Consider the following 55,795-nt stretch of genomic DNA (forward strand, 5'->3'; position numbering starts at 1 on the left):
GGGGTTCACAAACTTTCGCACTTGACTGTATATGGTCCAAAAAATAGGCGTATACACACTTGTTTGTGTGTCCAGGTCTTGCAAGGGAGATGATACAATTGCACTGATAAGTGCAATAAGTCCTTGAACAGAATGTGCTGTGTGTTTCACATCTTGCTGTGTGACAAGGCAGTTTTACTTCTTAAGAAAAACATGTTTACCACAGTTATTGTACAACAGAGTTCAATGTGAGGTGAATAGAAAGATAGCATTAAAACATTATACAATCATAAGGCAAACTAAATTCTGTTAACATAACCCAATAACAGCAGACGCCAGACAGGAGCAGCATAGATTAGCATCTTTATTTGGATACATACAGTATGTTTTATAGTTAAGACTTAAATAACTTGCAGTTTTGTACATTATCACAGACGTAAAGTGCGACGTCAGTCACTACACATCACTCAGCTGAGAGAGAACACCACGAAGCACAACACTGAAAAAAGACAAGTAACATCTAGATCATCTCGGGTGCGGGCGGAAGGAGGAAACCACACCATCATGATTTTCAAGTCATTGAACAGCTAATTATTGAAACGGAAAAAACATCAACGTACGCACAGTACACACTCATCCACAAAATGATACACAAACACACATGAGCAGGAACCGTTCAGCTTCGAGCTGCGACGGCTGGAGCCTGCTGCTGGTCAGAGGACTGCAGTTGTCTTCCCAGGTACTCCCTGTGAGAGAAACAACACCACATTACATTTCAATAACCCCAACACAAACCCAGCTGACCCATACTTCCAATACCACTTACTTCTAATGCTCAGTATCTGCCATGTCATATTCTGTTTGTTTAATCAGTATAATAAAACAGACATGTAAAAAAACATCGAGTTGTTGGATTATTTTACCCTCGCATTTGAGAAGCTGGAACCAGAGATTGTTTGGTGTTTTTTCCAACAACTTTTCTCACTAAATTGGAATATATTATCCTCGAGTTGCCCATAAATTTTCTGCCAAATGACTTAACGACTGCTCCGTTCTCCTCTTCGGTATTTCTCGGTGGAGAGCAGTGATTTTTCTGGCAACATCTCAGTTTGTGACAGACTTTGTACGGATGAAATGATGTATAACTTCAGTGACTGAGTGATCTGTGAGCTTTAAAGGGGCTGGTAATCGGATTTAGTTATTGACAGAGGGCGGCTAACAGCTTCCCCTTTGTTCATTCTTTATGCTAAGATAAGGTTTTCAAAGAGCAAATTCTTACTGTACGGATAGACATCAGAGTAAGCAGAAAAAATATAACAGACTCCTTTTGGGAATAGGAGGTTCTGCCGGTTATTCTGACCCAGTCATAAAGTCTAAGTGCTGAAATAAAATGCCATTATTTTATAAAGGTCACACTTTTATTCTTGACCGTAACATTTCAGATATATTATCATGTCACTCAACCTGCCGCTACTAGAAATATCAAATGCCTTTCACAAACCTATTAAAGGAAATGGCTGGCAAAGAAATTCTCACAGTAAACATTCTGTTCTCCTTAGAAACTAAATCTCGGACTAATTGATAAAGCTGATGGACATAATTTTTTCTCTATTTTTCTGCAGAACAACCTGTTTTCCCCCAATGAAACCATTGTCCTACTTCTATTTTTACACTAGTTCAAGTATGAATAAATAGCAGTGAGCTAATACTGCACAATATGCAGGAGTATAATACAAAAGCGAATACTCTTTCCGATTCATGAAATGTTCTCTCTGTGTTTCCTTTTTTTCTCTCGAGCCTCTGCCCCTTCAAAACCAAACCCTGCATCTCCAGTCAGGGCCTGTGTGCTTGCACTTCAATGTTCAACCTCATTGTCGACAATCTGACCCTAACTAATTAACAGCAAAGTATTTTTCTGACAAATGCAGCTGATACACTGAAGTCTGTATCGACACCCAATTCTGATAGAAATGAAAACCTGCAGTTTCTCCAAATAACATGATTCCTCACACCTGCCCCAGATCGATTCAAATATATCACACACACAACAGGTTTGTAAGCCTCTGATATTCCAATCCAGGGCACAGTGTAGTGAATAATTTTGGCTCTAAAGAAGCAAAAACATTAAAAATCTCCATACTTTCCTGAAGTCGTCAGTGATAACCTTTAGCTGGTCTGAATAAAGCAGCTATGTGCTGACTGAGAGCGCTGCCAGCGGCTTAATAAAGGCAGATGGCAATTATTGGAAATGAGGCAGAGTGCTTTCCAATGTTCCCATCTGAGCTGCTGGGTGAATTATTTCCTACACAGCAGGAGATACTTCCACAAAGGCTATATAAAGGAAAAACCTAAACGATCTGGTATAGGGTTAGAGAGAGTATAGAGAGAGTTCAACAAGTGTGCGTCGATCATAAGAGAAATGCAAACAAAGGGTCTAAGTATAAGAATCAAATCCACAGTCCTGAACCACCTAATTTACTATAAATCCTATATGTTCCTCGTCACTGAAGAGGAAAACACATTACAAAAAAGGTCTGTTGTAGATTCAAGATTCAAGATTTTTATTAGTGTCCCAAGAGGGCAATTTGGTTTACAGCGAGGAGAGGCGACAAAACATAACAGTACAAAACAGAAAAACCAACACAACAAAGTCAGTTCCTTTCCCTCCATAGCTTAAGACGGGCCACGCTGGGGATAGAGTCTTGCTGTACGGCAAAACTCGCCCGAGATATGACCAGAGAATTCGGGCTCTTAGTAAAGAGTGTTCCCGCTTTGAGAAGGCAGTCCAGGGCAACTTTCTCCTACTGCTATCCTAGCTCCGACAGTTAGACACAGGTCATACCGTCATAAAATAAAATAAATAAAATATATATTGTATGAAGCACATGTTGCAATTTCAATCTGCTGAGTGCATCATTGAAAGGGCAATTGTCTTTCCTATTGTGCGTTTGCCTTTTGTGATAACATTACATTATGTTACATTCATGTGAAAAAAACAAAACATTGTTCCTGCTACATGACAGAGAAGCAACAATGGCGTAGGATTTTCGACCAATGAAGACCATTCAACAACACCCATACAAACAGGTGTGTGCATGCATGGTGTGTTTCAGCTTTTTACAATAACTGTTTACGCTGTTAAAAACAGTAGTAATGACTCCAATAAATGCAAAATAGCCCTAACCCTTTTTCACAAAGAAACCAAAGAAAATTGATCAACCTTTTCTTTTACATATAAAAAGGAATTTCCCTGAAAAACAGATAGCATTCGTTCACTGGAAAATAAAAGTACTTTTTTCTTTTTAGGCAATTTCAGTGAAAGGAGGAGAATTGTGTGAATTGAAGGAGTATTCAGTCCTTTGAAATTCTCACCAGGGCTACTTGTAATCAAATGTTCTATCATGAAACTATAGACTTCTATAGGAAGGACAGAGCCGCTGCCAACACCCGATGGGGCTAACATAACAAAAAGACTTCAAGTGAGAACAAATTGACAATGAGGACTTAAAGGCACAAGAAAAAAATAACAGTAGCTTCTCAGTTCACAAATTCATCCATGTGTTGTCATGACAGCACTAAGTAGGGATGGGAAGATCTTCTCATGAAAACAACATCACCCGAGCAAACCCACTCAAGGTGACGTAGTGTGGAGAGTGCTTAAGGATATCTCTGAGTGAGATTGAACTTTTTCAGTAATAAAAATAATAATAAATAGAATAACATCAGCCTCAGTATTTTTACTCATTCTGCAACACCGTTCACACCTTTGTTTCATGAGTGCAGTTAGTGCATATTTCAACATTGAGACATGGACCACCCTTTTCACATAACCGGTTTGGTTGAAATGAATAAAAACGGATGGAAAAGTAGCCCCGAGATAAAAGACAAAACTGACACCGATGACAATGCTCATGTATTTTCATCACTGCCCGTTTCTAACCCATTTTATTATATTTAAAACAAAAACAAATCAGACACATTGCGCTGCTGTCACCACCTGTAGCCAACTTAATAAAACATGGAAGTTGTGGGCGCATAAGGACTTGGAAAATCAAATCATCTTTGTTATAAGAATGACGGCGTGTGATGAATAGTTTTCAACTTTGACTGTTATTCACTATGCAAGTTAAATTGCTGCATTTGCTTTTTTTATAGTGTAATCAGGTTTTTCTTATCTTGCCTGCTTAGTTGATGTTAGGATTCAATACTAACAAGAAACAATAAAGTGTCCCATCATTTTCATTTAACACCATGTTCTGTACCTTTACTCTTGTTTTCCAATGTCCATTAATCACAGAAAGTCGGAGAAAATAAGATCTCATTTCTGGCTAACTTATTTAGCTAGATAACTGGCTTTGATAACTGTTGCACGAAGAGAGGGGTTAGATACAGACTATTCAGCCTTTAAGATGCTACTTTAGGTAAAGGTTTTTCAATTATCTAAAATAACATCAGTTACAATATTAGGGGAAAATTAATATTGTTTTGTTGTTGTTCTGATAATGGGAATCTGGTTTTCTTTCTACTAATGCTGGGCTTACACTAGAGGACTTTTAAAAGACTTTGAAAAGACTGAAACCCTCTTACATCATCTGAAGACAATCAACTCACACCTGAAGACAACCAGTCATTAGTTTTCAGTCACCGAGTGAGATTTTGAAAAGACAAGGGTCAAATATTGCAAGACTACAACTAGATTCCTTTTGAGATTAATATTATTTCCGCAAACGCGATAGTGATTATTTAATTAAAAAAAGGGTTAATTCAATATTCCGAGCGGTGGACTTCCTTTAGTTATTTGATCATCTTTATTTGGTGATCTCGTCCCCCAATAACTTTAACTCCTAACCCTGTATTTGACGGTAAAGTGTTAAGGTTGCGCGGCTGTCAGCCTGGTTCTCCCGCCGAGGCTTCAAGGAAAAAGTGTCCGAAATAAGTGCCTGCACAGGCGGACACAGGTCGCGACTAATGCCGCTCCTCCTGCGTCGTGCTTGGTGCATGCTAGAGTGTGACAGTGTTTACGTCATTTCGCTTGAGCCAACCCCTTAAGACTAACGATAATATCAAACATGTTTGAAAATGTCAGAACGTCAAGACGGGAAGAAAACTGTCTGAAATCGGGTCGGAAGACCACCTTACACCAAACGACTGAGATTACGTGCGCGCGCCACAACTCCACGACTCGCACAACTTCTGTGATTTCAGTCCGACATTGGAAGATTGTCTGCGACTGTCAAATCGCGTGAAAAGTCGTGTCGTGTAAGCCCAGCATTAGTTGGTTAAAACCTTTTGTGCTTCAGTGAATAAATCAACTTCTGACAGTACTCAGTCCAGTGAACATTATGTTCACAGACGGGTAAACAGCACTGCACTATGATATCAAACACAATACGTCCATCCACAGTTGCTCCGGGAGCAGAGTGTGTTGTAGATAATGGCAGCAAAACAAACACATTTTCTCTTGTTGCTTGTTGACCTTTTTTTGTGCGTTTCCAAGCAAACCAGTGGACCGAAGAGAAATGCACGGTTTGTGTAATCTCTTCACTGACATTTCTTGTTGCTATACTTATCGACTGACACCCACTATAATTCTAATATGTCGGCAATGAACTAATGTTATGTTATCTTACTGTAAGCTATATTTTTACACACACACACACACACACACACACACACACACACACACACACACACACACACACACACACACACACACACACACACACACACACACACACACACACACACACACACACACACACACACACACACACACACACACACACACACACACACACACACACACACACACACACACACACACACACACACTTTCATTTTTAGGACCGAGTGGACTGGGCGTGCACAGACTGAGCTTCAATTACATCTCTTTGAAAACATTTGTTTGCAAATGTAGGAGATTGATATTTTAATGTCAGAAAGTCTGGCTCAACACTAACTTTCCCTCACAATAACATCTGGGTGATAGGTGGTTCATATCGAACAAAATCCCAAAACATGTGTGTTCTCATACCAGTTGTGGACCATGAGCTTCTGCACAGCCAACAGGGCGTTGTATCGAACGAGCTGGTCCTCGTGGTGCATGTGATTCATCACCAGCTGTTTGCCACCCAGCTGCTCAATCACTCTGAAATGAGAAGGAAAATGCATTTGGGATAAAAGCCTTTAACCACACTGAAAACAGGAACTATTTTCATGTTTTTTAGGTCATTCATTGGTTCAGCAACAGGTAATCTATCCAACATGAATGAGGTGTTTGGTGTAAATTTTGAAGGGTTGTTGGCCTGGTAAAAGGATGCAATGCTTTGAAAAAGAACACACACCTGCGTAATGTGTGTGATATTATAGTAGGAAAGAAAAGTAGACGAGAGTACAGGCTCTCCTGGTACGGTCTAATGTTCCAAATTTCAGGCTAAAAATGTGTCATTTCAACCCTGAGATCAGACATGTTTATTGTTTATTAAAATGACCATTAGGTATTAGGTATGGGCCTAATGCCTCTGCAGTCAGCTACTTTTCCTGGGGTCCACAGACTCCACACAAAGTAAAAGTTAAGTTTGAACCATTATTGATCTCTCGGTCAGCGACAAGAACTTGCATTGGGATTTAAGGAGAAGTCAGGGACAGCCACCCTTAACTTCAGCACAGAAACAGACAACAATTGCTTTTATTTCCCAGTGGTTGTGAGCTGGCAAGGCACCGGCCAATCAGTGAGTTTAGATATAATGTGGTCAACAACCCTCACATTGGGGCGCTGGCTAGTAGCTACTTAAAAGTATTTTCCCATTCAAATGTGAGCAGGAGTCTAGAGGAGACATGGTGTGTCAATAAAGCTGGTTCAAATTCAAAAGGCCAGTGTATTCTCATTTGATATATCTCCTATGGTTTCACTTTTCTCTTATCACACAATGTGAACGTCGGGTGCTGCTCAGGCTTGCTCTGCAACAAGTGTCAACTCATGATCCATTTAGGAGACTTATTCATTTTCAAGTACTGGATGATGAAAGAAAGAAAGTGCACCTATAATGTTCAGGCGGATTTAATCATTTGAAACACATGCAATAGGTGTTATTCACTCTTCCAAGTCAAGTCATTGTATTTTAATAGCCCATTAACACTAATCACACATTTTTCTCAAGGGGCTTCACAATGAGAATGCTGCCTCAAAGAATGCTGCCTCAAAGAAATCCAAGGAAGAGACATAAAGGAACGACAGACATGTAAATAAATCGGAAGGTTAGAATATCATGTTGATATAATTGAAAATACATGTACATTTTCAAACATGTGTGAAGAATATGGATCCAGGAGGACTTTAAGTAAATGCAGTGGCCACCAAATGGGAAGGTCTTTCCACTTCTTGTAGAACTGCCAAAATGAAATTATTGTAAGTTGGTCCCGAACTGCATAACCCTTAAACCAATTAAAACGAGCAGATGTAAATAACGTGGTGAAAAAAGTAAACAATATCTTAAAGCCAGTGTGGGTTTATTTGTATGTGACTTGATCACTAGTTTTTCTTTGTCGAAAAATTACCTAATCCTGGCAAGGCCTTAATGTGTCGAGTTTATCTGAGGGGCAAACCATTATAGACTACAGTTACTCACTCATGTCACAGAAGTAATACACTTCCCTCTTATCAAAGCTATCAATCCTTAGAAATGTAAGTCACTATGGGACCACCTATGTATCTATATAATTTCTTTCTTCTTCTCTGGCACATTGAACAAAGCATGATCTCTCCATACTGCCACTAAAATAACACAATCACAAATCTCTTGCTGTTTATCTCATGTAAACTTCTTAACACCACTCAGGTGCCACAAGACTGAAATCTTCATGGCCTGGATTCCACCAAAGCTGGGGACATTCTTTAGAAATTCTGGTCCATTGATGTGAAAGCATCATCAATGGTGACAGTGGAGGCCAATGGAGCACACATTAAACTGGTTGTCAACCAGCTTGAGATGTTATGTGCTCTGCGACATGGTGTGGTATAGCTGGTAGTAAGCCATTATCAGCAGCAATTCAATACAGTATTACCAACTGAAACAATGCTCATTAAGTATTAAATGGCCTAATGCAGTGGTTCTCAATTATTTTCTGTTATGCCCCCCCTAGGGGACAGAAATTTTTTCGCACCCCCCCTGAATGGAAATACTATTGAGAACCTGCTAATATTTATTTATTTATCTGTACAAAACCACTGTATGAGTTTCTGGCATGAGCATTCTGCATACAATCACCTTATTATCAAATTAGATAACAAAAATTAGCTGAGATAACTTCTGCAGCAAAAAAATTCAAAGTTCAGTTTATTAGCTCAATTTGTAACATTTAAACAAGTCTCAGCCTGTGTGAATCTCAGGACAGAGAAACAAGAGCAAATGATTCACTGAGGTTTGCATTTCATTCAAAAAAAATTAAACTGTAAACATAGTGGTGTTTTTTTATTAGTATAGGTCAGTGGTTCTCAACCTTTTTTGAGCAAACGCCCCCCTAACCTTACCGAGATACTCTAGCGCACACAAAAACACAAACACACACACACAATTAAGAATATGTTTTGGCTACATCCTCTATCAACAATAAAACATATTTTCTGTGCCGTTTTGGTTTCTTATAAGAATTATTAAAAAAAAATCCCAATATGAGCCTGTTCTATGGCAGATTTAACCCACTGTCAGGTGGCTGGTTGCATAAAAAGAAAAAACACTATCAGCATTGGTTGTAATCTATTTTTTCTTTTTAATCAATAGAAACATTGAACGTAGGTAACAACATGTGTCATTTTATAATGGAAAAAAACAGGTGCACATCCCTCTGAGACTTAAAGTAGAATGGATCTTTAGCTGATTTTTCGGGATGTTTTTTTCACTAAATGTTCCTGTAGTCGCGAGGGTTTCATGGCCTCATTAGAGAACACCTGATCGCAGAGCAGGCACATTGGTAAAGTGGTGTTCATCGGTGACGGGATAAATCCATAACTAATGTAATTGGCATTGTACTGCCGGCACTTTTTCTTGCTATCCGCCATGTTTGTTTATGTTATGTTATTAAAGTTGAATATGTTACAATGAATTGTGTACGTTTTCATTGGTTGTTGAACTGTTATCCCGCGAACTAGCGCTCATGACGTAGCTGTGCTTTGCTGCTGTCATAGGGCTGCTGTACAGGGCTTCAGTGAGCCTCTCGCGGTGCACAGCGTTTAGTATATCGTCCCTCTCCAACATATGAGGGTTGTGTCTTTAACATGGTTATGCTTGTGTGTTAGTTAACTCCATGGTTTGGCTGATTACTCTGTGTTTTCTCCACCTCAGAGACAATAGTTAGTTTAAGTTTGAATCTCGCTGCGCTAGCATTAGCATTAGCAATATCAGTAAACGTCATTATACTAGTCTGTGATTGGCCGATTCCTCTGCCGCTAAGGCTTTGATTGGCTGGTTGTTCTGACTCAAAGACCTCTGATTGGCTGTCTGCAGAGCCTTCTCTTTTCTAAGGTTGTGACAGTCAGCAGACCGCAGAACATTGGAGAGAATAGTTAAAAAGAGGTCGAGGGGTTAAAAACATGAAAAGTTAAAATAGGCTGTTTATTTCAGGTAACCTATTTTTGCAGTCAAAAGATTTACAAGATTTTTAAGAAAGTTTCAAATATATTTATTAAAGAGGACCTATTATACTACTTTTCTGGTCTTAATTTCTTGTTTTACACTGCTATAGAGCAACCTGACACGAATCACATCACAAAAAACTATGTAGATTTTCGGGAAGCTCTTTCTCTTATTTTGGCGATCCAGCACGTCCTGTCAACACTTGAGTGTGTGTGCTTCGGCAATCTCCGCTCCCTCCGCCTGTGCATCGGCCATCTCCGCTACCCTCCCCCCCTCCTGCAAACCCCACTCCGTTGTGATTGGTTACCTTCCTTCCGGAACACTTTCAGTGGCGGGAAGCGCGAGCATGGACCTATAAGGGCGCGAGGCAGACGCGAGGCAGACGCGAACAGGGAAGTGACAGCATTACCATACATGGAAACATCCGCGTGGTGACTTCACGAAGTTTTATGCGACGTCACGAATTATGAAAGGGTAGACCGCTTTGAAGACGTGACTTCTCGACTGGCTAGAATTGTGTTTAGTGCTCTGCACAGACACCCCAGACGGTCAGCAGGGAATACGTCGAAATGCATGTAAGTCATTATTTGATAATTTAGTATGGTTAAGCATGACTATGAATCATCATAACAACGTTTATAGGTCATAAAAGTCAAAAAGCATCATAGGTCCTCTTTAAAAAAAAAAAAAAAAAAAAAGCTCTCGTGTCCCAGCATGGTCCCAGCGCCCCCTAGGTTGTACGAACGCCCCCCAGGGGGCGGTACCGCCCCCGTTGAGAAACCCTGGTATAGGCCAATAGGCCTTCTGTGATGCGATAACCAATAATTCATTAATGTTATTATTAGTCTACTTGCTTGATTTCTTTTTAAATAGCCTACAGAGACACGTGGACATTTATTTACTCCAAATCGCGGCCTTTCGCGCGGATATGACCATACACAAGCACACATCGCGCTTGCTAGCACTTAAAAGAAAAAAAAAGAAAAATACATTTTTTTATTTTTTAGTCAGTTGGAAATCAAGGCAGCCCGTGCCCCCCCCTGACAACTCACGGCGCCCCCCCAGGGGGGCGCGCCCCACCATTTGAGAAGCACTGGCCTAATGTGTGCCAAAAAATATTCACAATACCATTACATAACCACCAACTGCCTGAACCACTGACACTAAGCAGGATGGATCTGTCTGTGTTTTTCCAATTTTCTACTGTCTAGTTTTGTTGAGGCTGTTTCCTGTCCTTAGCTGAAATCAGTGCTGCTGTAGCACATACACTTCATTATTCATTATTTTTGAGTGACCGTCGCCTCCTTGTCAGCTTGAACATTCTCCTCTGGTACCTCTCATTATACAAGGCCTTTTTGCCCACAGCAAGGCAACTCACTGGATGTGAATGTCGTCTGTACCACTCTCTGAAGTCTGTAGAGAGCGTAATGAGTGAAAATCCCCGGAAATCAGCAGTATCTGACAAACTTCAACGTTCTCGCTTGAAACCGACAATCATTCATTAAAAGTCTCGTAGATTGCATTTCTTCCCCATTCTGATTCCTGATTAACAACTAAACATCTTTATCATGCATGCCTTCTACGATTGAGTTGGTGCCATAACAACCCAACCCCATTAGATACTTTCTTTAAAAAGCGGGTGTACCTAATACAAGTGGCAGGTGAGTGTATTTTTATAATGATGACTGATCAAGGCCCCCGGTTTGGCAGTGAGTTTTCCAGTTTCCATTTAGGCATATTTCTCAGGCCGTTTAGTGGGCAGGAGAAATAAAACAAATCGCAGTATCAATAAATAAAAACAATTCAGTTGGTTTCCTGTATGCTGTAGGTAGAGCCAACTTGAAAAAGGTATTTTATGTCTTAAAAGTTTCTGCAGATATAAAGACAGTATGTCCTTCAGCAAATCAACTACTTCTGAGGACAGTGGTGGAGGTCGGAAGGTGTGGTGCTAACAGCGTGCACTGCCGTTATCATGGCGTCTTTTGATACTACTTCAATGACTTTCTAAAGCAATGCTATAAATAGGGGATCCAAGCTTACATATGAATTGGTTTTCACATATAAAAAAAATCTTACCGTTTGCCCCGTGGATAATGTCGCACGTATTCTCCAACATCGTGAGCTGCCACTGCTATGACCTGAGGATCATCAGACACCTCCAGCAGCCTCGTTAAGATCCTGATGAAGAAAGGCAGACAAAAGCAGAGGCCTTTGAATGGAGAAGGGACATTCTATCATACCTTATGTTCTCTGAAAATCACATTTTTCTCAGGTAAAGAATTTTCTGAGAAGTTAATCCATGTGTTGGCAGGAGAAATGTATTGATCCTTCTGAAAGCCTTGGTTAATGTTACTATAAATGGGACATTGGACATCGACTTAAAAAGTGACATCTTTGGATTGGGGTGAGAGTCAAGGACAGAGAGACTAATAAAAAGGGAGAGTTCTTTAAGCTTAAGCCGATTACATAAATGAGTAGATCAGGATTTTTAATTGAATGTCAATAGGCCCAACAGAGTGTGTGACTGGAATAACAAGGAACACAAACACGTATTGATGTCAGTGTTTCCCCTACCATTATACAGGCCTGGCGGGGCCGCTAGGCCAACGGGACCCCCCGCCAGGCCAACAGCAGCCTGACTTTTTTGTTTTTTTATCAATTTCTCATTGATTCCGTAATAATAATTTGCGAGCGTCTGCGCGGCACTGTCGGTCTACCCCTCGTGTGCGCCTGTCTTTACAACCTCTCGTTTGATCATCCCATCAGCTGATCTGTGTGTCTGCTTGTGTGTGTGTGTAGTCTGCGCACGGCAGGCGCGATGCACGTGTGCATTCGGTGCGCACCAATGAGCAGGAGCAGGACTAGCAAGCAAACACTGAACTAATGGCAAAAATAAAACCAGCGCCTGCTCTATGGAGATATTAAGGACTCAGTAACAGGGACGTTGAACAGGAAAAAGTGCTGAGCAAAAGTCAGGACATATGACAGTTGTTTACAGAGCACAGAATTAGTGCACCAGATTGATGCATTTAAAAAGGATAAGGTTCTCTTCTGCAGGGGGATGCCCCCAGGCCCCCCACTAGAAGGTCCATTCTCACCCAGCAGGATCTAAAAATCCTGTGATAAACACCACATGTACAGTACAAACGTACTGAATGTGAAAGCATAACCCTATGCCCTCATTTTTAACAGGCTGTCAAATGGGGTTAGTTTTGGCCAATTTCTTCTAGAAATTTGGTACGCACACGGTGCGCATACTCTTTATCAGCTCTTACCACCGGGCCTAAAAAACATTCTAGGGGAAACACTGTGATGTTTTATATCTTGTGATCCGAGTGCTTAGACTGAACACACAGCGCGCGCGCGCACACACACACACACACACACACACACACACACACACACACACACACACACACACACACACACACACACACACACACACACACACACACACACACACACACACACACACACACACACACACACACACACACACACACACACACACACACACACACACACACACACACACACACCTGGTGAGCAGTGTCTTTTGAGGAATGAAAAAATCCTTTAACAGCATTATATGTTACAGTATATAGTGAAGTGTTTTGAAAAATGCAACAAGTGACATTAAAAACTGAATTGAGTCTTAATTTCAGAAACAATATTAGTATATAATCTAGTACTTCTCACTTTTAAATTCTCACCATTATGTTCCAATCAATCAACACACTAATATACTGAGGTTTTTGCAGGACTACAGTCTACCATGTTCACCATCTTAGTTTTGTGTGTTTAAAATGCAAGCTTTTACTGAGTAGCACTAAACTCAGAGTACCTATGAAGTTAATACATTATTTTTGACTGGCCTATTCAGTTTTAATCAATTCAAAAAGGTGCAATTTTCAAAATGACATTACGCTGTTAAAAAGCTGTACTCAACCTTTGAAGGCCTCATTATAACATGCTTTGTAGAGCAGCTAAGCAAATCAATTAAACCCTTTTCGAATTAAATCACATTCAAATTTCTATCACATACTAATTTATGAATTCAATTCATTTTGTAAAGTAGCAATATCTTAGTCTTTAAAGCTGGGGTTTATGATTTCTGATTGGTCAAAGTTAACATGAGCTGTACACTTTGACCAATCAGAGCTAGGCTCTGATTCTCTGTTCTTATTGACTGTTGGGAAAGTCCATTCACTTTGGCACGACTTTGTTGGTGTAGAGCGTGTCAGGGAAGGACCATAGGGGAGGGACCAAAGAGAACTAGTGGAGCGGTTGAGGTATTTGAATTCGAATCTCTATCCCAACTGCCATTTTCTCCCCCAAATCCTCCCCCTCAGCTTTAACTGAACATAATTTGTGCCCTTGAGTTCCTGAACAAGCTGAGCATCCAAAAGCATTGCTCTTTAAATGTCAAATAAAGAAAAAGTAAATACATGTGCCATCGAAAAATTAATTCTTATACAATAGAGATAAACATGCTCCATCTTACTTGAGGAGTTCATAGTTCTTCTCATTCAGGCGGACGGCGTTTTCACGCCAGAACTTCTCAGATTTGTGCACAGGACTCCATTCCAGGCGGCCGGACTTGAGTTCAGAGCTGTACTCATCAAATGAGCTGTCGATGGAAAAAAAACAACATAGAACATTTAAACAATTTTCTAACAATACGTAGGAAAGGACACTCCAAGGATCACAAGTTATTTGTCACATGGTCAAGTTGAATACATTTCAATTACACAGAATATTTAAAAGGTCACGTAAGCATAGGATCAATACAGCACTCAAAATGAACGGATGTGTCTTTATAAAATAGACTAACCTTCAAGATTCACCAGGAAAATGCACAGCACTTAATTGCGCTTACATATTTGACAGACTTATTATTATTTATTTTTAAACAGAATATGACATTCAGTTCCTTTTTCCTTTTCTGTTCTTCTCTATTTTTCATAATCTGCTGCAGTGTTTCCCCCAGAAAATGGCCGCTCCCGGTCATGGGAAGCAAAAATGTTGGGGGTATTTTGCTCAAAGATGCCAATGCGCAGTAAAGAATTAAACAACTGTTAATTTGAATACAACAGACACTGACCTTACAGTTGTGCAATTTTGTTTGCTGTGTGCAGGTACAAATTTTGTGCAAACATGCAGACAGTACACAATAAAATTAAAGAAAACTTCTACTGTTTTGGTGCAATACTATGCAGACACACTAAATACAAATAATGGACCATACTCTTAACATGTGTATGCACATCAAAGTGCAAATACAACTTTTTAAAGTTCCTTTTTGGATGGGGGCTGTTGTGCGATTATTGTGGACAATAGGCCTACTGTGATACGATAGCCTATAATTCATTAATGGTTATTTTGAGCCTAATTGCTTGATTTCTTTTTAAATACAGAGGTTATTGTTTGTTCTGGAACATGTATTTCCCAATTTAAAACATAAAAATAAAGCAGCATTGAAAATTCAGAAAATAAATCTTGTTGGCCTACACTAGCATGTTGTTTGAAAAATAACTCAATAGTTGAAATAATAAATACAATGTGTTTTTTTTTAAATGAGTAAATGCATTTCAAAGACAGTAACAGTGTGGCACTTCTGTAAACTTACTGAAACTTGGCTGGGCCATCACTCTCATGCATTCATCAAACTTTTCTCTGTGCTGTCTGAGCTGATAGATAGGTTGTGTTGCCACAGTGATGTGGAGACTTAAACTGTTCTAGCTTTGCAGAGCACTTCTTTCTGTTCAGCTAAATATCCCCATAGAACAGCACTGCGTTTATTATCGCCACCAGTTAAATGTCGGTTTGCTTCTGCTCGTTTAACTCTCCCACGTGCATGCCGTAGTCGCGCGCGGTGCGGTACGGTGGCGCGCGCAAAGCCACAGAGCAGCTGATAGAGAAACGCTTGGAGACACATTACATTAATTGTGCAGACCTTTTTTTGGGGGATCGGTCGGTAGTCAAGGCGGGAGGCTGGCGTTGCTAAGGCGGCCGCCTTAGCCATAAAGCGCTGGGGGAAACACTGTGCTGTCTGTAGCGGAACTACTTATGACTGAAATGGAATGGTTTAGTAAATTATAAGCAATTGGGTACCTGAGATCCTGCACACTCTCCCCCAGCCTCTCCAGCAGGAACTTAATGTCCTCTGTGATGTCCTCATCATCGTACTTCTGCTGCTCAAGGTTCTCCAGTTGCTTGAGCACCTTGCACTGGATCATGGCCAGAGCGTACTCCTGACGAGTCTCCCTCTCTGCCGACTTCTCCAGAAGGTTCTGTCAGAGAAACAGTAGCAGTTAAGAACAGGTGTTGGATGTTTAATCTCTCAACTCGTATGGGAGAAATTCCTCAGAGAAATTAGAAATTCCATATATGAAAATTAACACCTATTGTACCAGAGACTAGTGCAGTGACAGAATCGTCCACGCTTCGTTTATGAAGCAAAAATGTCTAATAATAGCAGCTCCAGTTTTCTTCATTATTTTACATTGCTTTTAATTAAGTATATTCTTGTTTGTGAAAAACAATTTTAAAAGGTGTCACCTTGAGCTTTGTGAAATTATGATAGACATTGTTTAAATATCTATTTGGAGAACAAGTGTTGTCAAAATCAGTGAATATCTCCACACAATCCACTACCTGTCCCTACTATGCGTGTACTGAAAAGAACTCTGGTGTTAATACACAGTCTAGGCTTTGTAAATTGGCATGTAAACAAAGGTTATGTAAACAAAAGGGCTCGGACCGGCCCACCTTAGCAACGTGCCCGTTTACAGAGGCTAGGCTGTGTATTAACAGACGTATTCAGCATGCACACAGGATGGAAGGGTAGAAAAATGTGAGGAGATAATCAATGATTTTTACAAAAACAAATTTGACAACAAACATTCTCCAGAACCACTGACTCTACCTTTACAATGGAAATAATGACTAATTTCAAGCCTAACAAGTTTCATCCCTGCAGGCTCACTCACAACCATGTTCCCATGGTAACAATTAGTGACACTAGTTGCACCAAAGGACAACAAGAGAAACACATCACATTGTTGTATTGTGGGAAACTAGGAGGTGAAGAGTTTTTAGGGAGCAATAAACCGCAGTGAGGAGAGTGGCTGAATGTATACAGCAGCAAGCAATCAAGCAAGGTTGATGATCACTGGGAGGAATCTGGTGTTCAATGTCCTGCTCAAGGGCACTTAGGGATGTGTACAATATGAGCTAGAGATCTGACCCACTCGTCCTCCTGAGCCAAGGCCACTGATTCATATGATGAACTCAAAAGAAAATTGCTCATTGCATGGTTTGGCATCAGACTGGAGGATGACAACATGGTTCACCATCCAGTGAGGAAGATGAGAGAGGGGGCTGCGGGAGACATTGGTTTTATGGGTATTGGTCAAATATTTCATCATATTTAGTTTATAAATAAATAATGCATTTTATTCTGTGATAGAGGGTTTAATCCAGTTCATCCATTCAAAGTATCAAATACCTAATACTAAATCATAATAAAGTTATGAATTTCTTTCAATGATATACTTCATTTCAAACTATTTCTGCAGCAAAATCACTGGTCAAAGTTCCAAAGAGTCTCAATCATACTTGATTTAAGACACATTTTGAGGGCATAGCTACAGCTAACAACAAATATCCAACATTACTCGTCTTTGAAGGCACATGGCTGAAACAAATGTAAGGTTTTCCGGAGCTTAATTGAATACATCTATAAAAAAAATAAAAAGATTTAAGAAAACTACTACCAGGGCTTTATTAGAGTGAACACATCACAAACACAGCAGTAGGGCCTTTGAGGATATGTTCAAGGACTTCCAGATGGTCGGGATAATTTAAGTCGTATTGTTGCTAGTCCCATGTGATGAACAAAAATAATTTACATAATTAGGGCATTTGGGGAAAGAATACTAGAGGCAGAACAATATAGTATCATATTGTAAAAAAGAAAATTCCTGTGACTTATGATTATCCAAGCTCTCATTAAAAAAAAACTCTAATTCTATTTGTTGGTGAAGAATAATGTATTTGCAGCACTGCTAACTCTACGTCAAACACAATCACTGAAAGGTAAGTTGAACAGCTCTGGGGAAAACCCACTCAATGTCAAGACATCAGGCTCTCCCTTCATTGCCCCTCATTGCTTTTAATTAGCTGTAAAATAGCATATAAACTCAACTACACACTTCCCTGACTAATTAAAACTGAGGCCCATTGTTTTTTTGTTTTTTGCAGTCACATATGCTTGATGTGACAGATGTGCCGGAATGAGAGGTGTGATGAATGAGCTTTGGGGGAATATCAAAGTGGCAAGACAGTCTTTTGAGGCAAACGTAATACAGAATAAGATATGAGTTATATGATATAACAATTGCAAATTTAGTCATAATCTATATTTTTCAATAAACAAACATTTTGAGAAAGGTTGTCCATGAGGAACACCGATGCCCTTTTACTGAGGTTACAACGATAGTCATGGAAACTGGCTGACAGAGAAGCACAAGCAACCTTAAATACCTTTCTTAAATTTGGGTTTCTAAAAATCAGCCACAATTGTATGACCTCATGTTTCAATCATTTAATCAATACCATTTGCCGCACCATTGTGCTCTTAGCAAGGTCCCTGCCCTGCTCTCTGGTGTTGCCGGGTTTCCACGAAGCAAAAATATCACTGAAGCGTTTCATTTGAATATCCATTATTTCTTGTATGTCTCAATTCATTGACTTAACTCGAATATTTTGTTTGATATTCAATGTGATGTGTGCTGAGGGTCCCAGTTCCTTCAGGCTGTTGACTAGACAAATGGATCTTGTTATAGCAGATGTTTACTACTGTTTGCAAAATATATCCTGTATGTTAATGAAGATAGGAGTGTTTATCTGCATACATGCTTAATATAGGGAAACTATTATTTCTATACATACAATGTATATTATACACACACACACACACACACACACACACACACACACACACACACACACACACACACACACACACACACACACACACACACACACACACACACACACACACACACACACACACACACACACACACACACACACACACACACACACACACACACAGTAGGGGAGAACGGGGTAATCTGAGACACTTTTTACATTTGCTCCCCTCTAAGCGAGCTAAAATTATTTATCACTGAAATTTACACATCTCCCATTAATTCAAGATGTTTCCTAGAAATGGGCATTAGCAGAATTTATTCAAGACAAAGCGCAGTGAAAATATGATTGTTTTAAAAAAAAGTTGTCATGTGTCTCACTTTACCCCAGCTGTGGGGTAAACTGAGACGGACCAGAAAAATCAAGGGGGTAAACTGATCCACTTACTTTTTCCACTCTGAAACTACCATAACAACCCACACTGTAACAGATAGAATCCTGACAGCTAGCTTGAAAACCAAATATTACAAAACTAATGTCTTACTAGTAACAGAATCATGGGGTTTGATCAATTAAGCAAAACATTTTTCTAAACACTTGAAATTAACTCTTATCAAATACAACATATAATTCATATTCAATGATTAACATTCAAATGACAGATATAACCAGTTAGATTAAAACACAGTCAAGGGGTCAGAACACAGGACCCTTAGAGCCAGCTAGTGTCTGGGGGTCAGAGCAAAGGACAATCACAACCAGCTAGAACAGCCTGGGACTTAGAACACAGGACTAGACCCAGCTGTCTTTTTCTTTATCTTTTGAGTCTTTTATTCTGCATTTGTTTTAATGGGATCACTCATTGAATAAAGACATATACAGAGTCTATTGATGTTAAAGGTCACTCTCCTGTCCCCCACATACATAAGTGCCAAACCATGCCCTTGCTGACACCCCTTCAACCCCCACCTCCAACCCACATTGTCTTTTGTCTTTTCAAACTAGTCTCCTTGCTACCTAAAATATAATGGATTCATTAAAAGAGGCAACAGACAACATCTCACTTTACCCCACAGCATTTGTCTCACTTTACCCCACTGCCACAATTTGAGAAAATACTACCTCTCAACAATTCAGGCAAATCTTCAGTTATCATCATCACATGGTTTCATATGTTGGTAGTTCATCATCATGTGTGATGGAAGTTTTTCTACCTGAATCAATTTTATTAGGCACAACAATCAATTAAGTTGACAGCAAGAAAATGTACTTTTACATGCAAAAAATAATTTTTTATGAAAAAAACATGCTTACAACATCACCATGAGGTCCTCTCTTTCATGGCCAAGGGGAAAAGAAAGGGGCTTGAAAACATATATCTCACATGACCAAAAATGTGTTCCGTGTCCTAGATACAGGGGGTGTCTCACATTACCCAATGGCTCACATTCCCCCATCGTCCCCTAATCAAGTTGTATTCAAGAATGCACAACCTATAGATTCACCAAATAAATGCCATTATATAGCCTATATTTGCCCAAAGACATATTAAAGAGACAGACCAATTGAATTACGGGGTGGTAGGTATATATTTTAGTTTGATTTAAATTGATTTTCAGTATTAAAACCATCATTTGGATTTTCAATTAATAAACATACTAATTTTAAATGTACATATCGACCTTCTGGCATTTATCTTTCTGTTGATACAACAATATACAGAGAAAATTCGAATTTTTGCGGCATATTTCGAATGGTAAAATTAATCGTGATTAATCCACAGAATTCTGTGATTAATCTGATTAAAAATGTTAATCGTTTGACAGCCCTGATTACATTATATTATATAATTAGCCATTTGAGGAACTGGAAGTCATCACATTTATTTCCAATGTTTTCCCCAGATGTTTCAGACCTACAGTATGTTGGTGTATGTCAGCCTCACAAGGTTTCTCTTTTAAAAAAGAACTACAGCATTGGAAGATAAATGGGGCCTCTGCCATTAACTTCATATTGTCATGGCATTTATTACCTGGCATGAATACAACACAATACAGCAAGTCCAGAACGCAGCTCTGAGGATAACATTAATTATTCAATGTATATTTGGGTAATCACAGCAAAAGGCTGAAAGGCAAGGCAACACGATCATAAATCACATTTATGTATATTTTATGGGTCTGGTCATTTTCCTCTACTGTTGTTTAAGAGTTATTCTGGTTGTGATCAAGTTTACAGCCAAATTAAAAGCTAATGTTGAAAGTGCTGTGCAAGATTTAGAAGTGCTCAAAGTCTTGCAAAAAAAAAAAAAAAAAAAAAATGGGGCTTATGTTTTTCAACTGCATCAAACCACAGGCACCCTTCATAGTGGATCACTTATCATGGCACACCTTTCTGTCCCCTTAATTGAAGTGCCACTGATCTGTTCAGATCTCACAGAACAAGAGAAAAAATTCTTCACATACCCTGAAGGCAGCCAAAATGATTCGAGTGACCTTCTCCTTGACAGACTCCTGGAGGATGTCCGACAGTGCCGGCACCACGTTGTAGCGTCTCAACTGTTCACAGAGCTGAGGACTGAAGGCCAGGAGCCAAACACAGAAGACCATCTGGTACTGGAGCTGGAAGCCACACTTGTTGCTCAGCACTGCTGTGATGCTACACACAGAAAAAATATATATGAATTAATAAATCCATTTGAAAAAATTTAAACAATTCATTACACATATAGTGGTGGCAAAAGGACCCTCATAGCTGTGAGCCTAAATGCTGGTCATCCATTATCTCTGATGAAGGCTGTGAATGAAATATTCGGTCTTTAGATAATGTTCGAGTTGATCAAAAAAAGAGAGACCTTAATGAATACAGCCAGATAGTGCGTCATACAATGCCGTAATAGCTGGTAAGTGCTGAGATGTGGAGCTCATAGATTTGCTAGAATTATTCATTCAAATTAAGCAGCAATGCAGGGCTCCAGACTAACCTTTTTTACTAGGAGCACTGGCGCCCCAACTCAGAATTTTTAGGGGCACAAGCAGAACATGTAGGGGCAAACATTAAATAGACCTGCAACGCATCTCAAATGTTTCCCAATTTTAACTATATTAGGCCTACTGATATTGTATTGCCAATATCAGTAGGAAATCCTTCAGACATTCCTTTAGGAAAAAAAAAAAAATTTGCCCATTTTCACCATAACCACTTCTACATCCGAGCCCTCTGATTTTTCTTACTCTATCTCTGCTGATTCCTGTAAAAAAATAGTTATTGGCCCAAAAGTAACTAGTAGTAGCTAGATGACATTATCAACTAATTTGCATAATATACAATTCTGAAAGAAGCTAAATTAATAGAAAATGCTGGCCAGGTAGTTTACAAATTAAATAGGCCTATTTACATATTATACAAACTCACTTTGCATACTTTTTTTTGCCATATAACTACAAGGTTAGCTTTTTTATAGATATGCAGTGGCCTACTGAATGTGGACCTATAAAACAATTTTCGTGTTCGCAAACGTCACCTGGCACGTCAATGGATACATTAAGTCCTTTATCCCAGCAGTAATTGGCTGCTTCTTTTACTAGATATGGATATGATTGGTCTCATCTAGTTTCTGGTTTCTTCTGATTTTCTCTTAAAATCATTTGGGTGAGTGATGACAATAAAATCAACCAGAGGTACCTGACTTTTGTTCATTGTCGTTATGTATGTACTGTAATTATGTTTACTTATGTGAACTTTGTCCTGAATTGACTGCTGTCTGTTAGCATACTTGTGTCATTGCACTCATATTCAACTAATTGATAACAGAATGTACCATAAATAATGAGCATTGGTCTTTTGAGCAGAGCCCCAACTAGGCTATCAAAAACCATGACAACCTTTGACTCAATGACTGGCCTGTTTGAACAGCTTACATGTTTGACTGTGACTAACAAAATGTTTCAAGAACTGGAAATTATTAAAAGTATAATGTTTTTAAGACTGCAGGGACCCTTGTTAATAAGGAGTCCTTACTCACCAGTTGACTCCATCGGCCTCCACCCAGGCAAACCTATACTCATTGACCCTCAGCATCAGCTGAAGGCACCCGGCCACACATTGGACATACTGAGAGCTCTGCAAAGGACAGAGGCAAACATTTACTCAAACAGAAGCTTGAGCTTTAGCTGTGTGATCGGGAAAACAAACAAACCTTTAGAGGGTCAAGTACAATTAGTGCAGTTCTGAAACATGGAGTAGTTGACAAGCAAGATACAGCACATGGAAGAAGGCCAGTCCAAAACTTGCATTACCGTCACAGATCAAACCTGCGGCATTGCGCATGCAGTCTATGGTAATATACATCAACACATGCTAGATCACAGACCCAGTAGAACAATACAGAGCGATAGCGGGGAAACGTGTCCCTTCACACCTGAGCAGAATAATGTCAATTAGAGATTAGAGCGGATGAAGCTGAGAAGAGGGAATAGATCAGATTAATCTGTTAATTTAAAAGAGGTGGAAGAAAAGCAAAGAAGTCCAGCAAACAGAGGCAGGCAGCAGACGACAGAAGAGTGGAGGAGTGGAGTTACCTGGTTGAAATGTGGAGGGAAAGACGATGTTCGGTTAATAGATAGAGCGTGTCAAAAGAACTGTGAGTGCATTTCCCAGAATAATCACACTATGCTTGACAGAGTGTGGGACATAAAATGGTAGGATGCTGCTGCTGCTGCAGCTGTCAACATGTTCTGCTTATATTCCCTTGTTATATTTATGTACAGGGAGAGTACGTGCAATTTCAGCATTAAGGAGAAGTGGCTTACAGCATGCATGTTCCACTTGTACAGTTAAAACCAACCAGTGGCAGTGAACACCATGCTGTCTAAAAATGTAGAATTCCTCTAAACTTGTTTAAACAGACTCAGGTCTCCAACAATCAGAAAACAGGATGGGAGAGATAAATAGGGGGAAGAAAAGAAGTGAAAGTCCAGTGATGGCTGGCATATGCCAGCTTGCACAAGCCCCACAATTTTGTGGAAGCGCTGGTTTGGGCTGAGGATGCCCTTCACTCATACTCACTTCAGTGGGGGAAATAGTTCCATGTCCTGAGCCTGATTCTGGACCTGTACCATGTAGGTTCTAATAAGAGATAAACAAAAGAAACAGGTGCACAATTGTTCACAAATCCATCGCTTGGAGCTAAGTAACTCTGGCACTGGACAACTCGGTATGTGCTTGTGCAATAAGCTCAAGCTAAATTTGGTGACAATGGACACGCGCTGATTGGTGGGTGGGCTGTGAAGGAGAGAAATTAATATCAAATGCAATTTCAAAAGGCAGTTGAAGGACATATTTTGCAGAGATATACAATGTCTGGCTGAAAAAATCATGCTTTTGGAAGAGCTGACAATATCTGCATTGAACACCTTTTAGAAATACTAGTGCGCTGATGCACCAAAAACTAAACTAAACAGGGAATCAAGATTCAGCTGTTTTATCAGCCCCCTCCTGAGTGCAAAGCCAGCCCCTACAGCGCAGCTTAGAACAGACCATCTCAACGTCTGACGAGCCTGCTCAAAGTCAACATGAACAAATACATTACATTCATTCAGACATGGTTTTTACCGTGAACCCAAACAATAGACATTAATTAGAGGAAAATTAAGAAACAATAAGTAAAAATGACCTTAGGATTCTAGATGATTAGACTCTTTGAAAAAAAAGTGGAATAAATTAAGCTCCAAGTGACAAAAATGCTGCCTCATCCTAAGAAGTTGATGTTACAAGTAAGAACCCATGCAATGATACACTTCAAAAGAAGAAACAACAAGTTAATTGAATTCAAAACTCAACCATACAGTAAACTGTTTACACAAAGACACAAACTTATGATTTGTTGCCAAGGGTGCTTCCTTTCCAACAGCATAATAATGACTAAAAACTTAAAATTTTCAAATGAGCATAGACATCAGCCTCATATGAATAGTTCATTGATTTTGGTGACCCCATCAGCCATCACCGTTCGTCAACATGTTTTCCCCCACCTTAGCAGACTGTTACTAATTGGACTGTACCGTCACATTAAACAGACAGAACATACAATATGTGGAAATAAATGCACTGTAGAATGACAAAATAGTTACTGAAAGGGTCACATGACAACCTTAGAGTCTCCGTTTCAATAATCGAAACCACCTACAGAATTTAATCCAGATACTTAGATGAACAGGATTTAACATATCACAAGATTTGTGAGCAACACTATATTTACATACCTGTGAACTGAGTTGGCTTTTGATCCAGTTAAAGTAGTAGTTCAGATCACTTCCCTCCATGAGCTCACGGCCCCAGGCAGCCAGCTTAGCGATGATCCTCGCCGCCTAATAACGCAAAGGACATTTTCAACAGAAAAAATGTACAGCAAGACCATAATTAATGCATTGAAAGATCACAGTATAACATGTGTTACTTATTACAAATGGTTGTAGAAAATGCAATCATGTAGAAACACTTTGAAAAAAATCTACCTTTGATGTGAAGTGTGTCAATTACACAGTAAAGCAAAGTATTGTTTTGAGCAACAATAATGAAATTGATCAATGTTTCAGCTTTGTTTAATAAGGAGTACTAAAGTAAAGAGGAGCTAAAAAAATATAAAGCTACATATTTTATACATATTATATATTTTATATCAATTCTAGAAAGAAAGAAAAAAAAATGGATGAAGGCTGGGAACATGGGAGATAACAAGAAATAACAATTGTCATCAAACCCCATTTAAAGTGGATACAGGGAACTTTCAAAAAAGCATTATTTTCAATTATGGTCTCATTTGCTTTCAAATGTCATTTATGATCATCAGAGGAAAAATGTGATATTTAAGAATTCTTTATATTCTCTTTAAATACTGACTTAACACAAAATTTGAACTACAGTCTCATGAAATTACAGAAATGACTCAACTGTCTCATACACAGTTTTTGTTTCTCACCTCCAATTTCCTCCTCACCAGCAGAGAATTTAAGAAATATTTAAGCTCTAATGTAAAAGCAGGAGTCAGCATGAGACTTAGACAGAGATAAAAGTGCTGTGTGGGGGGTGGGGGGGGGCTCACAATATTCCCACCTGCTGGGTGCCATTTTACTAATATTTCTAATTACCGGTAAGCTGTGGGTTCTCAATTTGTCCTGGGGTCATGGTATCTGCACATTTTTAAAGTTCAAATTTAAAGACATTTAAGACCTTTTTAAGACCTCTAAAATGAAAAAATAATACCAATACCGCGGTAACCGAAATCGACAAACTACACTATACTCCGTAAAGGGTTACATTAAATCTGACTACCAAATATTCAATGCACTTTAGCTAACAACTGCTGTCTAATTACAGAAAATAAAAAACTAAAAGGTCCAACTAGCTGATCTTTTGAGGGAACTATTAGTATCTTTAAAGATGAGCTAGTTGGACCTTTTCGGGTTGAAGATGGCCTCAAAATCCACTCCCAAACCTACTGCCAGTTTCTAGAAGATACTTTCTTCAGTGGTACAGTAAAATGTCTGCATCTTTCAAGAAGACCATGATTTTTATGCAGGACAATGCTCCATCACATGCATCGAAGTACTCAATTGCATGGCTAGCCAGTAAAGGCCTTAAGGATGAAAAAATAATGACATGACCCCCTTCCTCTCCTGACCTAAACCCTATTGAGAACCTGTGGGCCCTGCTTAAACGGGATATTTACAGTGAAGGAAATCAGTACACCTCTCGGAACAGTGTCTGGGAGGCTGTGGTTGCTGCTGCACAAAAAGTTGATCGTCAACAGATCAAGAAACTGACAGACTCCATGAATGGAAGGCTTGTGACAGTTATTGAAAAGAAGGGTGGCTATATTGGTCACTGATTATTTATTTTTTACATGTCGGACATTTTTATTTGTAAATGTTGAGTTGTTTTATTATTCTCACTGTAACAGATGAAAATAAACAAGTGAGATGGGAACATTTTCGTTTTTTTATTTAGTTGCAGAATAATTCTGCATACTAATAGTTGCCTAATAATAGCAAAACATATATATATTCTTGTAAGAAAGACAAAATCTCACCTTTACTTTCGTAAACATTCAGGTTTAGGTTCTTTAACATGTTGGATTGACCGAGAGCACTGTAGTTGTTCAATAATAAAATTAATCCTCAAAAATACAACTTGCCTAAAAAATTTGCACACAGTGTAAGAGATCACTGTAAAGGCAACCTGCAAACCAATCATTACCACCTTTTCAACCAATTACAGAACTGTATCAATTGGTTTACATTTACTGATTAATCGAGTAACAAGAACAGTTTAATCAATTTAGAAAATATGTGTTAGGTGCAGCATATAATATTTTAATTAGGCTAAATTAAAAATGGGATATTTTGGGGGAAGAATAATCCGAATGTTCTTCATATTTTAATTCCTTATTCAATAAATAACAAACTTAGTCCATTAACTTTATTTTTCAGAACTTATGGCAGAAACTATTTAAAAATTGGTTCCACAGGTCAAGGGAGGTTTTTGCAATTTCAAAATCGTATGTTGGCCAACTGTAGATTTACATCCATGCTCACGAGACCTGCGGTAATTTGCGCAAAGTAATTTTTTCTTCATACAGTATTGTTGCAGGCGTTCAGGTTAATAAACCGCGGGTATTAGAGTTGTACCGATTGGCAAAGGAAACGTAGGCTACTATCTGCGATTGATGGGAGGATCGGCAATAGTTTTTATCTAGCTGTCAGAAAGGGAGTGCAGTGTGGAGAGAAAGAAAGTGACAGAAAGAGACCCGCGTCTCACTCCATGAGCTCACGCCAAGTCAACGCGACCTGAATGAGCTGAATGAACGTCTGATGAGCAGCTATTTATAAATATAGATACATAAACATTGTTTACTAAACACAATCAACGTGTTGTGTGATTTGCGACAGTAGCCTACCTATATCAGCGGACGGGTGGTTGCGCACCTACAAGCAGCGGCAGTGTGTGGTCGCGGGGTGAAAAAAGCCAGCCAGTCGTCCTCCCTCCACCTCTCACCGAATTTATAATAGCTGGGCATGCATTTCGCTGGGTCGTTCTCTCCTTTTTTGCTCTACCGCGGCCGACTTCAAATTCGAAAGCAGGGAACACACATTCTTCTTCTACGTTTTAAATGCGGTACTCAGCCTCACACGGCCGTACTGCCTCTAGCGTAGGTGTCGGACTTGCCGGATATCTTTGAAGTAGCCTATATAAAACACCGATAAAATAAAAACATAGAAATCCAACAATTAAACTAGAAAACTAGAATGAAACAAATAAGGCAAGCTCATTAATTCTGCCCCCGAGTAAATTTAATGCCGCCCACCCAATAATTCCAGACTTTTTAAGACATTTAAGGCCTTGAATATTGAAACTTAAATTTAATGACTTTTAATGCTTTTCAAGATCCGCGGCAACCCTGCCTGGGGTGGTCATTACTTTTCTGAAAACAGGGTGGCATTTAGAAATCCTTATATCAATTGCTTGTTTTGTTAGATAAAAGGGGGAAGACCTTGTGAGGAATTATTGATGCCTTGCTATGATTAGCAGTCAAAGCTGTGAAAAATGCATGGCTGTGAAATATGTATTGGAAAAACACCATATAACCTGTGAAAATAAATTATGACACTGATACCAGCTGCTAATAATACAATATGTACTCAAATTTGAGATAAATAGTTGTTTCCTCATCTAATTCAACAGTGTTCATCATGATTGCCTATAACATTCATCACAGTGAAAGTGGCCTTGGTTTGGGCCTCAGTTTAACATGCACAAATTAGACTAGTGTTGCCGTTTGACTTGTTTTTTATGCTCTGAAAAGAATGTGCAGTATCTGTGGACTCACCATGTGAACAGTAAAAAGGTCCTGACGATTCAGCATTGGAAGGAAGTAGGACCAGGCGGTGTTCTTGGTCTTTTTGGCGTAGTCAAAGAAGATGTTCACTCGCTGATGGTTCTCCTGTGTCATAGTTGGATTAAGATTTTAAGATTAGCGCCTGGATCATAAACCTGGATTCAGACTTTGTTTTGTTATAACGGGCTGGAGTGACTCACAATCTCTAAGAAAGAAATGTCTTATGATAAAATAGAAATGATTCCCAACTAAGTCTTGATGTAAAACCGTGTCCGGTGTCTTCATCATTAAAGCAGCAATCACTCATTGAATCAACTCATGGCTTTACCATCATATATCATCCTTTGGAAAGTGCAGCCAGAAGTGCTGTTACCCCCATGGCTGCAGGGATTTTAGTTTTTTTATTGCTTTTAGCTCCTTATCCATCCATGCCAGGCATTGAACAAACCCCTTTAGTGTTTTCAAGTTTTATGACAATGATCCTGCTCCTTTCTCAAAATGTCTGTCTATATCTATACATTGATGTATATACTGTATGTTCATGCATGCCCCAACTGACCCCGCTTGGTGGGTCTGCCTGTTTACCTGCAGAGTGTCATCAATCAGAGTCAGGATGTACTGGACTGTCTGTTCCTTGGAGATGTGGGCCATCAGGTTCAGAAAGGTCTTTGCACACTGAGAAAAAAACAGAATAGATATAAACAAAACTCAGAAAAACACAGCATGTAGGCCTATATGGTGTGTCCGAAGTAACATTTACATGAATTAGGACCAGTATGTTACAGCATAGCTGGATTTTTCAGATTAATAACAGCACTACAGCAAAACAATACAAAAGTACTGGGTACAGGTAGAACATCAAATATGAACCAGGAAGTCCAGTTTAAATGTGTTTCAAAAACCAAGACACCACGCTCTATTTCACAGTCTCCCTCCCTGGTATTTAATTTGCACAGTATTTACATCTGTTAATATAGGTACAAGCTCTGAGTCCCAAAGACATTGATGAAAGAACATGCCTGAACTTTTCGCTGCAAGGTCATTATTTATTCAAAAAGGTTGAAAACAACAATACAGAAGTCTAAAGGAGAACTGCTACTACATAACACACAAAAATACACAAATAACATAAATGACCCGAATACCTGATGTCCTTCATTGGTCAGAATGACCTGTTTCTCCTCAGAGTTGGCCACCTCAAATTTCTTGATGAATTCACAGTCCTCTGCTGAGATCATCTGACTCCTACAAGAGATTTTCATTAAGAGATTTTAGAATAATGTTACTACAATATGTGTACCATCACTTGAAGACAGACTGTATATATGTGTTTTACTTTAAACAAGAGGAAGGCCTACAGGGGGTTGCTTATAGTTTCTATAGATTAATCATGAGGCACTGAAAACATTTCCTTTACTGATGGACAAAGACACACAACACACATGACTAACACTGACCCTCTCACTGGAGGGTTGGGCATGCCTTATCACCAGCATGTTGCTTCTAAAAGCAAAGGCAGCTTGCACAGTAATGGCAATTAGCCTGGAAGTGCCACTTGTTCTAAGCTAACATTTCATGGGAGAAACTTATACAAGTATATTCATATAAAGCAAAACAAAGAATAGAGCAATCTAGTGTTTTTTTATTAAGAAAAGATAACGCGAGTCAAAAGTCAAATCTGCTGTTTTGCGTATTAAAACATACTGCTTCAAAGAGGAAGTATCACTTAAGACAGTGATTCACAACACAGGAACTAGAGCAGAGATTATTTTTTACTTTGGCAAAAACTGTTTGACAAGCAGACTTTAAGAAACTATTCAATGTCACGAAAAAATGGGCACAATAAGCAGAATTATTATAGCACAATATTATGTAGCTCATAGAGCGTACATTTGTATTTTAACTAGGGCTGTCAAACGATTAACATTTTTAATCAGATTAATCACAGGATTCTGTGGATTAATCACACTTAATTTTACAAATTCGAATTTTCTCTGTATATTGTTGTATGAACGGAAAGATAAATGACAGAAGGTGGATATGTACATTTAAAATTAGTATGTTTATTAATTGAAAATCCAAATGAAATCAAACTAAAATATATAGGCCTACCTACCAAACCATAATTCAATTGGTCTATCTCTTTACTATGTCTTTGGGCAAATATAGGACAGGCTATAGAATGGCATTTATTTGGTGAATCTATAGGTTGTGCATTCTTGAATACAACTTGATTACAGTCCGCAGTGTGTGTCTGTCTGTCTGTCTGTCTGTCTGTCTGTCTGTCTGTCTGCGTGTGTGCGTTTGTACGCGTGCCCACGTCCTAGGGGACTGTTCATGAGTGCCAGGAAGCCGACGTTATGTTGATGTCTGATCACACACACCTCTGAAAACTGCAGACGTTTGTGTCCTCGCGGGCTCTGAACAGAGCGGACAATGTTTCTCCTCCTGTTGCTCCCGACATCAACTACCACCCGCGGCAGTTGATTTTATATACTATCTATGCCCCCGACACAGACGTGGCCGTTGGCAGTTTAAAACTTTAAAACACGGCACAGGCTAACGTGCTGTTATGTTTGGCTGCGCGCAGCTACTGATCCTGGGTCAGCCGCAACGTTAAGAGTGACTGTAGTACAGAGCCGGTGGGATGTACGGGGCGGATCATTCTGCACATGCGTTAAAAAAATTAACGCCGATAATTCCAGAAATTAATCACCCTGCGTTAATGCGTTAATTTTGACAGCCCTAATTTTAACGTATGGCAAGTACAACAGGGAAACCTCTCAATATCATCATGATTTAGAGAAAAAATTGTGAATTAAACATTAGAAACAACTTTTAATATGATGCAAACAGAACAACCAAACCACATGTGTATACATGTTGTAAGAGTAGAGCTTATTGCATTGAATTGCATTAGATTGCAGAAGTGTACCCAATAAATATTTCACTCCAGTGAGTTTGTATTAGCATGATGCACTGTTGTAACGTGTACTTACTGCAGGTAGGACTGCCAGTTGACCAGGTTGGCCCGCACCTCAGCTGCCTTTGCAGCGATGATGTTGGTGGGGACTGCAGCGTCCACAGCCCCGCGGATATCCATCTTGTAATATATTTACTGCAGTAAATATATGAGATAAAAAGATCCAACTCTGCCTAAAATGTAAGAACAGGTATATAGTCAGCACTGTTACAGGTGATAGATAGTGCACATTAACCAATTATAGACAACATAACAAAGCATGCTGATGATTATCAATTAAAGATAAGATGACAGATAAAAACTTTCGCAATCCTTATTTTCACTTGTTTAAAATCTTCTTCTCATTAGGTATTCTTTATAAGGGTACAAACTATAGCCTTTTTGGCAAAGCCTTCAGAGTATGCCACCCTGCACTGCAGATATTGAATGAGCAATACTTTTGAATCTTAAGCTGACTCCAGATATCACTGATGGCATTTTGGACACATCTTACATCAAATCAAAAAACTGCAATTACAAAACAAATCCTCCAACATTTCTCAATGATGACATTCAAGATAAAAGGTTAAGACAGAAATCACGAAACCTTGGGATACAGTGTGCAAAAAGTTGCAAAAAAAAAACTCCTGTAAGGCTCTAAAAAATGTGAGTGTTAAATGAGAACGATAGAGTTGTGTTTAAGCCTAAATAACAGTGGCAATTCTAATTTAGACACAAATCAATATTGTATGCAATATTGTATGCCGAGAGATGAGTTGAAAATGTGAAGGCAGCTGTTATCAGGAAGGAAAGCTATGTAGGAGATCTCGAGCTACACATTATTCACCATTAATGCCATGACTACTTTGACTCGTGGTACAAATATTAAGTCCATACTTCTGACGATAACAGACAGACCAGCAGCTGAAGCTAGCAGCATGGCATGCTAAGTAACTACCTTCACCCAATGTCACGACGCTTCTTAAAAGAGATAAAGCAACGCAGAGCATAACCGATCCTACTAAAATATGTTCAAACTGTAGCGAAACATAACACATTAATACGACATTGTCCAATGTTAACGATAAGAGTGACACAGGGTACAAACGCCGTTAAATTATGAGGTGGTAACCGAAGCTAGCTGTGCTAACGTAGCTTTGCTACCATTTGTCAGGGTATACAAAAGACAACAGCTACACAAGTAATACGATTAAGAATAATACAGTTAGGCATGTCATGCTTTGAATTTATACTATATATGTTTATGAATAATATCATTAAAGGAAGCTGCGTTGGAGTACTCACCAAGCTACTGTCTGACCAAACAGCTGACTGACTAAAACACGACGTCACGCGCTGTCATGTGACTGTCACATGAACACACGGCTCACGAGCCCAGCAAAGGTTTTTTAAAACAAGTTAAAACCGGTAAAACTGAATATAACTGTACACCTGCTATCATAATAATATTTCCATCCATGCTGCACACCAACACTTTCAGATACACTCCGCGACAATAGGCAAGTCCCTAACAAATAAACAAATACATCTAGAGATAAAAAGCTCATAACTTTCTATGCTTTAAAAATTTGAATTATGACGTTAATTAATAATAAAAATATCTCTATGGAAATTCGTAATGATGAATTCATAGTTATGAGCTAAGTAATTGAATTAACGTGATAAAAAGCTCATAATGTTTCATTTGTTCATTCATTTAATGGAGGATATGTAAGATGCATTGATAGCCTAATGAAAATAAGGAAAGTCAGAATGATGAAGCAAAAGTAATATTTTACTTGAACTAAGTCACAATTTCAGCATTTTTTTTAACAATTCCAGACATATCAATTATAAAATTATAGAAATAGTATTGTCAGTTTGTGTTTAAGGATATTAATAGTAATACATATAGCCTACCTTTTTATCTCACAAACTGTTTTGTAACAGTGCTGCAATATTCATTGGTTGAATGCAAAAGATTATTAAAATGTAGAACATTCATAGAATAAAAACAAACCACAGAAAGAGAAGCAGGAGGGCAGACAAACATTAAAAATGCAGAAATATTTTCAAAATGCTGATGGCGTAGACCACATGTGTCTGGCCCGCGACACGTTTTGATCTGGCCCGCGAATCAATTCGGCCGATTTAAAAAAAATAAAAATAAAAAAATAATTTTTTTTTTTTTTTTTTTTTTTTCATGGAGCCTGTGCCATATCCGCACGTCGCATACGCTCCCAACTGTTAGGAAACTTACGTGGCTTACAGCTAGGAATGTCTGCTGAAAGTTCCACAGCTCAGGATTTTAAGCCATGAATTGATGAACTTGCATCTAAGAAGAGCTGCTCACTCCAGCCGCTAGGGGGCAGCCAAAATAAAAAAGCACATTTTAGCAACGTGGGAAATGGTAAATGGTAAATGGCAATCTTGCTTCACCGCTATTAATGTTTCCTCCAGTGCTTTATGGCAAAGTAAAAACCCAAATAATTATAATAAAATAAAACAATTTTTTTTTTAGTGCTGAACAATTAATGTACTAGCAAGAATGTGTCTGCGCCTCTACGCACGAAACGAGCAACAAGATTTATTTCCTCATTTTCCATGCTTCTTTATTTTTATGTTTTAAATTGGGAAAAACTTATTCCAAAACAACCAATATTATATTTAAAATTAAATCAAAACTGTGTATTTTGTACTGTCTGCATGTTTGCACAAAATGTGTCCCTGTACATATAGTAAACAAAATTGGACAACTGTAAGGTCAGTGCCTGTCTATTTGTGTATTCAAATAAACAGTTGTTTATTTCATTAGTGCGTATTGGCATCTTTGAGCAAAATACCCCCCAAATTTTTGCTGAGGCGCTCCGCGCCGCACCTCCTATTCCCATGGCCAGCAGCAAACTTTAGAGATCCCTTGTGATCCGTGATAATGTAGGTTACAAATGTAGGCTGAGTGATAAAGCATATTACTGAAAAATAAAACTATAGATTTGGAGTTGACATATGTACGTTATTTTGCCATTATTTTACTGCTCCGGCCCTCTTGAGATCAGAGAGGCTGTATGTGGCCCTCGAACCAAAATGAGTTTGACACCCCTGGCGTAGACAATTATACGTAAAGAGACAATGAGACGATAGGCTGATCGATAACTATCAGCTATAGTCTATATATTCTCAGTTGACGTTGTACTTGTGGTTTTGAGTTGAATTGATTGCTCACACTGAAGGGCTTTGATCAGTGTTTTTGTCCTACCACACACTATGGTGTGTCCATCTACAGTAGTAGGCCTATATTATTGTTGCTGTCTGTGAGTTCTGTGGCCATATGTTTCCTCTACAAGGTCCATTTAGCAACGTGTTTTAATCCATTGTATTCCATGTGACTCCATCAAGGAGCATATTACAATCACAAATGAATCTACGTCTGTCACTAGCCTTCATCTGTCCATCTTCGCTCAGACACTAAGACCTCTTGCTTAATCTGGCCTAAGCTGGTGAGACGCAGCAAAGCACTGAGGAATCAGGATTGCATCGAGTGGGAGAACATTGTCCTAATCCCCTTCTGCCCTCTCCTTTGTAAACACGTCTCCTCGTCAGGGTAACGGATACATTTCCTTCTTCCTCTGTCTCAATGTGCTTCGGAAGAGACGTATGGAAAACCTAGAGGAATGGAGCAAGAAGCAATGAGGATTTTTACCATGATCTCGAAGCGACTCTGGCCTCACATGGCGAGTGAGGCCTCATGGTCGGAGCATGCCATGTTCTAGAGCGCTGAGGCGGTGGGAGATCAGGCCCACGTCTGCTCTGCGGAGGATCAGACGCACCAGGGCCCTTATGTGGCAGCACATACTGAAACTGGCCCGGGACTGCCGGAATAGTGTGGGATACCGAGTGAACTACAATGACTCGGCCCACACGGAACAGGAGATGGTGTGCCTTGAGGTATGAGCAGGTTATTCTGTTTATTTTTTGGAGTTATTTTTGTTTATTAATTGGCCCCATTTTTAAAAGTAGTGGTGGCTGGTATTTACATCTATGGTGCCCACCATCTCTACCACTGTGTCGTTGAGCAAGGCACTTAACCCCAAAACTGCTCCAGGTGTGCTGTGGTTACTATGACTGACCCTAAGCGAGGACCCCCTCTGAAGTGTGCTGTCTTGAGAGGGGATATACGAAAATGACCAATTTCAATGTAGCCTTGTGTGAATTGACCAATACAGAAACTTAACTTGACCATTAGCACAAATGTACCACTGAATTATAACTGTGGAGATCATTTTCTATGGAGCAAATAAAGTCAAGTGTGACCAACAAGTCAATTAAACTACAACTGTCTGACGCATTTTCATTTGTTTTCTCTGGAGTACAATTTTCCGATATTTTTTTTGGATCACAGCATGCTAATCAGCTGTATTGTTGTTAGATTAGTAAGCAGCCCCAAATAGCTAAATAACATTTTGGTTGGAAGTTCTATCAAAATAAGAGCATCATTTAAATTTTGAGCTGCAGAGTACAAACATATCTCCATCCATCCTTCCAATTATCTTTGTTTCTCAATATTATTCATCTGCAGCAGGTTAACATCCTTCATAGTGTTTGTTGTTGTTGTAACTAGATTTCTTTAGTCTGAGTGTCAACGGCTGTTTTTGCCTCTTGCCAAACCTTTATTTAGGAACTTGCCTCTTGTCTGAATGAAGCTTAAGAGGATTAGAAGATAGTGTGTCTTGAAATAGTTTGATACCAGTCATTACAAATCTAAACAAAATGGCACGTTTAAAAGCGTGACGTGTAAAAGCGAAAAAAACAAAACAGCCTGTATTAACAAACCAATGCAATAATTAATGGGAAAAAACAAAGTTAGGGAGCTGAGAATACATTCGGTCATTTCTAAAAATAGTACGTTTGGCAGCTGAATGGTGCCAGGTAAATGGATAAATAAAGATTTCCGATAGCTCTCCGTAGTAAGGAGAACTGTGTTACTATTCCTGGAGGGGAAGGGATTGTAAAAGAGCCATTTGGACACAGGAGCTGCTCCTGGAACTGATTGGAAGCACACATTTAAGGTCATATGTTAATGGTATGTGTTGCTTGGTCGATTGACTATCTAAATTATTTTGCATTGTGACCAAAACTAAATAGAAATAAAGTAAATGGAAAACCAATAAAAATCGATGTGAGATTTTGCCTCTTTAATTTCTCTCCTGTCTAACTCCACAACTCAAATTTAGATATAGATTTTTGATAAATGATTTTCCAACATGCAGTCTGACTCAAATGGCATCACTTAAAGGAATTTATCAGATTTCTCAGAGCTCATCAACATCTTTCACTTAAAAGTAGCACTTTCCAAAACCTTTTTAACAGACAGTTTACCTGGAGGAAACATTCACTCGTGGACTCCTGAATTTGAACACAAATGTTATTTTTTCTTTTTTGCATGAAAAAGTTAATAAATCAATTTGAGGTTCAAACTCAATAACACTGTTGATAGACACTTCCATTAAGCTTTTCCAGCATGCAAAGTACCAGGAATCCTGTTATCAGGTCCTCTAGCCGTCGTTAATAATATTAATTACACCTGTGCTTTTGCTGTTGTGACATCTCAAAACATCCGCTGTGAAAATTATGTATTTGAATGCCAGTCTCTAACCAGGGACATGCAATACAACAGCAATTCAAATAACTTTTCTTCTTGAAAAAAATACTTTTTAACAGATAACATTGTTTTCACATAGTGTAATTGAATATCTTAATAACGGCTGCATTCCATTTATCTCAGTGGGTTTCTTTACTGGGGCACTTGATGGAAACGGAGCCGTCCTTAATGTTAGTATCCACACACCTGTGAAAAGTAAATAGTCATCAGTGTCTTGTTTAAACAAAAATACACATTTAACTGATTACAAGACAGAGATACATCCACGTACAGTCAAGGACGGATTAACATGACCACGGGCCCTGGACACAAACCAGTCATGGACCCCTACCAACACGCAAATACACGCACTAGCACACCGTGCAATCCACAATCACACACATTATAATGCAGTGCACGGCCTAGAGAGAGAAAGAGAGAGATAGAGCGAAATACAATTCTATAAAGTCTCTCTGGTGCTGCGCAAGAGAAAGAGATTATTTGCGCCGGAGCCGACTAGACAGTTAGATTGGGGCAGAGACACCGACGATGCGAGCGCGCGCCGAGCGCGCGAGCAGATTTTTTTTGCCTTTGTATGATCTCTGCGCCTGCTTTTTGGCCAACCCTTGCCCCCCTCGGAGCCTACACTCAATGTCTGAGCGAAGCAGCGCGTCACCCGGTGAAACGCTGTGTTGGTGTCGTTCACAGTGAGACAGACACACTCTGTGGTTTAAAACTAAATGATCACAGGGGATTCCTGCACGTTAACGGGTGTCGAGGGGACAGGCTCCGCGATCTGATTGCATGTCCCAAGCCTGGATACCCCAATCTCACTACCGACTAACTGTAAAGTGAAACAACCGCCTCCCTCGTTACACTGGTACTGGTGCGTAAAGGGAACGCACAGTTGGCAAACTCTCCTCACTACAACTGCCACAGCAGAAAAGCCACTGTAGGTCGATCGCTGTACCGATTCGTGCCTCTGACACGTTGACTCGCAACACAATGAGTCGAGGCTTTGATTTCAGTGGGGATGTGGTGCTCTTTGGCCATTTCCCGTGCCTTTTTTTCTCTAGACACATCGTTCTCTATCCAAGCGCACACACGCTTGTCCCGGCCGAATATAAGACCCCGATTATAAAACAACCCGACTTTTTACGACCCATTCCCAGGGGGGAAACCCCCGTCAACATTTTTTAATTAAAAAAAAAAATCAAGGGCCCCCCTATTGGCCAGGGCCCTGGACATGTGCCCACTTTGCCCATGCGGTAATCCGTCATTGCGTACAGTACACCTTCTTTCAAACTGATGATCATTCACACCCAGGCATAGGCATACATCTCATTGTTTGTGTTGAGTTATAACTTTTATATATAGTCTGTCGTTATAACATGCATCTCTTTTCATCCATTCATGCATCTCTTTTCAAGGGCAGTCTAGGTGACTTTTCACAACATAGTTTATTAGAGCAAAAGGTATTAGGGATGTTGGAAATGTAATATCTGCTCGCTTCCACTTACTTGTTCAAACCGGAGAACAGGGGCCTGTTTCAGGTAGCTGGTTTTGAGGCAACCCAGAGTTTGTTCGCTCTGAGTTGGTGGAAACTCTGGGTTTTCCGTTTCAGGTAGCAGGTTCAGTGCAACCGAGAGTCAGTTACTGCGGCAACATACGCCGGGGGTCTAACCTGCTGGATAGGTGGTTAGACCTACCCTGAGTTTGTTTTTCACTTTACGCTGCAGCTCCGACTGAAGAAAGAGTGTCACTGTCACACGCGTCCCTGTACAGTTTGAAGCAAAATCACTCTATAGAAATCTCCATCGGGATGTTTTTATCATTTCCTGATGATTTTACGTTTGACCAATCATTTATCTGATCAGTAGCCTTGTTCTCAGCCCTCGGTCCGTTCATATAGGCGGCCACCTTACACATCGTGACATGCTCTACATTCAGATTAATAAACCTATTTGTAGCCTATTGTATGTTTTTTAACGTCTGTGCCACTGAACAGATTTATGTCAGGTGGATTCATGTAACGCTGCGGCTGCACGCGATCGTTGTAGTTCACTTGTGCGATCCTAAAGTCACAGACAAGCCTCGTTAAATAGCCTAATATGAATATAAAAATGATATAATAATTTAAACTGTGATCACTTGAGGAAAATGGATCTGGTAATAAATCAATCAGGCTCTTCAATGGAAACTGTCACCTAATGTGTCTTGACGTTAATGTATTTCACTCCCCATTTAAAAGAAGCGACAGTCTGTTCTGTTTACTGCACAGTAGGCTTTAGGCACTGTCAGTAATGCTGTGCCGCGCCAGCTTTATTACTTTACAGCTGATATGCGTAACTTTTTAAGATAGACTATGGCTTCTCATACGGAAGCGAAATGATTATCTTGACAAAAAATGTTTGCTCTGTTTTTTTCTGAATTGCCGAGGAGATTAGATCAGAGTTATGAGACAATATCCCGTTAATTCTTCTCCATAGGCTACCATAAGCTCATTCGTTAATATTTCTAACTCTAGTGGGAGGAGCGGAGATTTCTTTTTTGAGAAGTGGAGAAGTGGGAGGATCAATCATTTGTTTCTTCTGTTTCCATGGTGAATCATGTTATCAGCGATCCATTGACGATGGCTTTTATGCACACGCTCCACCCAGAGTGAACACGCTCAGAGTTGATTAACCCAACGCTGATCCACTGTTCTGAAACCGAAAACCCAGAGTTGCTTATCAACCCTGCGCTCTGAGTTTACCAGAGTATGTAAAACCAGCTACCTGAAACAGGCCCCAGCACAGCACTCACGGCAAAACAAAAACACAGCCATTCTAAACATCATGCCAATGACCTCTTAAGCATTTTACTATTTATATTATACTGTGTATATTTACTTAACCTTTGCATTTGCATCATTCATATTTCCATTTAGGGTTTAGGAAACTCTTTCATCCCAGGCTGCAAACTGATTTGGTCTTTAGAGGACAATAAGGGATTATTATTTTCTCTTAAAATTCTGTCAATTAGCCCAATACATTTGTTTTTACCCTGGTGGTAGAAATGTAGACACTAGGTTGGGAAGCAGACTTATAGCCCACAGTAATGTTGATAACAAAGTACTGTGTAACTTGGTTGAAGGGATTAAGATGCTGATTGCATTTTATTCAATTAAGCCTGACATTTACAGCACAAAGAGCAACTTGATCAACACACCTGGGGGACACAAACAGATACATTAATCAGAAGAACAATAATGTTGGCATGAAATACAATCAAATACATTCTGTTGCCAGGTTTTGTTATTGTGCTGTGTTTGGACAATTCATCTTCACCTTCAAAATGCTCAAAGATGCCATGCATGATCTTTCGAAGATGTTAAGCTGGTAACACACTTCCTCTCCGGTGACTATCTGCATGTTGAGCTCCACTGATTGAATCTACGGCTAATAATACCTTCCTCAAAGCTTCACGATGCTTTGAATCCTCTTCATCACACATTGAAAATATTTTTTTATTCATCCTGTCACCCGGCTCTGGCATACTCCATGTGACCTTGTGTGTTCAGAATCCTTCAACCACTTGGCATTGTGCCCCTCAGAAGAGGGAAAAAAAGTCTGTGTTTGACGAATCACAACAGCATAAAGCGTTGTCCGTTTGCTTGCGTGTGTATATAGGGTCTGTGTTGCGTAACATGAACACAGGGGAAGGTGTTAAATGAAGTGTTGTGGAGAGAGTCACATGTTCCTATCTCTGGAGGGGCATAAAGATGTACGGATGCCCAGGCAGGGCATGCCCCAGTTCAGCACAGTCGGAGAGTAATTAAACTGGAAAGGAGGGAAAATCTATTTGGTTTTTGAGATGACAAGATAACAGAACAGATGAATGCCTGATCCGTAAGTGGTTCAATGGGCTGTAGTATCATAGATCCGTCCCAGGTCTGTGCAGTCACTGCGAGGACAGTTTTAGTGTTACAGGCGCTCACATTTCCCAGCACTTCCTCTACCATGTGGGAACTTCTGACATTCATTTCCATGGCACAAAAAAAGCATCTTAACTGAAGATGTGACGCAGATAGATATGGCAACAGCAGAAATGTGTTGGTGCTAATTGAGGACGATAATAAGAAAAAAATTCAGTATGTGCCATACTAGCCCTCTGCAGAATAGGCAGGGTGCCATCTGGTGTCTGCACAAAGCATGACATGATGTATCAATAAAAGCAAAGTATCAATAAAGGCACATCGTAGATTGCATTGAACGATATTTGTGAAAATGTACATCCAACTATCTCCAGGCTGATTCTGTATCAATTTGGAATCACAAAGCCACAGCATAAAATTCACACAAGCATTTAAAACATTAGTGGATCATATTAATGAGATCATATCTCAGAAAACATAGCCATACACTTTCACAAATTCATATAAAAATCGCGGCTCTGTAAGTGCATGAAGAACGTCATGTACTGTAGGTGCTGTATTTCAGAGGCACCCTCAGATGGCAGCGTTGGGGTCTACATCATTACTGGGTGCAGGCCTGTACTATAGATTAGAAGGCACACAACACATCTGGCAATCACCTGTAAAAGAGACAGAATGCTCTCATGCTAAGGACCAGGTTTTACTGTAGGCTATATCATTTGCCAGGGAAAAATTTCAACATATGAATTGATTTGAAGTCAATTTTATGGGATACAGACAAAAAGTAATTCATCAGATGTAGTGTCGTTTAACTAACAACTAAACTGTAGCTGTTAGTAGTTTTTCTTAATCCACATTCAAACTGAATGAGCAAACACATGATTGCAGCTGATTCAGGATTATTTTTTAAACTAAACAGATGAATCCGACTGTGTGAGTGTGTGTATGTATGTGTCTACGTGTATGTCATTGAATGTGCTATAGCATAAAGGTTTGACAGTTTGTGTGTAATAATTTTCAGGAAATGGAAACACAGTCTGTTGCTCCCCATGGATGGACACAACAGGAGTGTATATGACAAAACGGTGGCTGCCAAAGTCATGCTCTCCTTCAGGGTGGTTTAGTTGAAAGAAGTGCTGCACCCAATCAGCTTCTGGCTGTTTCAGCACCACAGACAGCGACTGAGAGAGCGAGAGAGAGAGAGAGAGGTGGAGAGGGGGAAAGAGAGAGAGGGGGGGCTCACTGGCGCATGTGTCAACGAAATCCTGTCTCTTTTTATTTTCTTGCTGATATTTCTGAACATGTTTGAGATGCTTTGTAAAAACCCAATTTGAGGAGAGCCCTTTCTTTATTATAAGATGGCACCACTCAGCCTTCGTTGTTTGAATATTCCCTTTCTAGAGTTTCTCTCACGTAGCCTATACCAGGCAGTGCAAAGGGCTTGCACTGTAAAACCTGTGCCATACTGTCGGGGGCTTTACGCTCTTCACTGAGCTACTACGAGTTGAGAGAGAAGACGCATGCGTACTGACTTGAAGCAGCCGGTCGGGGGGAAAAAAGCCTTGTGTGCCATCGGATGTAATCAAGGCAAAGAATTACCTCTTCTCGCTGTGCATACATGGTGAAATTGTAAGTACTGGTGGCAAACCGATGTATCATTGCACGGACATTTCGTGTGCGGAGCGTTCGAGAGCGTTTCCCGGCGTTTTAAACGGCATGTCACTGTCTTGCTGTACAGTAAGGCTTTTAACAGATCTAGGCAGTGTCTTTTCGATGGTTGTCCAGGGCGCTGAAGCTCTATGGCTCTTCATGGTGGCACTTTCCATTGTTGTGATGTGCGAGTTTCTATCTAATGCAATTGCTTGGTATTTCTGGACGTGAAATCGTTCATTAAATGTCACTGTCGATCACATGTTTCTGCTGCAGTGATTCGATTGAAAAAACGAATAGTGGTTTATTTGGTGCTATCCTGATTTATCGTTTGAATGGGTACGACCACCCCCACCCCCCATTTCATCGTCTATAGCTGTTGAGTCAAGCCATAGCGCACTGCAAAATGTGTCAGTTTTGAAGGGTAGCCTATAGCCTATAGCCGAATCACCCGAACGCGTAAAAATATGCCATTTGGCGAGACGCACGAGATCTGCGGCTGAAACCAGCACCGTATCTCACTGTAACCGCGCGGATCCATTTTAGAAATGACCAAATGGTATTGTATTCACTGAAAGGCTGTGGTAGAGCGATGCTGCGGTTATAGATTTGCAAGCTGCGCCTTCGGGCCCCCCTCCCATGTACCAAATCTCCTGACATTTTTTCTTATCTTTTTTTAAAAAGCAGTGTTTCTTGTGTCAGATAGTAGCCTGGTGATATGCCTGTGTGTTGGAAGCAGCAGCTTTGTTACATAAATGATCTGGCAGGATTTGCCAATGTCTGACCTGGTGATGACACATTTTATTTTTTTAATAATCAGAAATTCAATCTTTGAGCATACCCAGTAGTGCACAGCCTACGAACCTTAAAGGAGATTCTGTTGAATATTGAGAGCTGCAGAACCAGTTATAACACATTCATTCCCCATGAACATGATACATGTAGCTTAAATGTACATGGCAATCCCCCAAAGAGAAGCATTTACATCATTTTCTACATTTTCTTTGCTCTTCTTAGGCCCAGTGAGCATTTCAAATCCTTTAATGCACTACTTTTACACTCAGGCCTTTTACAAATGGGATTTTTAAAATTTTGGATAATGTGCATTGCGCCCACACTCAACAATTTGTCCCTTTTAAACATGCAGTCAGGTTGTATAAGGGAACATAGCAGCCAGTTTGAGATTAGAGGGAGTGAAATTTGCTTGGCGGGTTTTTCTATACTTTAGCCTGGACCAGAGGAAACAGCATTCCTTTACAGTGTGACCTTTGGGCATGTCAGCACAAGCTGCAGCCAGAGAGCACCAGCAGCACACTTAACAAATACATATGGGTGTGTAAATTAAATGAAATCTAATTCATCTTGACCATGGTGAGTGTGATCAAAGTGCTGGCAAAAAAGGGATACTCTGTCCTTACTATCTGCTTAGCAGGTCAAGAGATAATCTTACCTTCAAGGTAAAAACTTCAGTTAAATACTGCTGCTTACATCTCAACACTAAACTCATTGCCTCTCGTCTGTTTGCAGCCCATGGGATCAGAGCGGATGGAGATGCGAAAGAGGCAGATGTCGGTGCAGCAGGAGTCGGCAGCGGGGGAAACTGCACCGGGCCAGCAGGGCCAGCCGGGCCAGGCCAACCCACGGGGCTCAAACGCATGTTGCTTCTGCTGGTGTTGCTGCTGTAGCTGTTCCTGGTAGGTCCATCCCAACTGAGAAGTGTCCCAATATTGCTGCTAATGTGTATCAGCAGCAGCAGGCTCCAGCTTGTGTCCTGCAGCAGCATTATTACAAGCTCAACAAATACAAGCTATCCTCAACGCATATACACAGGCAATAACTGGTAAACAGACTACATAAATAGTGAGAGTAAATACTTATGTTATTGAATAATATGCTAATTATTATCTTGAGTCATTGCCTTCTTGTTTGGTCTATATACTATATACAATGCAAATAAATCTATCTATCTATCTATCTATCTATCTATTCTTAATATAAAAGATAGATGTGTACAGTAAGATGATTCCTAATGTCAGCATTGTCACCATTAGGAATGAAGACCAGGAGGAAAGAAATCGAAAGTCATCTTATGACGTCAAGGAAGGGACCGCAGACTGTGAAGACTGGTCAGTTGATTTTTATTTTTTATCGCCCAAAATGCATAAAATCTACTCAACAAATGTGTGGAAGTAAATATTGAAAAGTCTCACTCACTGTTTGTCCATGCTCCCTGCAGTCCTAAGCCCACGCTAGAGGAGGCACACTCATGGGCGCAGTCGTTTGATAAGCTTATGTGCTGCCCGGCGGGGAGGAACGCTTTCCGACAGTTTCTCCGCACCGAGTTCAGTGAGGAGAACATGCTCTTCTGGTTAGCCTGCGAGGAGTTCACTAAAGAGGCCACCAAGGGCCTGATAGAAGAGAAGGCCCGGGTCATCTACGAGGACTACGTCTCCATTCTCTCGCCTAAAGAGGTCAGACAGCTCGTGATTTCACTGTGCAGTTAAAAAACAATGTGCTTACTTCAATGATGAAATGTCAAGATATCTGACGAATGTTCAGTAAATGTTTGGGAAATACGAATTGGTTTCTTAAAGATAGACAAGAAAAAGATTAGAAGAGAAGATTAATGTCTGTACAGTATGAAGTATATACAGCCTTCAGCCCTTTCGTTTGGCTTAGCATCAAGACAGAAAAAAGAGTGAGTGGCATAGTCCAATGTTAACTAAACCATCTTATCAGCACCTGTTAAGTGCTGTGTAATACACTGTAGGCCTATATCTAGTTTGTTTTATCCATAAAAAACAAAGCAGTGTAAGAACAATAATTTTTTTGGGGGGGGGGGGCGTTATATTTATTGTGTCTTCTAACTAACAGTAAAAACTCAAAAACAAGACATTAAAATGCCTAACTGCACCTTTACAAAACAATTACTCTCTGAGGAGTTGCACTTGCTGTTCTTCCATCTAAACCCTGTTTCTTGACTTGCAGGTGAGCCTCGACTCCCGTGTGCGCGAGACGATCAACAGGAACATGCAGGAGCCCAACTTGCAAACGTTTGATGATGCCCAGGTGCAGATCTACACGCTAATGCAAAGAGACTCGTATCCACGTTACATGAACTCTTCAGCCTACAAAAACCTGCTCAACACTCTGTCAGAGCAGTCCCCCGAATCTTAGGGTGGTGACGACCTGTGATCTTTTAACTCTCTTTATCCCTCTCCCCTCCCCCTCCCTTACCCCTTATATATAAAAAAATTATTTGTACGTTCAGTGTAGGATAACATGAACCGGGCCTTGGGCCTGGCCCCCTCCCAGGGATCTCTGCGCTGGTGTGATCTGCACCTGACCGAAGACACTCAGGTCTCAAAAATCTCCCGAGGGCTCCACAAGTACTGCTACAGATCAACATAGCAAAACACTCCAAAGGAATATGAATACATTCTCTTTCTGTTCTTTCTTTTTGCTTTCTTTTGATAGAAATAATCTATTTTATTTGTGTTCAGAGTTTTTTATGGTCTGTTGTTTTTTTGTATAATTGTTTAGGGGAAAAAAGGATTCCTACTGTAGACTATATATTTATGAGTTTGTAAATTGTACAAATGGAATAGTGGGTATTATATGTAGAAAACGCCTGGTTCTATTTACTGCGTATGAAAATCAAAGCTCAAGTCAAAGGCTACATGTTAGCTCTACTTGCAGGCAGCTTTGTGGGGTACTGTATGATTTCCCCTTGGTTTCACCCTGTTTTGTTACCTAACCTCACACTTTGGTACCTGTGACCGCGACTTGGCAACTCCAGACTGTGCATGATTGAAACGGCTGGTTATCAGTGAAGTATCAGAAGTCTACAATAGCTTTTGTCACTTTATATCTGTAAATCTATGACAGAAGAGTATTTTAACTTTCTTTACTCAAACCTCAGATGATTGCCTATCTAAATATTTTTTTCTATTGAAGTGTTACTCAATGTACACCTCATATGATTAATATAGTTTAACCAAATAAAGTATTTTTTATTTATTGTATTGCCAATACAGAATTTTTTTTTACTGTTACTTACGTTGAAAGAAAATGACACCTCTCAGAAAATGTAGGTAACACTTTATGTGTTCGTAATTCCAAAAAAAATTGCTGAAAGTTTCCCAAAAGATTCAATTAGCTTAGTACTTATTTGGGGGAAAATAAGAATTTCATTGAAATAATTGTACCATTTGTACCCAAAGTTAATATTTATTATTGGAAATTAATCTCAGAGATTTTAGGAAAATCACTGGTGAGAGTAACATGGGAATATGTATACCCTCTGTATGCTAAATCTACTTTTACTGCTAGAAGCCAGTCAGCTTGGCTTAGCTGAGCTCAGCACAAAGACTGGAAACGGGGAACTAGCCAAAAAGTAACAAAATCCGCTTATCAGCCTCCTGAAGCATCAAAAGTGATAACATATTTAAATCTGTCTGCCACATACCCATTTCTGAAACGATTTTACACTTTCTACAGACTAAACGAATATATATATGTATAATTTGTGTACAAGTTTTAGAGGTGCTGGTAGGACAAATGTGTGACCATTGGGCAGAGCCCAGCTAGCTATTTCCAGTATTTATGCTTAGCTAAGCTGCTGCTGTAGCTTCATATTTATGGCACATATATAAGAGTGGTGTTGATTTTCTAATCTTTCAACGGGCACAAGTGTATTTGAAAGTCTCCAACTTGTATGTTACCCCTGACAAAAAAATTGCTGAAAATGTATTTAAAATAAATTAATTGGAAGTTTACTTTACTAAAAATTTGCACTTAAATACATAGATTTTTTTGGGGGGAACTTCTTGGAAATTATTCAGAAATTACACACACACAAAAAAAGAAATTTGTACGATTGATACATTTAGACATCAGCTGGGAGTCTTTTGTGTATCCTGCAGGATTTTTAATTAACCAGTGTAAAAAGTCTACCTGAAGCTTAAAAGTGATTTCTGATTGAAATTGACAGTGGTGTGTCAGTCAAGCCAGGTTAGCAGCAACACCAAAGCTACCACGCAAACTGTGTTTGAAAACGCTTAAAGAGAGTGTTTCCGTTGACAAAAATTGGAGTTGCCAAGTGTGAAATACTTTTATGTATTCTGATAGTTATTAGTAAAATTTCTTTGTTGCCTCACAAACATGTCACTCAAAGACAAGATCCTCACATGGGGAAGTGCCTTGACATTCGATTTTATGACATCTTTCTCATGGGCAACAGTTGTTTTCAGACTCTTGCCGTAAGGGTGGTTCCTGGAGCACGAGGCCAGTTTACTGAAAATCCTCCCTCTCTTTGGCCAAAATATCGCATGTGTTTTGTCCTGATTCCTTAAGTTTTGACTACATCAGTCCGTTTTGGTGGAGCTACCAAACAGTGTGACAGAGGGTGACGACGACACATGCATTTATTTGCTGAGGACAGAAAGTGATCAGTGGATAGGGCTGGTTGACCTGAACTTCTTGCCAACCTGTGTGCTTCACGGTGGCACTTGTCTTAGACTTTTAACTTACTATGTGCAATTTGAGTTTATGGATACACCACGCAGATCAACCTCAAAACACAATCTAAGCCAACGGTTTGGAGGGATGCCTATAAATGATGTTTCTTCTTCTGTTTACCATATGAATTGTGTTATTTTGAGTTTACTGAAGAATACATTTAAAAAAAATAATGTGAATGTTTACAGTATATGGTTTAGTTTTTTTTTCTGCTACTCTCCAAGAAAATAATGACTTGTGGGCATTTTGATTGAGATAAAATAAAGCACAATAATTTTACTGACTCTGCAATAATTTGATCACAAATCAATATGACGCTGCCATGAAGTACCTAGAAGCTCAATCAGGTCCCTTTATTCCTTGGTAAGCAGTAAAGGGGTGTATTGTATCAGCAGACGTGAAGGTAAACAAAAGCATTCTCTACTATCATGCACATGTGTACAGTAAAATATATTTAAGTGAATCTCGATAAAGATAACAATGTATCCATGTTGTTCATGAGATGTGTTAACGGGATCAAACATCAATGGACCCCGGTTCAATAAGTAATGGTCATTATTAACTGATACACTTGCATATGTTGCACACTTTAGCTTCATATGTATTAATAACGGCAATTAAATTACATTTTGGCCAACTTGCCTGACTCAAGATCAGACTTCCAATGATTAGTTCAGATTGTACCTATCCATAGATATGTAGCAGTAAAGTATCTTTCAAAATCAATTATAGAATTAGAGAATGAAGGTCAAGATGCAAAATCCTTCTCACTCAGCAAGAGTCTGTGTTCATTACTGTCGTGGTTTCTAACGGCTTTGAACTGTAATGTGATGCTGTTGGTCCTGGATACCACAGTTCCCTCTTCATGACTTTCCCTTATTTAATAAGATATGATTATAAAAACTTACAGCTTTTTTTTTTAAATGGTGGTATCTTTCAGAAGTCTGCTACAGAAAATTACACATTAAATCTGTTTGGAGTAGGTATGGGACCGTTTACAATTTTATCAAAAGTCACCTGAAGGTGAAAAGTGAAACTGCAGTAATTTAAAACAAACAAGAAACAGTAGTTTGTTTCCGAATACTATTGAAATGGTAACACCAGAAGAGAAAAATCCCAAATGAATGTGTTTCTCATCAGATTAATTAATGTGATTAAGCTTTCTTTAGGGAAGAATTCACACGCAATACCAGAAAAAACACATTGCACAAAGCTTAATACTGCATTAAATGATTAGTTATTAGAAGACATTTTCGCCATGAAGCCTACCTCAAGTTCAGTGATTAATCCGACTTGTGCGACTGGTCTGTGTTTAGTGTGTGTGAGGGTAAAGCGGCACAGCTGCTTGTCAACATAAGAGTGTTTGCACCTGGCAAATAAAAAAACAAGAGGAAAGGGAAACAATTGTCTCTTTGCTGGATCAGCCAGTGATATTATCCTGTCCCCGGCCGGATTAATATGCATACATCAGCATTCACTTTGATGTGATGAATATTCCACCGATAACAAATGTATGCATGCACACACACACAAACACACACACACACACACACACACACACACCTCTTAGATCCTTAGCTGCATTATAGCCAGAAGAAACTAATAAAAAGCATCTTTCTTGTTTTTTATAATCAAATGGATAACAATTTATTGGGAAATTAAATAAAACAATACAATGTTGTGAGTGGAAAGCAAAACAACATTGTCCAAAGTGTTAAAACTACATATAAAAAAATGCAGATAAAAGATAATGAGACAAGACTGATCGCATATATCTGACAGTGAGAAACAACTAATAACAATAGTAAAAGTTCTCGGAGGGAGAAGGGGCGTTGAGAGACTGAGCTCAATGTATGAACAGGATATTTAATCAAATGGTAACCACTGTGGCATCTTGGTATGGCATTTTGCTGTTTTGCACCATGTACTACACCATGCAAAGCTCCAATGTGTTGCAGAGAGACAGAACCTGGTCCAGGAAGTTTGCTACTTGTCGGAGTGGTGTGGAAATGCCAGCCCATTCAGCAGAACTAGGACAAAAAGACAAAAACACCAATCAACACCCAGGAACTGGAATGTTTACATAACACATTATGAAAAAAAAAATAGAAATATTTCAATTAAAAACATATAGCAAATTGCTGCAGTGTTACCCTCAAATTCGAATTATGTTTCTTTTTTTTTTTACATATATGGATTTAGTTGTGCAAGTAAACAAAATGCTCTACATAAAGAGATGATGAGAATCGATTTCTTCCGGACTTTTTGTGTTGATGCTTGCATATTGTGTTGAGACAATTAAGCCGTTGGGCTCCAGGACTGAGGCAATAAAGCGCATGTCAGGCAACATACCTTCCATCTATTTCCGCAATCATTGCAAAAGACAAACGTGGTCATTGGCTCATCAGCACTGCGAGTTTGAACCTGGAAATGACAACATGTACAAATTAATTTTTACAATATCGTACTGAACATGCAGGGCGGCTCAAAACCTGATAATCTGACTTTAAAATATTTACGTAAGCGGCCTACTTTTTTTTTTTTTTTTACATTGATAAACATACTTAAATTTGCACAGAATTTCACCATCAACCACAAGATCCTTCTGCTACTCCCACTTTTTAAATGAGGGGTAAATGACGATCTTTACCTGTGTGTAGGTGCAGCATTTCCCCTTGCACTTGCCACAGGTGAATAGGTCAGTCTGACAGCCTCCGGTGGTGGACAACTGGTGGTCTCTGACAGCCTCTTTGGTCAAATTCTTTCTCATTTCTCTTAGCTCATCGCTGGCCATTTCCTACAGAAACAGAATAATGTGATTTATGATGCCTGTAATCAGGTAACACAAACAAAAAAATTAAAATGTCAGAAATATATTTATAAGCCAACGCACTTCTGCAGTCATTTTAGCCATCCGCTCAGGGGTAACACTCCCACATAGCACAGTCCTCTTTAAATTCGGGTTTTTTGAATCCTTCAGATTCGAGATCCGGCTCCGCACACGGTTCTTGTATTTCGGGTCTGTGTTCTTAAACTCTTGGAAAATGCGTGATGAAAGGTCAAGGAATTTAAATTATTATAATTTTTTAAAATATTCTTCAGATTAACATGCAGAGAACGACCCGGGCCGGATTCGAACCCGGGTCTTCTGCGACGAAGACTGAGCCTCTGTAACCTTTTAATAAATGTAGAGAATTATTGATAGTCATAGCTCCAGAGGGCTTATTTATATTATTGGTATCAAAAAGAAATACAAATATAATTTAAAAACAGTCCATCACCTGAAATCATCCTGAAGAAACACAAAAAAACAAACAAATGGAAAGGATATATTCCTCGATCTGTGCACCAAGTTCATCACAATCGGCACCAATAGCAATGTGATCATCTAGGGAGGGGAAAAAAAATGGTAAGTCAGAGGCTAGATCCATTACTTAATATTATTAGAGTAGTACTGTAAATAAAGCCAATTATAAGCTAGACAATAACAGATCTACCATGTCTGATTTACTATGTCTGAAATGTAATTAAGTAAATGAACAACAGGATTACCTCCAGTCTGTAAAGCAGCAGAGAGCAACTCTCTGCACTTGACCCTGACTGAGTCAGAGGTGCGGGGGGCACGAGGAAAGGTGTTGATTAATGTGTTGGTTGAAACTTCGCTGGGCTCACTCTTACTGCTGGAGTTACTGCTGGAGCTGCTGTACGAGCAAGAAGAGAAGAGGAGTTAAATATGCTAGGGAGGCAAACCGCTTTTGAAAAAAAAAATATACGTATTTTTTAATAGAGAAAATGCATTTAATCTTTTACATCCCATTGGTGTCCCATCAGTTATGATAAAATCATTAATGAAGATGATTCTCTGTCTTGTTACCTTTCTTCTTTTGCCTCTGGGCTTCCCTGTGAGGGAGAAACCACAGGTGTTGTTTGCTCTTTCCTCTTTTCATCTGAAGATTTGTCTCCACCGCCAGGCTCATCTAGAGGACAAGTGACAAAAATCAAACATTAAAATGAGTGACGTCAAAAAACCTCTCTATGCTTTAGAGCTGCATAGCTCTGAATAAGGGAAAAAAAACAAAGCTTTCTAGGGTTTAAAGTAGCGTTGTGTTTTTTTGCTTTATAATATCTGTGGTGAGAAGAGTATCACATCACATGTACTGGCATTCCAGGCTTTGCTAAGAGCAAATATTAGAAACAGGCAGGAAATGTGGGGGGGGGGGAAGAGAGAGAGAGAGAGAGAGAGAGAGAGAGAGAGAGAGAGAGAGAGAAAGAGAGAGAGAGAGAGAGCGAGAGAGAGAGAACATTTTGTAGTGTGTGAATAAAATCTCACACACTTCACAACAAAAAATAGACATTTTGGCAGACCTTGCTATCAGTCACTGAAATCTCACTGGGTTGAGAATATGCGATTAAATATGAGTGATTTAAGAAACTCCCGAAGTGCACATTTCAGGCAACTGGTGTACCAAGAGCACAATTGTGGAACAATACGCAAATTATCCAAATTGGCTTGGGCTTCAAAAAAAAAAAAAAAAAAAAAGCAATATTACCCAAAAGTTTCTTCCACGATTTGATCAGAGACTTGGCTAGGGCTGTCACCTCATCGTCTGTGCTCTGCTTGCGGATGGCGTTAACGGACATCCCAATTCTGGTGGACTGTGGGGAGACATTGTGTGTCAGCAGGGCTTCAGGGTTTGGAGCAACTGCACGTGTCGACAGTGAGCCTTAAGAAAGAAATGAGCAAAAGGTACCTGAAGCAGCTCAAGAGTCATGGGGACACTGCGCAGCTCCTTCAATAAGTCCAACGCTCCAACCTGCAGAGGAGAGGAAAAGGATTAGACATGTATCTCACAGTGAACTTCTCCATAGCTGTACACTGATGAAGGCAGATATTGACGGTTGCATCAAAATAATCAGATTTCACATATCCATTTAATTTATTATGAATCTGGGGATTGACTGGACTAGTCTACTGTAGTTAAGTTAAAGTGGAATAAATTGATAATTTACAGAATTGTTAGTTATTATTATATGTATATAGAGAACAAGTATGAATTAATGATGCAAATGAAACAATTATGATAACTGAGTCATTCTTCTATTTTCTTACCATTTCATTGTATCCCTGTTTGTATGTTAATTAAATTAATGTTTTAATACAAGATAGATTAGATAATTAATTTATACCTGATCGGAAATTATATTGTTAAATTAGAAAAATTACTAACATTCAAAAATCTAATCTTTATTGTAACGCACTTTACGCAGCATTTAGAATATTGGATTATTATTATTATTTACCTGTAGTAGCCTGCAGTTACAGTATCTAGACGGCTAACCGTTAGCTAAGCGTCCAAAAGAGTTAGCTTCTTTCAAAATCCCAAAACACAATTAAAGCAGAGATGGATACGGGAATCGTTTGTATTTCAAATTATCATATGTGGCTTCCTAAGATCTTAAAATGACCACATCTAAAAAGAATTTTCGCTGCAAGGCACAAAAGATAGCAAGAACCGGTGGGAAAGCTATGTGGCTAACAGCTAGCATCCCATTGAGCTGCCGTTAACATAAACAGTCTGACAAGTTAGCCGTTAGCTTTTAGCGGCTACTACCAACAACAAGTATGTGAGCCGTGGAGCTAAATGTTCAGGACAGTCGCCTGGTAGAAGAAATTATCTGGTGTGATATCACACTACAATGACTGAAGTTCTGCTGGGCAGCGGGCAGCTAACTCCCTCACAGCCATAGCTATATCTCTGAACAGCAGCCACAGTTATATCCATGAAATGCAGCCAGGTGAGCGCTCATTCCTCTCACCCCGTTCTTCTCCTGCGCCATTTTATCCATCTTCTTCGCAATCCTAATGATCTCATCTTCCTCCCTTTTGCCCATGTTGACTGATCCGATGGGGGTAAAAACTGGAGGAAACGGGAAAAGAAAGAAAATTTCGCGACAAAGACCACGCCACTGGAGTGAAAGCGGCGGCGGCGGCGTCTTCTTGACGGACCGGGGACCACACAGTGACCCGCCGCTGAGTAGCAGACTGGAGCAGCCGATCCATGACCAGGCCAAGGGGACTTAATCGAGACAGATACAACGATTACTCCAGGAGCTGTGAGCAGTATTAGTTATTTTTATTTTTTTTAATGCTTTAACACGTATATCGTGATTTCTGACGCACGTTTTCTGAAAGTGAGTAGTGACATAATGTCAGGCTATTTGTTGCTTCTTGCTTATTCAAATATTTATGTGTGTGTAGCCTACTGTTTTGATTCAAGAACACTCATTCCAAAGACTTTATTTTATGTCATATTAGGCAGCAGTAGCTCAGTCCATGGGATCATGGGTTGGGAATCGCAGGGTTGCTGACTCAAGTCCCTTGAGCAAGACACTAAACCATCTCACTCCAACATCCCTCCAGAAGTTGAAATGCATGTGTATCGGTCTTATGCTATTCTATTACTCACAGTCCGTTGTTCATTTCAAGGGAGAAGAGGTTGAAGTGAAATTTAGCATTCACCTGGACAACATTTAATCTGGAAATGTAGCTGTCTATAGGAAAGGACATGATCTAGGCCTATCTATCTATAGTTATGCACAAACTAACAATCTGTCCTCCTGCTACCAAATCGAATCCTGCATTTTTGCAATATCGCTATATTTTGTTAGATGGCGCCAAAGTGCAACTTACATTTATTGTCTCAATCAACAGACTTCCTTTGGGTTTGGAACTGTTGTTCGGAATATTAAAAAAATTACAAGACGTTAACTAGGACTAACTTGAGAAAATAATGCCAGGTTCGTCTGCAACTAACACAATAAGTTTCAGCCCTAGTGCCAAGGGTTTGTCGGATCGCAATAAACATTCAATAATAATGTGTAAGCATATTAAAGCATCCATGCTATTGCTAGCTATATACAATAAAATGAATCTCATCATATATTCCTCTGATCTTTTTCGCTCTCTTGCTAGGTACTGTTGACATTTTCACTTTAAGAGTAAGCTGCAATTACATAGGGTGTAAAAAATATAAATTTTGCTCTAAACAGCAACTGCCACTTATCACTGTATTATTTATTGTTTGTGGAAGAGCTTCTACATTTGGTATAGGACTCATTGCTTTTGATGATGGCATGGATTTAGTCAGTGGCGTGCACAGACATTTTGGGGGGCAGGTGCTCAGTGCAAAAAAAAAAGGGCACAATACATTCTATCGATGAATGACCAAATAATTTTAAGGGTAAAATGTTAACCTTTTAAAGTAAAATTCATCAATCAGGTGCACTTTGAGAAGAAAGCTAAGGCTAAATCACCTGTGTCAATGTGGGCTATTTAGAACTATTTTCTGGAATAATTTGGAGACACAGAATTACCAAAAAGCAGAAAGAAAAAATTTACATGTTTGAAAGAAAAACAGTCAGATTTTTTGAGATAATCCCTTATCCCGAATTCTCTCTTTGAAGTCTTCGTTAGGCCCCTGATCTCCGTACTAATAATATCCTATAAAGGTAAATACAATTACTGCAAGTCTTGTAACATAGAAATAACTTATGGTTGGGACAAAATAATATAATTAGCTTATATAGCTTCATGACTGATTTAGTACCACCAACCCACTTTGCGTAGTTAAAATAAAATGTGTGGACAGCTTTTAAGATATTTCAA

At 39.4% G+C, this 55,795-nt stretch overlaps 3 protein-coding genes across 6 annotated transcripts; 1 reads left to right on the forward strand and 2 right to left on the reverse strand.

Annotated features, from left to right (window-relative positions):
• Positions 1–319: 319 nt before the first annotated feature.
• On the reverse strand, positions 320–32,743 carry atp6v1h (ATPase H+ transporting V1 subunit H). Its single transcript, XM_080033969.1, has 14 exons — positions 32,711–32,743; positions 31,443–31,599; positions 29,589–29,688; positions 29,029–29,118; positions 28,435–28,548; positions 24,812–24,916; positions 23,616–23,675; positions 22,573–22,670; positions 21,014–21,206; positions 15,726–15,904; positions 14,116–14,241; positions 11,688–11,789; positions 6,014–6,127; positions 320–725 (listed from the first exon to the last, which is right to left on the reverse strand). Exons 2-14 carry the CDS (start codon positions 31,544–31,546, stop codon positions 656–658), a joined length of 1,455 nt encoding a protein of 484 aa, XP_079890095.1. The 5' UTR covers positions 31,547–31,599; positions 32,711–32,743; the 3' UTR covers positions 320–655.
• Positions 32,744–35,161: 2,418 nt separating this feature from the next.
• On the forward strand, positions 35,162–45,786 carry rgs20 (regulator of G protein signaling 20; the record flags this gene model as incomplete). 3 transcript variants are annotated; one of them, XM_080033980.1, is made up of 5 exons in its annotated part: positions 35,162–35,350; positions 44,137–44,303; positions 44,661–44,735; positions 44,846–45,080; positions 45,598–45,786. In XM_080033980.1, 5 exons carry the CDS (start codon positions 35,162–35,164, stop codon positions 45,784–45,786), a joined length of 855 nt encoding a protein of 284 aa, XP_079890106.1. The 3 variants fall into 3 exon arrangements, with proteins under 3 accessions (XP_079890106.1, XP_079890107.1, XP_079890108.1); XM_080033981.1 differs by lacking the exon at positions 35,162–35,350 and adding an exon at positions 42,541–42,588 and having other exon boundaries at positions 44,646–44,735; XM_080033982.1 differs by lacking the exon at positions 35,162–35,350 and adding an exon at positions 42,541–42,588.
• A 3,972-nt stretch (positions 45,787–49,758) lies between these two features.
• On the reverse strand, positions 49,759–54,158 carry tcea1 (transcription elongation factor A (SII), 1). Of its 2 annotated transcripts, none has more exons than XM_080033486.1 (10): positions 53,947–54,158; positions 52,881–52,943; positions 52,680–52,785; positions 52,004–52,106; positions 51,682–51,827; positions 51,461–51,517; positions 51,023–51,177; positions 50,780–50,926; positions 50,482–50,553; positions 49,759–50,159 (listed from the first exon to the last, which is right to left on the reverse strand). In XM_080033486.1, exons 1-10 carry the CDS (start codon positions 54,019–54,021, stop codon positions 50,151–50,153), a joined length of 933 nt encoding a protein of 310 aa, XP_079889612.1. In that variant the 5' UTR covers positions 54,022–54,158; the 3' UTR covers positions 49,759–50,150. The 2 variants fall into 2 exon arrangements, with proteins under 2 accessions (XP_079889612.1, XP_079889611.1); XM_080033485.1 differs by having other exon boundaries at positions 51,682–51,830.
• Positions 54,159–55,795: the final 1,637 nt, after the last annotated feature.

Source organism: Ammodytes marinus (genome assembly GCF_949987685.1).
Source record: "Ammodytes marinus genome assembly, chromosome: 9".
Lineage (NCBI taxonomy): Eukaryota > Metazoa > Chordata > Actinopteri > Uranoscopiformes > Ammodytidae > Ammodytes > Ammodytes marinus.

What these genes read in the sequence shown, in the direction of transcription:
- atp6v1h (XM_080033969.1), bottom strand. Translation starts at nt 31,546, where the DNA reads ATGGATATCCGCGGGGCTGTGGACGCTGCAGTCCCCACCAACATCATC. An exon ending in GAGAGTGTGCAGGATCTCAG is followed by an intron (nt 14,242 to 15,725) that starts GTACCCAATTGC and finishes TTCCATCGACAG; the next exon opens with CTCATTTGATGAGTACAGCT. An exon ending in AAGAACTATGAACTCCTCAA is followed by an intron (nt 11,790 to 14,115) that starts GTAAGATGGAGC and finishes TTTCTTCATCAG; the next exon opens with GATCTTAACGAGGCTGCTGG.
- tcea1 (XM_080033485.1), bottom strand. Translation starts at nt 54,021, where the DNA reads ATGGGCAAAAGGGAGGAAGATGAGATCATTAGGATTGCGAAGAAGATG. An exon ending in TGGCGCAGGAGAAGAACGGG is followed by an intron (nt 52,944 to 53,946) that starts GTGAGAGGAATG and finishes TCTCCTCTGCAG; the next exon opens with GTTGGAGCGTTGGACTTATT. An exon ending in AATGCTGCACCTACACACAG is followed by an intron (nt 50,554 to 50,779) that starts GTAAAGATCGTC and finishes TGTCATTTCCAG; the next exon opens with GTTCAAACTCGCAGTGCTGA.